Below are 72,089 nucleotides of genomic sequence, written 5' to 3'. Positions count from 1 at the left end.
AACCATGCTGGCTTTGCCTGCCATACTTATGATTGATGCCTGATGAACTCTGTGGACTTACCCCGCAAGGAGTCATCGCGCACCCACCAATATATGTGGGTAAAAAATTGACATTGATGAAGGTACATAACTATTGGGATTGAAATAAGCTATACCAACTCAATCTAACTACATATATGCAAAGCATGGTTCGTTTACTAAGGATCGGATTTGAATAGACTTTTTTCAACTTAAGAACATGATTGTTGGGTTGGGTATCGGGTCTGCCCATGATGGGCGAGATCCGAACCCGGCTCACATTTGAGGAGGGAGCGGTTTGGAAACTGCCCACCTCCCCATTTTCTCTATTATTCCTCATTTGCGTGGATACAAAGTGAAATTGAGAGAAACAGAGAGATATAGAGAGATACAGAGAGAGTGATCTTGTGCACAGTGAGTGCACATTTTGAAAAGAAAAAAAAAGAAGATGGTGAGGCCATCTTTGTGGTGATAGTGCTTCGTGAAGCATTTGGATTCGTGGATTTGTCGTTCTCTCCAAGTGAGGGCATGCATCCGTTGAGCAAGACGAGCATCAACGATTGCTTTTAAACTTTCGCTTCAAAGACATGAAATATAAACCCTCTTCTTAGATTTATACGTATTGATCCATGTATACATAGGATTTTTTTCCTTCATTGGTATCAGAGCAACAATTTTTTTTATGATGTTTTGTTTGCGGGTGTATCCCTCGTGTGCACGTGGTTGGAACCATACGCATGTGCGTTCATGGTGAACGCATGTGGCTGGGCCGCCTTACAACAATAAAAAAATTTGTTTTGATCGTGCGACAATGGTTGCACGACCAAGGCGAGGGATCAGTCGGTTGTAGAGCCTGAGCCAGGCCTCTGGCCAGACCCAGCAGCTAGACTGCAGGCCTGGCCTTCGGCCAGATGGGCCACTGCAGTACGGCCGCAGGCCCTGTTTTGATTTTGGGGTCGGATCCTGGCGTTCAGCCAGGGTCCATATGGGTAGAGGCCCATGGCCTGCGGCTGGTGCCGCAGGCCATTTTTTTGGTTGAGCCCCGGCTAGGCCGAGGATACCTGGACTCGGTCCAAGGTAATTATTTTTTTTTTAATTTTTTGTTTGTTTCAATACATATAGATATGAACATAATATTGAATGAATGTGATGTGATCATATTTTTTTGAGGAGTTTAAAGTACTTTAGAAGTACTTACTCCATGTGTTAATATTTTAATTTATACAGTTATAATACAGTTTAGATGAATATAATCATCTTAGGAAAAGTGAGAAATGATTATGAACGTAGTGAGCTTTCGATTCCATGCCTTGAGAAAATTTATATATTATCTAATCGTGTGATTATGACTGCATATAGATGTACTAGTGATTAGATCACAACATACATGAATAACATAGTTGCACATTTTATCTTTATTCGGATATAGCTGCACCAAGCAAACACATAATGGACTTAGCACGGATTGAGAAACTGAACAGTGATAACTATGATATATGGCATAGGAAGGTTCAGTTTACACTGGAGGAGGCTGAGGCCTTGGAGGCTCTTAACCATACTGTAGAACGGCCTAAAAATGGTAATGGCATATAATCTCGTAGAGACATGAAAACCTATGAGAAATGAAAGTGCATGAATACTGTTGCGCATGTCACCATGCTATGTTCTATGCAGAATGATATCATGTGTCAATATGAGCATTATAAGACTGCTCAATAGATGTGGATGGCCCTTAAAGATAAGTTTGGGGGAACATCAACTACAAAGCTTAGAAGGCTGACCATCAGGTTCGATTCCTACAGGAAGTCCCCTCAGCACATTATGAGCTAGCATCTCAGGGATATGACAAATATCATAAGAGAGCTCAATAGTGTAGGATATATCCTTACAGATGAACAGCAGGTTCAGGTTGTGATTCGCTCTCTACCACATAGTTGGGAGCATATGAAAATTAATATGACTCATAACGAGAGTATTAAGACTTTCGATGATATTTCTCGTTATGTAGAGCTAGAAAATGATCGCCTAGAATCGGCTCGACCATCTAGTATGAGAGCATATATGACAAAAAGCTCGAAGAGGCCAAAATCTTTTAAGAAGAAATTTTATGGACCAAGGAAGTTCAAGAAGGGTGACAAGAAGGGACAAGACAAAGAGCAAGAAAAGAAGCCTTATCAGTGCTCTGGGAATCGTAGTAGCAGAAAAAATAAGGCGAATGCAAAATGCTTTAAGTGTGGCAATTTGGGTCACTATGCTCATAAATGTCATGAGCAAGAAAAGGTACATTCTTTTATAACTCTTGATATATGTGCAAATGTTTGTAGTTGTGCACTAATTATTGAATCTAATCCTGTATGGATTTTAGACTCAGAAGCCACCGACCATGTGACCAAAGACCGCACAAACTTCATCGAATACAAGAAGATGCAATCTGGTTCAAAGTGGTTGTTCCTGAGAAACAACACTAAAGCAGAAGTCAAAGGGATCAGAACATGCAAATTAGATTTGCGAGAAGGACGATCTTTACTATTATATGATGTTCTGCATGTTTCAGAGATTTGATGAAATTTGATTTCAGTTTTTGCTTTGTCTATGTCAAACTATAAACTTGTGTTTGGAGATGTCAATGTTGACATCATTTGTGGAGAAACTTTAGTTGCTTTTGATTTCTTGATGAATGGTTTCGATGTGTTAGACATAGAAATTAAAAGTTTAAATGTTAGTAATGAATGTTTTTTCCTTGTTTCAACTGCTAGTAATATGAATGTGGATGTATCTATATGGCATGCTCGACTTGGACATATAGGGCAAAAGAGAATGGATAGGCTTGTACGAGAGGGTCTTTTGGGATCCTATGCGAAGATTGAAATGCCTATATGTGAATATTGTCTCACTGAAAAAGTGACTTGATTGCCTTTTGGAAAGGCAGTTAGAGCAACCTATCATCTTCAATTAATTCATTCTAATATATGTGGGCCAATGAATGTGACAGCGAGGCATGGAGCCTCTTATTTTATTACTTTCATTGATGATTATACACGATTTAGCCATGTGTATTTAATTTCACATAAATCTGAAGCATTAGATTGCTTTAGATTCTTTATGAACATAGTAGAGAATCAACTTGATCGTAGGATCAAGGCTTTGAGAACAAATCATGGACGTGAATATCTATCCGAACAATTCAAGGAATTGTGTGATAGTAAAGGGATAGATAGACAATTGACTACTCCTCGAACTCTACAACAAAATGGTGTTGCAGAAAGGAAGAATATGACCCTCTTAGAGATGGTCAGGTCCATAATAGCACAGACAAATTTACCCTTTTTTTTTGGGTGATTGTTTGTTGACTGCAGCCCATGTATTAAATCGTGTACCAACTAAATTTTATTCTTTAACTCCCTATTAATTATGGAAAGGCAGAAAGCCTAATTTGGCTTATCTCAGACCCTGGGGGTCTACTATATATGTTCATGATCTTTTCCACCAACATAGAAAATTAGGTTCTAGGGGAAAGAAGTGTATCTTTATAAGATATTGTGAATATTCAAAAGGATATGTATTCTTAGGAGAGAATACAAATGGGAGTATTTCTGAGTTAAATTCTAAAGATGCCATGTTTATTGAGAGTGATTTTCCTAAAAGAGGAGAGATAGAGTGTAACTTCCAATTCTATGAATTGGATAATTTAGATCAGTCTAAAGAGATTGGTCATCATGTTTTAGAGATACAAGAGGATGTGTCTATACCACTATTAGATAGTGGGAGTAACACTCACGTAGATATCGATTTTGATGAAAATCTGGCAACTCAAAAGAATTCAAGGAAAAGAATTCTTCGTCGAAGATTCCAAATCGAAGGGGAAGCCTTTGTGGTCATGCCCCAAGATGATAAGATACATAAGAGTATTAGAGATGCTCTATCTTGTTCTAAAAGGGATGAATGACGCAAGGCAATGGAAGAGAAAATGAAATTCATGGCATCCAATGAGGTCTGAGATCTTGTTAATCTTCCAAGAGGAAGAAAACCTATTGGGAGCAAATGGGTTCTCAACATTAAGAGGAATGCTGATGAATCTATCGAGAGATACAAAACATGTTTGGTTGCTAAAGGATACACACAGATGGCAGGGATAGACTATGAGGAGACATTCTCTCTTATAGTCAAATTGACCTCTATTTGCCTTTTGTTAGCCATAGTGTCACATGTGAATTTAGAATGACATCAAATGGGCGTTAAAACTATATTCCTAAATAAAAAAACTGGATGAAGAAATATACATGGAACAACCCGAAGTGTTTGTTACTGCTGGATTTAAGCGCAAAGTATGTAAGCTCAAACGATCCATTTATAGATTGAAGCAGTCATTCAAATAATGGTATTTAAGGTTTCATGAGACCGTCATGAACAATGATTTTGCTATGATTGATGAGGACCACTGTATTTATCTTAAGCGATAAGGTCCAAAATTTATAATTTTAACTCTATATGTAGATGATATTTTATTGGCTAGTAATCATTTAGAGTTTCTGAAAACCATTAAAGAATGGTTGTCTATTCATTTTGAAATGAAAAACATGGGTGAAGCTTGCTTTATGCTGGGCATAGAGATTAAAAGAGATCATTCAAAAAGACTTATTTTTCTTTCATAGGAGTCGTATATAAAGAAAGTCATAGAACGATTTCATATGCAAGATTGTAAACTCATAGATACTTCTATTGCAAAAGAGAATGATTTAAGTCTTAAGGTATGTCCAAAAGAGTCAAAAGAAATAGAAGCTATGTCCAAAGTCCCTTACTCCTGTGCAGTAGGCAGTTTGATGTACCTAATGATGTGCACCCGACCCGACATATTTATGCAGTAGGGTTGGTGAGTAGATATCAAACTAATCGAGGACAAGCGCATTGAAAGGTTGTCAAGAGGATTATGTGATATCTTAAAGGTACATCGGATTCACTTCATTGCTACCATGGTGGTAACATGTGTGTAGTAGGCTATACGGATGCAGATTGGGGCAGGGACCCTGATGAGCGTAAGTCTACGTCTGGCTATGCATTATTGATGAACAATGGTGCTATATCTTGGTGTAGCAAGAACCAGACATATGTAGCCTTATCCACAATGGAAGTTAAATTTGTTGCAGGCTCGTTGGCAGTGCAGGAATGCGTTTGGTTAAGGAGATTCATCAAACATTTGAGAGTCACTTTTGATGAAAAATTGCCAGTAACTTTATTCTGTGATAATCAAGCGGCAATTGTGTTTTTTAAAGATCTCAAGTTTCATAGTAGAACCAAACATATAGACACAAGATGCAAGTATATGTGTGACATTGTATCTAAAGGCAAGGTTGCCTTGGCATATGTTAATACCCAAGATATGGTGGCAGATCCCTTTACTAAGCCGATTAATAGGGATTCTTATGTTAAGCATGTAAAATCTATAATTATTTGTAAGTTTTGATATGCTAATGTTATTCATATTTCTTTCTATGATTATTGTATAGCATGTTGCACATCTATATGAGTGTACTGCCAGGTTTGAGATAAATCTTCTCACATGGATTTATTACCTCAAACGCTGCTTGTGGGTGGGATGAGATGAGATGTAACAAAATCCAGGGTTGCTAAATTAATAAGCATGTCGGATTTTGGAGATATCATGTGTTAATAACTCAAAAGACTGGAAGTACAGTGAGTTATAATATCCGTCATATATACGTATATGAGATACATTGCCCTAACTAAGTTAGGATGAGGTCTTATGTATATTTAACTATATGGAGAGACCGACCTTGCTATCTAAATGTTAAGGGTAACCTGATTGACCAGATCTGAAGACTTGAATAAATATTGCATGAGAATGTGCATCTTGAAGGACTCAAGTTAGTTTCTCGGGAAGGAATTGAACTAGTAAAAATCTGTATGACAAAGAATTTATGGTGTATGCATACACTCACTAGAGTGAGATAGTCTTGCCGTAATACATGAGTCATACCACGTATGTTGCACTATAACTATAAGTCAACCACAAAAGAAAATGAAGAATGATCCCTGCTTCTTTATTGTGTGAGTTCTTGGTATATATATATATATATATATATATATATATATATATGCTTTGGTGTCTTTATTGACTTTTGACCTTATTTTAAGGAGAAAGATAAGTGTTGTTACTTTAGCATGTTGCTTAAGGCCATGTCTGATCCGGTCTAAAAGAACATGTCTGAGAAAGCAATTTATCTTGATTCAAAGAATAAGTGTTGGAAAGGAAGATCATTTGATGTTTTTTAGATTATGCACATGTTAAAAGCTAGCTTATTTTGCCACATCCTGGGGATGTTGGATTAATGATTAAATATGTGACATAATAGAAGGCCTTGTCTGGCATAGCTTGGCACTATAAATATGTGCAGAGGGATTCAGTATGCTAGAATGTGAAAAATGTATTTGATCTAGGACACAGTGAGCTTCTTACCTAGCTTGTGCAAGTATACCTTGTGTCATCTTATTTTTGCAGGTTTAAGCTATTATGTTATACTAACCGGTATATAATATGCCTTCATTCCCTAAGCTCACGGGTCACATGATCCATTTTCCAGTATGAATACCTGATGTTATTCATCATTTGAACACATATGGTGTTCCTTTTTTTAAGATCTCTTTCAATCATGTGCGAGTGGGAGAATGATGTGTTGGGTACCGGGTTCGCCCATGATGAGCGAGATCCGGACCCGGCCCACATTTGAGGAGGGAGCGGTTTGGAAATCGCTCACCGCCCACCTCCCCATTTTCTCTGTTATTCCTCATTTGCGTGGATACAGAGTGAAACTGAGAGAAACAGGAAGATATAGAGAGAGAGAGAGATCTTGTGCACAGTGAGTGCACATTTTGAAAAGGAAGAAGAAGAAGACGGCGAGGCCATCTTCATGGTGATAGTGCTTCGTGGGGCATTTAGATTCGTGGATTCATCATTCTCTCCAAGTGAGGGCACACATCTATTGAGCAAGATGAGCATCAACGATTGCTTCTACATTTTCGCTTCAAAGAGGTATGAAATACACATCCTTTTATTAGATTTATACATATTGATCCATGTATACGTAGGATTTTTTTCCTTCAATAATTTTTTCAATTGTAAAGTTTTAGTACATTGTGGGTCATTTACTTGCAAAGCCTTTGAAAATTTTGCTTATAAGTCATAATCACATGATTTATTAAACACAATATCAAGATCACAAACATATTATTGGATCTATAAAAGACAAAAAATAAAATAAAATAAAGTGATTTCTACTTGATATTTCACATCTTCATCAGTGTCAAATATTTATTATTTTCTACCCTCATAATTAAGAAACCCCTTAGTTTGAACTTATAGGGATGTTTGTTTCATGCCCTTTCCTATGAAAGAGTCTCTCTTTCATAGGAAATAGGGCTGTTTCCTACAAAGAGTGAAACAAACATGTTTATGAAAAAGATACGGTGTGACACATAATAAATGCAAAAAAACAGCTTTCATGTCAAAATGAGTACATACACCCCCTTGGGGAACCACTTTCCCTCCAAAGTCGCCCTTTCAAAGGAAATGGGGTAACCCCATAGGAGAAAGTTGTTTTAACAAAATCTGATCCCATTGATGTGTTCAACATGACCAAAATAGTAGGAACTAGGTCTCTTTTTTTTAGTAAAAAATGTGATTTTTTAATGGTTGAAATTTCAGTAGATTGCTGATTTTTCAACCTTCAGAAAATCCTACATGCACTTTAGGGAAACATGATCCAAAGATTCGGTCTCTATCTAACCAAACATGTAAATCGCATATATAGGTCGTCAGGTGTGCCAAAAAAACAAAAGGTTATACAGTTTTAAAAGCGAGCTTCCTTCCTAGGAAACGAGCTTATGAGTTTTTTTAAAAAGCTTGGGGTGGCTAGGATCCACAGACCACAGTTAAAAAGTTGTTGGTTGCTTTAGTAGGTAAGCCCACACGCAAAAGAAGAAAGACACCACTTTGGTGAATTTTATGTGTCGCCCCCCATAGTTACCCTACCTGAAGCTTCTGGCTACATGAGAAAACTAGCTTTCCCCAAAAGCTCGCTTTAGAAGTGGGAAACTCCTTGCTTCCTCTAAAGGAGGGAAAGCTTTAAAAATTCATTACCAAAATATGAAAAATTCAATTTTCTTCAATGGGGAAGCCTGTGTCCTTATCGTTTTTCCAATTGATTCTCTTTCACTTTTTTTTTTTTTGATAGTCAAGCTGGGTTAGGCAGACTCATACCAGATATCTCTTAAGCCCCATGTGGCCGAGGAATTCGAACATGGGCCTTCAGCTTGGCACAGGACCCCACTTACCATATGGAATAATACCACATGGGCCTTCAAATTGATTCTCTCTCACTTCCTTAAGACTGTGTTTGGGAGGATGACATCAGAGAGAACAAGATGGTGAGAGCAGTGTGAAAAAATATCGCAAGATTTATGAAAATCTTGCTATAATATCGTGAGAAATTGCCTGAAAGTTTAAAACACCAATTTCTTGAGAGAATTACAAAATATCATGAGATTTATGAAAAAACATAAATATCGTGATTTAAAAGTGATATTCATGTTTTAAACGACTATTTATCACAAAAAAATCATGTATTTTTATTTTTAAATATTTTTTATTAATATTTTCTTATAAAAATAATTTTTATATATTTTAATTAAATTTTTTATTGCCAAGATTTTGCCGAAAAAAATGCAAGATTTATGGATTTTTTTCAATTTCTTGAAAGTATTTTAAAAATGAGAAATTGCCGATAAAAATGTTTGTCACTATGGGTGAGAGCCGTGAGAATCGACTAGGAATCAGGAGTTCCCAAATCTCTGGTTTCCTTAAGTCTCAACTCCTTTCTAATGAGGAGGTATTTACAACTCCTCGTTCAAAAAGGGTTTCGGCATATACCTTTATGAAAAAGGTGTTATGTGTCTACATGAACATGACCAAGAATCACCAAGGCCTTCGCACCTTGAGGTTGACCTACAACACTGCCTTTGCGTAGGGTTGTGGACCGTTTGCAAGTCCACCACCATTAGGCCATCTAAGGTGCCCTTATGTATCAATCCATGTGCATCCGGTCAATATATGAACGGATGTCTAATGGAAAAATTTATGTTGCATTACATAAGATGGTCGATGCTAGATGGTGTTACATAGATGCCTATGTAGGATAATGAAATATATGCATTTTTTGTCAACAAGAACCACCGAGTAAGGCACTATGGCACAAAGAACAGTCCACATGAGGACACGTGATGCAAGTTTGACACGCGAGTTCAAAAGTTTTCACAAAAATAGGACACAAGGACACAGAATTTTTAAAATTTTAAATCAATAAAACATTTTTTGATATTTTAATAGTTAAAACTGCATTTTTTTATTAAAAAATATTAAAATATACTAAAAATTATTAAAATAATATTATATTTGTCAATATGCATGCAAATTCTTAAAGTACACAAAATGCCCCCAACCCGGTTCACTAACCCTTCGTTCCAAAGGAGTGATTGACAATTAGATGTTAGTCTAATCTATGTTACATAAAATAATTTGTTTCCAAACAAGACAAGGAATCAAGAGGAACTGAAAGCTAGAATCCTTAATTGAGTTCCAAACCAAAATCACAATCCACATTTTCCTTCAAAACCAAATCCCTTGTAATTTAATTTTCCCCAACTCCATTGATAACCCTCTAATTAAATACCTGCTCCCAAACACAACCTAAACTTTCTCTGGCTTCTTGTCACTTTTTCCTCACTTTCTACATTTTTTTATTAGAAAAATATGATTTTTTTTATAACAAATTTGTGTGTTGGTTTTATGTCGTATTATGTTTGTGCTTCATATTGCTTTCTATCTTTTTGTTTCCTGGTAACCATGACCATGAGATGAGTGAAGCCCTTTCTCTCTCTAGCCCAACATGAATCAATTTATTATTTTCGGATAATCCAAGGCATCAAGGAAGGATGAGAAAGGAAGGATGAGAAAGGAAAGTGAGTAGTTGAGCATGTCAAAGTTAAAATGCCTCTGAATTATTTGCACTGCATTAAATAAACAATACGGGATTTTGGGAACTTTGATTAGATAAGCCCCGCCCATTTTGGTTGATGGCGGATCATGTGTGCAATCGCATTGCACCAAAAAAATGTGATGCCCTCACTGACTGCACAACACCTGTCCCACTGAGACAGCAGGTCCCACAACTTGGTCACTTAATGGGCCCATCTCTAAACGAGGTAAAACTCCGTGTTAAGGACGGGACTGCCCTGCCTTTCGTGCTTACATTCTTCGGACCCACTTAATTAAACTTGTAGATTTGCTTGAGATTAAATATAAAGCCTATGTCATCACACTGACCTGCCAATGAATAAATTGTTCTTTCAAATTCAGAGTGGTGGTCTGATCGATTTGCTTACCCTTGTTGAGAATATTCAGCAATCAACAAAATTGAACCACCAACCACTAATCCAAGATCCAATTATGTACCCAAATCTAATTAAGACAATTCTTTGTTGGCAGGTTCAAGGCAATCTTAGTGGACCCCTACTGGTCCCAAAGTCGTTGATGCAGAGGGCAGGAGATCACTCCTGAACCCCGCAACAAATGATACCCTAGCGCAGCTATAAAAACTAGGGAAACATGGAAAATAACAGGAAATTGCAAAGAAAATCAACCAAAATCACTCATCCAACTCTCTTTCTCCTCTCTCTACAATGAGAGCAAACAATAAAGCAACCCTAACCTAAGATATATTCAATTTTAAACTATGATCCAAGTACCGCTCAATAACCAATATGTATTTGAGATAGATCTAATATAAAATAAGATCCAAAATACAATCCTAAACTAAGATCCAAATTAAATAAATACAAAAAAACCAAATAATGAAAATGGATCTGAATGAACCTTGTAGACGTGGTAGTGGCTAGCTTCTGCCCTTGCATAATTAGTAGTGCCAAAATAGTGAAGACCGACAGAGCCAGTCAGTTCTCACAAATTGATGTTGCTAGAGAGTTGGTAAATGAGCCGGATGAGCTGAGCTTAAAGTGTTAAAACTTGGTTCGTTATTGTGGCAACCAAAGCCGAGTTTGAGCTTCTAATGACCTTTAGCTAAATAACTTGAACTCGAGCTGGCTTATCTATGGAAAAAAATATATCGTTTTATAGAAGTAATAATTACACAAAAGTACACTATTTCAGAGTTGAAAACAATAAGATTTTGTCTCTAAACCTATTGCTTTGCTTGCAAACCAAGTGCTTCAATCATTTGTTTTATAATAATTATATGATGTAAAATATGCTTAAAATATATTTATTATGTAGTAATGGGCTTAAATGAGCCAAGTTAAGCCAAACATGTATTGTTTATATTCAGCTTGCCGAGCCTATGTTACAAGTTCAAATAAGTTATTTATAACCTTAACCCAAGCCGATCCATGATCCGCTCTACTTGTTTTTTAGCCTTAGTTCCTAGAGACAATGAACTTGGACCCAAACAATGCACTTTGATGAAGATGATGCAGACCTAATTTCTAAAAATGCAGATCAGGTCAACCTGGATCTGAACCCCATTCAGCAGGGAGTTGGCTTCTGGGACCCATGCCTGGGGCCCACTATAGAGGCATCCACCCCTATTTTTTGAGCTGGCTATGAATGAAAAACCTCTTAATGGCCTAGGATAGTGGTGGAGAGCCTAAGTTTAGCCTAGGCATAATTCTAGAGCTCCCGAATTCTAGAAGCTCTAAAAATAGAAAAAACTAAAATTAGAGAAAAGCTTGATAGGACCCATCCTAGGGGCCTCCTCCTCTATTTCTGGAGTTCTCTAAAAGGATGTGCAAATTGGTTTAATGGTTGTGTTAAGAGTGAAAAAAAAAGACTCCTTATTTATTTGGTCCAAGTAAGCTTAACCAAGAATAGCCCAACCTACTTGGGTTTAACTAAAATTAGTCATAGCTTGTTTACATTTATGTAGATTTCAGATTTTATTTATTTTATGTTTTATAACCTCATTATGTGCCCCTCTTTGGCCTATATATAGAAGCCTTGTTTCTCTTTGAAAATAAAGAAAAAAAATCAAAATTGAACTTAAATCTCTCTCTCTCTCTCTCAAGTGTCTGCCCTCCTTGGATGCAACTCACTAGCTCTGGTGTGCTGATCCCTAGTGGGTCTGCTCACTACAGTGGTCCAAGGTTGCAGCCAAGGTCCACCTCAATCCGACATGCTCAACTTTGAGTCTCCATTGGTCTCACCTTTCTCAAGCTAATCTCGTGAATCCCTTAACATTTCCCGGATGAACCAACTTCTATATCAAACCCCAAACAAGTCATCCTAAACTCAGTAAGTCGTCTTAGCTCATTTCCAAGTTAGAGTCCACCTAACCCTATTCTGCCCAACCAGAATTCTAACAAACCCTGAAAAGTTGTTAGACTTTGAAAAATCACCATCACTAACTATGAAGTAATCGAGTCTGAAAATTAGACCCCCATACTTTAGGGTATCTAGTGTCTACTTTTCAAGTTTCAATATTTGTTTTCTCTGTGAAGAGAACTCGATTTTACAAGTTGGTATATATGTCCCCAAAACCCAGTTTATCCTTATTCTGGCATGTTTATTTGGCCACTTCTAAAAAATATATCTCTCGGTTCTCATGTCTCCTACTCTTCAAATTTTAATCAAACCTAATTCAAGGTATCCAGAATCATCCATCTAAATTTAGAAATTTTCTGTGGCATTGCATGTGTACATCAACTTTAAACTCTATGTTGCAAATCTTAATTCATATCAATCGGAGCAACAAACACTAGGTTCTTTGAAAAATGAATATAAATATGAAGGAGTTTAAGTTGTATAATTTTACAGAGAACACAACTAATGCAGATAAAAACATTAGAGCATTAGTACGATAACATTACTTATTTAATAATATGCTTATTGCTCTCTTGTACTCAATAGGTTTAATGTTGGCATTGCAAGTTCATTTTGTTTCAAACGTAGTTTGAATACGACTGTTTTATCAATTGGATGGTTTGTCCCATGAATGGTATTCTTCAACAAGAAAATATGTAATTACTTTACATGTATTTGTTAACTTAATTCATACATGTACATGTTCTTGACTTGGTATATGATTGTTATAGGTTTGATTGTGGTATATTTGTCTTACTGTACATGCAATATTTGGGCAAAAACAAAGAATTGAACTTCATGTAGGTATGTGTTTATATATATTGTTTTGTTAAGTTTTGAGATATAATCTACAGTTAGTTGTTAGCTAACAACATTTTTTTCAAAATGAAGTAACAGAATATAGGAATCATACGATTCAATTCTAAAAAATCATAAGAGAGAAGTTGACTTTTGAGGATGCCAAAAAGAAGGTTGAGGAGGAGGCGAAAAACCAAAAAAGACCACAACAGAACACAAAATGTCCAAAGGGTAAACAAAAGACAGAAGATGAAATTTTGAAAGCTAAGTAATGGACAATTCTCAGGACTATACATTGTTTACTATTGTAAAATATTGCATGTAAATTTGATAGATTTTTGTAAATATAAATTTAGCAAATTTTTGTATTTAAATTTGACAAATTTTTTGATATTTTTTAAATTAGATCTTGCACTACAACGGTGATATCAGATCTCAAAAGAAGCTGAAAACTAAAAAGTGCATCATAGTAAAAGTAAAAGAATCAACTAGGTCTACAATTGAAATAAAACCAAATATTACACAAATATCCTCATTTATAAGCTTCTCAAATGTATAGAAGCAGTAAATTATTGATCTCTTTGAAAACTTAAAATCGTAAAATATCACATTGTACACCATCAGATATAAAATTTTTGGAATAGTTTATACCTAGATCCTTGTATAATACTTCTGCAATGGTCTTTTGCAAATCATGTTTCAAAGATTTGTGAATAATGACCAAGATTTGTGAGGATCAAGAAGTTCACAAAAAAAAATATGCACAATGATCAAATTTTGCAAAGATGAGGAAATTTGCAAAAACAATTATGCGCATAATGATTAATTTTTGCGAGGATGAAGAAGTTCACAAAAAAATTTATGCGCACAATGACCAATTTTTGCTGAGATGAGGAAGCCCACAAAAAAAATTTGCAAACAATGACCAAGATTTGCAAGGTCATTTACAAAAATAATTATTTGCACAATAACCAAGATTTGCAATGATGAGGAAGTCCGGAAAAATTATTATATTCACAATGACTAATTTTTGCAAGGATGAGAAAGTCCACAAAAAAATAGTCATTGTGGGCATAATTGTTTTTGCCTTATCCTCACAAATCTTGGTCATTGTGTGCATAATTATTTTTGCAGACTTTCTCATCCTTGCAAAAATTAGTTATTGTGTGTACAATATTTTTTTGCATACTTTCTCATCCTCGCAAATCTTGGTCATTGTGCACATATTATTGTAATTTATCTGTTATGTTCTGTTGTTCTATCCAATCTTGAACAAGCAATCAAATACACCCTTAGGGTCCTCAACTCTAATTACTTAAGCTATAAGGTTAAGTTTGTTAAACATTCATAAAATATGCTAATCTTTTTAGTTGAAATATCAAATCATGCATTTCCTTCTTGTTTTAATATTTAAATTATAAATAAATTATTTTTGTTCTTTTTTCTGTGATTGCAATAATCTTTCAAGTTCAGTTTGTCATGTACAAAAGGTCCAACATTGGTGGGGTCATCTTAATCTTTTATGTATATTTTTTGCAAACATATTAGTAGCAAATACACAATTCACTATCAATTCACATGTTACATTCAAATTCACCTACTCAATTCAAATTTAATTTTCAACATATATATACAATGAATCACTATTACATTCAAATATTTACAATTACATTAATTTACAATGAATCACTGATATATATATATATATATACAATCGAATATGAAAGTCGTTGTTATGGATATGCCAGGCGCACTCGTAGGTCCTCGATGACCCAATCCTTATTAGTGATAAGGTCCATTTGAGTTTGTATAATAGACTCCTTTGCTTAAAGCAATTACTTTGGCATGCAGATTTTAGCCAGTGCAAGAGCCAACTGGCCATCCACTCCACTTATAGTCCTTACATGCTTTGAACTCCTCACCCCAAAGTCTTCCTCCTTAATGGCCCTCTTTGTGGCGGAGCGTCTTGCAAATTGGACGTTGGCAGTTGCTATATCCTCATCATCACAAGCACGTACTATGGATGACAAGTTAATGCCTTCACCGCCTTCACACCAGTCTTCAAGTTCAGAGAGGAAGATCGTAGGGTAATCCTTTGTCTAGTCTTTCATTGTACACATGATTGTTCTATTAACTGCACAAAGGCGACTAGGTCGTTGCTGAACAAAACCAAACTATCTTACCATTTGGTTGGCTATTTGACACACAACTTCAATCATGTTGTGCAACCAAATATCCCACCTTGCAATCTCCTTTGCTTGCACAATCACATATAAGTGGTCCACCTTTGCGTCTTTGTAGGGGCACCACGTTAACTATGAATCAAAGTTTTATTCATTATTAGTCTTATATTTCATTATTTATAAGAAAATGTAGGACATTATTTAAATAATACTTACATGTGTCTTGGTCAGTCTGCACAATAATGCAACACAATGGGTTGTTCTTACAGAAGGACCCTTTTGTTTGTTGTTTGATCGATTCTATATTGCAATACATGAAAATTTAAGAAGACGATCATGTCTCAAGGGCCTTCCAATGGATATGTGCTCCCATATCCAAACGTATAAAGATTAATATATAATATAGTACATAAAAAATGTTAAATAATGTTTGAGTACAATAAAGAAAAAAATACCTCCAACATGCTAACCAAGTTTCTTCTTCCATGTCTCATGCTACTAAAGCTTGCATATAGATGTGCAAATGACGTTGCTCTCCATGTGTATTCATCGACGTGATCCAGGTCTTGCAATTGTTGAATGTATGAGTTGTGAAACATCTTACCACTAGTATTGATGAATACACATGTGCCAAATAAGTAGAGCAAAAATATTCTCACATCATTGTTCACCCTAACACTACCCTTCCCTCTAACACACGGTAGTTTTTTCTTTATTCTCTTCGCTATGTTGGGGTCATAGTTGTTCTTTAGTCTTGATAACCTTAGTCTTTCTCTATCAAATGCATCTTCATCCATCTGTAGATAAACACCATAAATGTGCTTGAAATATCTCTACTGATGTGCACTCAATGGCTCTCCATTGCACTTAAAATTCGGTGATTGGTGTCACATCCTCCAACGTGATGGTCATCTCAATATTTTTGAACTAGAATGTGTTTGTTGTCAGATTCTAAAATTATACAATGACCTCTAAAAAACTGTGATTGATGTTCCATGGTGTGATCTTTAAGAATTTTCAAAAATGAATTCAATCCAACCAATCATTTGCTTCCTCCATTAGTATTTTGAACCATTCGTGTGTTTTGAACCAATATAACTGGTACATGCGACTTCTTGGATCCTTTGAATCTTGAGACTACGAATCCTACAATCATAATTAATTTTGATGGAATTAGTCAAATTAATCATTTAATTACACATACAGATATAACATTTTAAAGATTGAGTTGTAATATATATATATATAATCGTTGATTGAATGTAAAATTGACAATGATTGTAAACATCTTGTAAACATGTATATACAAAATAACAAATGAACAAAGTATATGTACATGAGCACTGAATCTTGTTCCTTGCTGTGACCCCCTCTTTGGAGCATTGAACCTTGTTCCCTATTGCATTTGATCATGTGCACTTTTCATTGCAACCTCAACCTTTGGTTGAGCATCTTATCCACCCAAGGGACCCTCACCTCCATTTCCTGAGGACCCTCCTTATTAACCTCAACCTTGGGATTAACATCCTCTCCTTGTTAAGGTATTATCTCCATCTCGTCACTGCCACTACAGGTGGCCACATCTCCAAAATTTTTCTATTTATAGATTAAGGTTAATAACAACTTCAGAGTCAACCAATGGGTGAAACTTCTTTACCACTGAGTCTCTCTCTCCATCTCCCTCTCCCTCCCGCCTCCTCAGATGCTTTTAGGATGGAAGACATGAATTTGGTCATAAAAAACCCAAGTTCACAAGGTGCGACAATCAGTTTTTATACAATAAAAAAAATTATATTTAATGCTCATACGAAAACTATAAATAAGAAAGAAATTTGTATTGTATTCATCTCAAATATTTGCGATGTATATGAAAATTCACAAATTTCTTAAAAAATTTGCATATAAAATGCATATTCGCAATGACATGATTTGTGAAGTTAATACTTAATTTACAAACTTATTTATTAGTGTGAACTTCACAAAAAATCACAACATATTATTTGTGTAGATTCCCATATATTTTTGGATCTCCTTGAGGATCATAGGAAGTTTGCACTATATCCTACGAAGTTAGTATCATATATGCTAATTTAGTACAGTATTTATGATATGATATATTAACATGAGGTTCACACTATAACTTGTGAATTTCATATTATATATGTGAATTTAGTATGATATTTACAAAGCTTATAGGTTTGTTTAATAGGAAGTTTGCAAATTTGCTTAAACGAGAGGTCCACAAAAAAAAATCATGTGAATCTACATTTAAAAGTGAATGCCTGTGATAGCGGACGAGCAAACCAATATATTGCACAAACCTCAAGAGGTCCCTTATGAGAAAGGTCAACTAATCTTTTAAAGTAGAACATTTGTGACTTTGGATATCGAACTAATTTTCAAAAATTATATGGTTTTTCAGAAAAACATTAATTTTTATTATACAGTACAGTGATTTTATGTAAAACAATCATTTTGAAATTGGTTCAACAAAGTTAACTCTTGCACTCAAAGATGGCGGGTTCACACAATCCAATGCTAACTACGCTCTTCTCACCCAAAAAGATGGATCCAGTTTCACTGCCATCTTCGTAACATTTGCTTCTAAGACTTTCTTACGTCCTCAATTTCATATAAAAGACTTGGGACAATTAAAAATATTAGGCGGGTATTCAAGTTGCACGATCCCCATCTTAAATATTTTTAAGTCAGCAAAGTTACACTCTAGATATTTTATTCCATTTTTGCCTACTTGGAGCAAAACCCCTGGATTTTCCCATGGATCATAAGGTAAATCTGGATATGGATCAAGGAGCGTTACTTGAAGATCCAACCTGGTATCGACTTCTTGTGGGGCGTCCCATATATTTGATTGTTACCCAATCGAATATTAGATACTCAGTCCATATCTTCAGCCAGTTTATGCAGCAGTCACAAAGACCACATTATGATGTTATATGTGTTCTCCGATACTTGGTCTTCACCTGGGGATGTCAACGGGCTTGGTTTACCTGGACCCCACCCGAACCAAACCCTATAGGATCCGGGTACTGTGATAAATAAGAAGACTCGATTAAGACTCAAGTCTGACCTGAAGGTCCCATTAATACATGGACCTGGGTATAGTTTGTAAAATTTTATACAAGACCTGGACCCGAGTTCCGATTAAGACCCACAATTTTTTAACTTAAAATTAATAAAAAATATGGTTTTATTGGGTATGGTCCGGGTTTGGTTCATGTAGTTCTTATTGGGTCGGGTATGGTTTTTATTATAGTGGACCTGATACCATACCCAAAAATCTGGTCCAAGTCTGGTTCTACCTGAGTCCTAACAAAACCCGACCCGTTGACACCCCTGATTCTATTACCTACTGCTAGTAAAATTCAATTAATTTGTGATTCCGATTGGGTCAATTATCATATGACCCGTAGATCTGCAACTTTATATTTCATTTAGAAAAAAGTTTTTCTCAAAAAACTCAAATGCGGATCTAATTTTGTTGGGTTCCCGGGTTCAGATCACATTAAGCTAAATTTGAATCCCGAAGTTTTTATACCCAATCTGTATTTCAAGAAAAAAAAAAAGCTCACATATATGTCTTGTCAATTTTCACCTCGTTAACAAAATTGAAACTAAATTAAACTCATTTTTTCATGTTTTGTGGTCCTTTTTAACGAAAAACGTATTCATTATTTTAATCGTTTTTTGACGTTTAATTTATTTTTAACTATGATTATGAGTGGTTGGCAAAATCTCCGACTCGGGATCTCGTCTCACCCAACTCACCAGCTAAACGACTCAACGGTCCCGCTCTTTTTGATGACTTAATAAGTGGTCGAAGAATGGACCGGAGTCCATCTGAATCGTCCGGCTCTCATCATATCGGTTATGTTTTCCGTGTCTCCTCTTTAAATAAAAAAAGGCCACGCGATTTTCACGATTTTATCATAATTAGAGAAGGATCGAAGCAAGTCGAGGAAAAAGACGGCTCCGACCTTCGAATCTCACGGGTACCTGTCTCTCTCTCTCTCTCTCGATGCTTTTTCTGGAGATTTTTGGGTTCTTCCTGTAATTTTTTGGGGATTTTGGGTCCTGTTTTGGTTTTCTCAGTCGTTCGGTCCGTATCAATTAAAATTCATTTCAATTCTTTTGTTGGGTTCTCTTATTTTTTGCGTTTGTTTTGGAAATTTTATGAAAATATGTATGAATCTCGAGTACAATTTCGATAATTTCATTCTGTCTCTCTTGTGTGTGTGTGTGTGTGTGTGTGTGTGTGTGTGTGTTTAACTTCTTTTGGGTGGTCTAGTTTGGGATCTAACGGATCCATTCGGCGTTAACGTTTAACCTATCTAAGATCAATTGCATGCCCAGCCAATTTGCTTTTTCCCAATTTCAGCGGGGCAGATGGTGTTTGTTTATTTGCTTTTGATGCTATCTTTCGTTGTTGAACCACGCATTTCTCTGTTCTGATCCAGCATGATAATCAGATTCTGCTTTGAACTTTTGCCAATCGATCGACGAAATGTCTATAAGAGCCTGAGTGAATTTTGTTCTTTTTTCATTAGAATGCTTCCCACATTTTTATGGTTTCTCCCCCTCTTATGAGTGCGTTGATTTGGCAAGTAAAACTACCAGTGTTCTCATGCTTATTCGAACGCTTAGTTTGCATTATTTATGAAGTTAGTGTACCGCTGTGATCGTTTTCTCGTATGCGAGATAAAACTGTGAACCGTGTATAAGTTCATCAATTGACATTCTTGAAGATAGGTTTTGCATCGTTTAGTTTATCTAGAATGAATTTGCTGGAAATTCCTAAGTCCCCGATGTCTTTATTGAATATATGGTTGTTGATTGTTGCATGTTGATGGCTGCTCTCTTGGCGGAGATTTTTACATGACTATTAGCAAATAAGTTGATAAAAGGCTAGTTTGGAGTTCAAAAGATGAACCGACGAAAGATTTATGAACTTCAGCGTTTATGCTGATCGTTGAAGCTCCGAAGTTCATGCAGACCATGAGCTTGGTCAGGCTTGTTTGAAACGATGGAGTTCATGCAAATTGTGAATTTGGTAGAAACGGTGAAATTCTTGCATGAGGGGAACTTGATTAAGTTTTAATGTAAGAATGAAGTTGATGGAGAATGTGTACTTGGTCAGGTTTAGAAAACCAAACTTGCGATAAAGCATCTGCAGTTACACCCGTAGATGCTACAATGAGCGCTCAACCACCCGGTAGTTTGCACATAAAAATGTGTCAATTGAATTGAAGTAGGCATAAAAGCTTGGAATTCCTTGTATTGCAGAAAGGATAGTTGTAACTCTTCTCTTCTCTCATTCTTTTTAGTACTGTGAGACTAATGGTAGTTATAAAGGAGTGCATTGTCATCATTTCCTTTTTGTTTCATTTCTGTACAGATAATACAAGGAATTTGGTTGAAATAAGAAAAGGTCCTTATTCTTTTTAGAACTATGAGACTAATGGTAATTATAAAGACACACAATCATGATTTCCTTTTTGTTTCATTACTGTACAGATAATACAAGGAAGTGGTTTTGAAATAAGAAAAGATGGTTCTCGCTCAGCTAGGTGGGAGCATCTCTCGTGCTCTTCAGCAGATGAGCAATGCCACCATTATAGATGAGAAAGTTCTCAATGACTGCCTTAATGAGATCTCCAGGGCATTGCTTCAGGCAGATGTCCAATTTAAAATGGTCCGAGACATGCAGGTTAACATTAAGAAGATTGTTAACCTTGAAGATCTTGCTGCTGGACATAACAAGCGTCGCATAATTCAACACGTAAGTGTGCATTCTTTCTTTAGAACCACTGTATCAGAACCAGAGTTTGACTTGATTGATTTGATGTCTCTTTCTATTGTGGTTTCAGATATTGACTTGGATTAGACATGTCTAACTCATTTGATTATATGGATTCTCACTGGTTAGATTGAGTCCCATTCTTATTATAATTTCAATTTATGCTGACTAATTTCAGTTGTCTGATTTTATTCCTGATTACATTGGTCTTGAATTGTTGAGTTACTAGGACTGTTGGAATTTGACCACATTCTTGAACCAGACAATTGGTCAGATTGCTGCAAGAAATTATCATTATTTTTTGCATGGTTTTGTGCTCATCCTATATCTTGCTTGAACAAAATCTTAGTGAATAGTTTCATTTTGCATTGTCTAAACTTTGTTATTTTTACTGGTACCCAAATAAATCTCATATGTTTGCCAGCCGTTCTTTTCTAGTAAAGTTGCATCATCACTTAATGATCCCCCAATCAGCTTGTCTGTTGCACGTTTTCTTTTTAATTATCTAACCAATTATGGCTGTTGATAACACTTCTATTCACTGATTTTTTTGAGTCCTTTATTGATGTCCTTAAGAGTGGAGTCGAAGGGACCAGATGAACATGGAACTGATTATTAAATCGGTGACCATGAGGTGGACATTTTGATACTATCTATTTCCCCTCTATTAATGTTATGCAATTGAGAGATTCATTATGCACGATTATGTGTTGCTGTAATTGGATGCTAAACTCCTATTAAGGGTGAAGGATTCTGGAGTTCTGTTTGACTTGTGTAATGATGTAAAACACAGTTGATTATTGGTAGCTGACTCAACAATTGTAGTTTCCTTCTCAAATGTGCCTCTTTAAATGGATATAATTCATATGAGGAAAGGGGGACAAAGTTTACCTGTTTTCATTTAATTTTGTGCAATTTTCTTTGCCACAATAAGCATGAGATCTTTTTAGGTGAGTATTGTCTGATTAGGGCTGGTAGCTACTCTGATTCTGATCTATGATATTTTCATCTTCATAGGTCTCTGATTTTTATGTGCCTGATGTGCACTTGTTCAGCATCACCTATCTTTTCTTTGTTCTTTTATGTGCAAAAATTTCTTTTCGTTGTTGTTTTTTATGCATTGTATTGATAAGTTCACAGGCTGTATTCACTGAGCTATGCAAAATGTTGGATCCTGGGAAACCTTCATTCACTCCAAAGAAAGGAAAAACAAGTGTTATCATGTTTGTTGGCTTACAAGGTAACTTTTCACGTTTTTGGATCCTGAAAACTATATCAAAATTGTCTCGGGTTTGTTATCTGTGGTATTTGTTTCCACAACAGAATAATGGGATTTTGTTATTACTGAGTATATTGGATGCTTTTGTTAGTGATTCATTTCAACTTTGTTATTTGATTTGGATTCAGTTATCAATTCTATGTTCCTCTCAAAATTTGCAGGTTCTGGAAAAACCACAACTTGCACGAAATATGCATACTACCATCAAAAGAAAGGCTGGAAACCAGCTCTTGTCTGTGCAGATACTTTTAGGGCTGGCGCCTTTGATCAGCTGAAGCAAAATGCCACTAAAGCTAAGATTCCTTTTTATGGAAGGTATGAGACAGTTTTCAATTTTAAAATCTTTGGTCACAGCACCTAGTGCTTCTTGTACTTATTATTTTCTGTATGTAGCACTCATAGATGAAATATTATCTGGTTCTAAGTGTAATGATATCTCCAAGAACTAAATGCAATGCCTACTAGGTCAAGATCACAACACATACCACAAAGGGGTACTCACAAGAGTCACAATAGCACACACTCACAATATTAAAATAAATAGTTTATTGATCATAAGAATGCATAAAACATGCATACCTCAATGGGGACCAAAAGTCCCATATATATACAAGATAGAGAGAAGGGAGAGAGACCAACTAGCTGTTGGGGAGCTCCTATCAAAATGAAATACAAAAAACAAAACAAAAAAGCTTAAATACAATCTAATAATACAAATAAAAAATATATATACTAAATATAAAATGCACATATATATACACATACATCTCTTAACACTATCCTTCAACCTTACAGTGACATCATCGAAAGTTTGTCAAAGAGAAAATAAAATCTAGGAGATGCCTAGAATATCTAGCTGACTAGCTGGTCAAAATGAAATACAAAAAACAGAAAAAAAAAAAACTAAACACAATCTAATAATAAAAATAAAAAATATATATTAAATACAAAATACATATATATATATATGTACATATGTATATAAACATACATCTCTTAACACTATCCTTCAAACTTACAGTAAGATCACCGAATGTTTGCCAAGGAAAAAATAAAATCTAGAAGGTAGCACCTTGGTGAATGATATGGTCGTCTTCAAGTACTCCTCTCGAATATATTGACAATCTATCTCAATGTAATTAGTCCTATCATAAAACGTATGGTAGCCGACTACTCAAACGACACTCTTGTTATCATTGCAAAGCTTTGACGGCTCATTAGATACACCCTCATATCTTCAAGTAGTCGTTTTAACCATATAACTTCTGATGTAACGGTGGTCATTGCTCGGTACTTGGCTTCTGTTGATGAAAGAAAATTTTTTTGTTGTTTTTTGCACTTTCACAACATTAGCGAGTCACCTAAAACACAAAAAATAGTAGTTGAGCAACGATCATTAGGATCCCTTCCTCAATCTGAATCAGAGTACACAACTAAATCAAGAGAGGAGGAAGATGTCAAAAGTCTGAGAAGAAATGAAATTGTATTTAGCAAATGAAAGAGATTTCTTTTTTTCAAGTATGTAATCAATACAATTAATATTCTCATTATTACAAAAATTTTCCGAACAAGAAAAATATGAAACTTTAAGGTGTGTTTGATTGCTTGTCCTAGATTGGACGGAATAACAGAACATAACAAACAAAACGCATGTTCTGTGACAATTGTACTACATCTAGCATTTGTTTCAATTGGACAATAAGTTGTGTTCCTTGTGTCCAGCGTTTGATTTTTATGTTGTGCAGACAACTTGGACACATATAGATAATGAGTCAGATAACTTCGTTTTGGATCATACGACTCCATTTGACCCACCATACGAGTGTTTTAACATGTTTATTATGGATTTTAGCTCTAGATATGGATCTCAGATTGGATCTAGATACCAAAAAATGTTTACAATTTGGGTAATTTGAGAAAAATTAGAATTGATATTTTTTTATATATACATGCTTTAATTAGTGTCATTATCAAAAAATTATGGATTTTAGACATGAATATGAATCTCAAACTGGATCACAGTAACAAAAAATGTTTAAATTTTTTATAATTTGAGAAAAAAATAAGAATTTATAAATTTTTATATACAAATGAAAAAACCATAAATAAATCATAAAATCAAAGAAACTATAAATAAACCATAAAAATAAATATAAAAATCCCTGATTCAAACCCTAATAAAAAAATCAAAGAAAAATAACCCTAATCAAATTAACTATAAAAAGCACTAATTAAAGAAATTTGATTCAAAGTTCTAAATAAATAAAATCAAAGGAAAAAGCCATAATCAAAGCAAAGAAAAACCCTAATCAAGTTAAATATCAAAACCCAAATTTGATTCAAAGCCCTAATCAAAGAAAAAAACACCCTAATCAAATTAAAGAAAAGCCTTAATCAAATTAAATATCAAAATCCCTAATTAAAGATATCTAATTCAAAGCCCTAATCAAAGAAATTCTATTAAATCCCTAATTTAAACCCTAATGAAATTAACTATAAAAATCTCTAATTAAAGAAATTTGATTTAAAGCCCTAATCAAAGAAAAACCTATCAAATCAAAGAGAGAGAGAGAGAGAGAGAAAGAAGGGGAAGAAAGAAGAAAAGGGGGAGAGAGAAAGAGAGAAGAAGGGGAAGAAAGAAGAAAAGGTGGGAGAGAGACCCCTTGCCCCAACTTTTTTTTATCTGCATCCCCCCCCCCCACCGGTTTATGTTCTCAACATAACCGGAATCGCCGTTCCATGGATGCACGACTGCCGCGTTCAGAGTTTGATTACCACGGTGTCACGCAGGACGTGCAATCAAACACGCCCTTAGATACACAAGGATGACTTAATCATTTATGTCAAAGCTCAAAATCACTATATTTGACAATATTACAAAAAAAATTAAATAGCTCAATAAAGTCCATGTAGTAGAGGCTTCATTTTTTATGGCCTTGCCCAATCAACTTCCCTGATCGGCGATCTTGCACCCAATAATTATTTCATAAGGAAACATCATGCCCATGGTCAGAAATTTGAGAAATTGAAAGAAGGTTTAAATGTACTTTTGGAATATGCCTAATATTTGAAACAAAAAACCTTTTAGAATTTTTAAGAGTCTTATCAATATTTTATATGCCCTTTATGTGTAAAGAAGTTTCATTGGCCATGGAGACAAAAGAGTCGTATGAATTGGTGCGACAATCGGAAACGAGATTAACATTTTGGTCATGAGAAAAGATGTTCCCAAATCTAAGAGCCAAGAATTCATATCGGGAGGGGAAGAAGTGGAGACCGCGGCACCGGTGGTGGTGGATGAAGCTTTGAGAAGCGGTTTTAGAATCTCCACCAATTGAGACAAAGAGAGAGAGAGAGAGAGAGAGAGAGAGAGAGAGAGAGAGATTTGATGCTTTTGGAACCATCATTGAATCCATTCTTTTATCTTTCTTGGGAAGGAACCGAAGTCGCTCTCTTTTCGTCCACCTTCTTCAATTTAGGGAAATATGGTTTGATGTGTGCCGGTTCTATACAAAAATGGCAAATAATTTTTTTCTTCTCGTCACCATCTTATTGGAATTTGTTGAAGTGTTGAGGCTTGTAAGCTTTGATATTGGAACCGGGCCTAGATATGGCCAACGGTTTCTTTGGGTTCTTTTGGCTCCATAAATGACTTGAGCCTTGTTTCCTTCATACATGCTTCTGCCAAAACTTCATGCAGTCTCACGACATTGTATGATGGTTATACACGCTTGTTTATATTCAGGTCTCAATCCTTTCATGAATTGAAAGTTCTTGAACACGCTTATTCCATTATTTTGAGTCATTAGGTGTGTCTCATATAGGATCATGTCTAGCCATCTCATCCCACAATCTTTTTAATTTCCCATAATATTCTCTAACGGTTTGATCACCTTGCTTGCATGAGTGAATCTTGTCTATAAGCTCCCACAAGTAGGCGGCATCCTTTGGAGTGTATATCTCCTTTAAAAAGTCCATGCTTCATCAGCCCTCTCAAAGCTCAAAATATTAGCACATGGATCTTGGTTCATGCTATTCATAAACCATGAGAGAACCTTAGCATGGCTCACTTTCCATTCTCTCAAGGCTTTCCAGTAATCAAACATAATCTTCTCCTTTTCACCATCCTTTAGAGCTTCTTCAACTCCATTCACATTTTTGGTAAGAGTAAGTTGAGGTTCTGAAGTATAACCATCGACTAAATGCCATCCTTCTTTTCTCACAAGGAATTGCCTCATCACCATGGCCCACATGTTGTAATTGTTCCCATCGAATTTGATAGGGAAGATGGTGACAACCTTATTTTCAACCATTGAGGTAGTATGAAAAAAAGTAGAACAACATAGAGAGAGTGAAGAGAAGGATAAAGGGAGACGAATGCACGGAAAAAAATCTCACCATGAACACACAAGCATCACGAGCACTTGTAAATGTAGAGACTGCCAATTCTTTATGACAATTGCAAGAACAAGGTAACAAGAGCCAATGGCTATAATACCATGTAATGATGTCTCCAAGAACCAAATACAATGCCTACTAGGGCAAGATCACAACACATCCCACAACGGGGTACTTACAAGAGTAACAATAGCATACACTCACAATATATATTTTGTGGATCATAAAAATGCATCAAACATGCATACCTCAATGGGGACCAAAAGTCTCATATATATATACAAGATAGAGAGAAGGGAGAGAGACCAACTAGCCATTGGGATGCCCCAATGGCTAGCTGGTCAAAATGAAATACAAAAAACAAAAAAAAAGCCTAAATACAATCTAATAATAAAAATTATATATATATATATATGTACACATGTACATAAAAATACATCTCTTAACACTAAGAAGCTATGTCACAGGGACTTGGCATAGAGGCCGCCGCACCTGCGTCGATGCGACGTCCTGCGTCGACGCGACGTGGGTGCGAGTGCCGCACCTGGTGCGGTCAACCCGCACCCAAGGTTATTTTTGTCCAAAATAGTTGCACTAAAAAAACATTTAATTATTTAAAGTTTTGTCCCATATACAAAGCTTTGAAAGTTTGAAATGTTGTGCATTAAATGTTTTGAGCTACATACATTCTTTTACTGTTTTTAAAAAGCTTTGTCATAAAAAGTTGAGCCATTACATTCTTTTATACATTTTATAGAGCTTTGTCATAAATGCATTAATAAAAAAAGTAAAAACTGCATTGGAATGAATTTCTATATTAAATGGGGAGAACCAAGTAGGTCGGATTCTGTATTAAATGTACTTTTGTATTTGTAGAGTGGTATACCTGGGCAGTGGAAGAATGTGCGAGAGAGAGAGAGTCAATTTTTTCATATTCAACAATTAGGTCTAATCACCTATTTAAGTAGTGATTAGCCTTAAAAGAAAAATTACATTAAGGTCCATTATTTTTATAAAATGCAAAGAACCACCTTAAGCATTCGACTAATCTTAACACTCTCCCTCAAGTTGGAGCACATATATCAATCATGCTCAGCTTGCCGCAACATTTTGAGAAGTTGGGCCTGGCAAGAGGCTTTGTAAAAATATCTACAACTTGATCTTCAGAGATTACATGCTTAGTAGAGATATGTCCAGCTTGAACCATATCTCGTATGTAGTGACAGTCAACTTCAATATGTTTTGTCCTCATGAAAAACCGGATTATTTGCTATATATGTGGCTGCCTTGTTATCACACATCATCACCATAGAAGATAGGACCTTCACTTGAAGATCAGTCAGCACTGTTCGAACCCACATTAATTCAGCGGCGGTTTGAGCCATAGCTCTATATTCTGATTTAGCACTTGACCTAGCAACCGCAGTTTGCTTCTTGCTTCTCCAGGAAACTAAGTTACCTCCTACAAAAACACATAATCCTGTGGTAGATTTTCTATCCTCTACAGACTCAGCATAATCAGCATCAGAATAAGTGATTACCTCCAGAGTGCTTCCTTTCTTGAATAACAACCCTTTTCCAGGAGAGGATTTTAAGTACCTAAGTATCATCATTATAGCATTCCAATGTACCTCAGTCGGTTTGTCCATGAATTGACTAACCTTGCTTACAGTTAGAGCGATGTCGGGTCTAGTAACTGTCACATACAGTAACTTTCCTACCAATGAGTGATGGCTCTTACTGTCAACAGGTTTTGACCTCTCATCCAACAAATGAACTTTGCTCTCCATAAGGATATTTGCTGGTTTAGCTCCCAACATTCCTATTTCTTTTAGTAAATCAAGAACATACTTCCGTTGTGACAGAACCACACCCTCACTGCCCCTGGTCACTTCTATGCCCAGAAAATATCTAAGGAACTCAAGGTCTTTAGTAACAAAATGTTTTTGAAGATGGGCCTTTGTAGCTGCAATATCATTCATGTTATCTCCTGTAAGGATGATGTCATCCACATATACCACCATAACAACTATAAGTTAGTTTTCTTAATGAATAATGTGTGATCTGACGTTGATCTATTAAAACTAAAATTTGACATCACCTCAAACAACTTTTGAAACCAAGCCCGTGGACTCTGCTTTAGACCATATATCGCCTTTCTTAATCTACACACCTTTTGACACTCCCCCTCAACCTCGAACACAGGAGGTTGCTGCATGTAAACTGTCTCAGACAAATCTCCATACAAGAATGCATTTTTCACATCGAGTTGACAGAGACTCCATCCACGGTGAACAGCTACAAACAGAACAAGACGAATGGTGCCCATTCGTGCAACAGGAGAAAATGTCTCAAAGAAATCAACCCCATATGTCTGAGTATATCCTTTTGCTACTAATCTGGCCTTATACCTCTCAATTGAACCATCTGAATTATACTTAATAGTATATACCCATTTGCATCCAACAATGTCCACATCTCCTGGGGAATCAACGAGGTCCCATGTCTGTTGAGACAGTAAAACATCTATTTCATCTTGCATAGCCTGCTTCCATCGGTTATCGAGGACTGCCTTTTGATAACTCATTGGAATAGTTTCAGCTGATAAGGTTGAAATAAAAGCTTTCATCTGATTGCCGAGTCTAGCATTGGACACAAACTTAGAAATAGGGTGAAAGGTACATTGTCGTGTCCCCTTCCACAGAGCAATTGGCCTGTCATCATCAGCATGAATATCGTTGCTATCAGGAGTACTTACCTTAGGGGAAGAAGAAGATGGAAGCACCAGAGAAGATGGAGGTCTACGCACATACACCAATGGAGGATTGTGAAACCGTGAAGTAGGTGGAGTTGTATGCGAAAAAGAAAGCGTTGATTCCAAAGGGAAAGGAGGAATAAGAAGTGGAAAAGAATCATTTTGATCAGCTTGCAGCCGAGTACCAGTACTAGAATAGTATGGAATAGACTCCAAGAAGGATACATCCGCACTGACATATTCCCGACGAGAGATTGGATCATAACATCGATACCCCTTTTGGTTTTTTGGATAGCCTATAAATATACATTTAATGGCTTGAGGTGCTAACTTATCACGACCAGGTCTAAGTTTGTGCACAAAGCAAACACACCCGAATACCTTAGACAAAAGAGGAAATAGGGGTGCACTAGGATATAGAATTTGTAAAGGAATTTGGTCTTCCACAGACGATGAAGGCATACGGTTGATCAAATAACAAGCCGTAGTAACTGCATCACCCCAATATAAGGCAGGAACATGGGATTGGATCATAAGAGTTCGTGCTATGTCAAGAAGATGCCTATGTTTTCGTTCAACCACCCAATTTTGTTGAGAAGTAGCACAAGAGGTTTGAGGTTGAATTCCATGATCCCGGTAAAATTGCAATAGAGCTGTTGTTTTAAATTCAAGAGCATTGTCAGTGCGAATAATCTTGACAACTGAATCAAACTGAGTTTTTATTTCAATGACCAAAGATTTTAGAATATCTGGAACTTCAGGTTGGGTGGATGAAATGGAAAAGTGCTACTGGAGTGTTGTGCGATCGTAGAATGCTATTGCGGTTGAAAGGAAAGTTTTATAGGACGACTATTAGACCCGCTTTACTATATGGTACGGAATGTTGGGCTGCCAAGAGACATCATATTCAAAAAATGAGTGTAGCTGAGATGCGGATGCTTAGATGGATGTGTGGAAATACAATAAAAGATAAGATTCGGAACGAAGAGATACGTAAGAAGGTAGGTGTTGCACCCATTGAGAATAAGATGCGAGAGAATCGTTTACGGTGGTTTGGACATATTCGGCGAAGGCCTAATGATGCTCCAGTTAGAAGGTTGGAGAAATGGGAAAATATATTAGTTAAAAGAGGTAGGGGTAGGCCTAGGAAGACTTGGATGGAGATGATAGGAAAGGATATGAATGCTTTGAACCTCACCGAGGACATGGCGTTGGATAGAAATGATTGGAGGAAAAGGATTCATGTGGAAGACCCAAAATGAATTTTTTTTTTGGTTCATATCGCTGACCCCAATTGTTTTGGGATGAAGGCGTAGTTGTTGTTGTTGTTGTTTGTTGTTGGAACTTCAGATCTTTCTTTTATTAAGAACACCCAAGATAACTTAGAGAAATCATCGACAATGACTAAATAATGACACTGAGTCCTGGTAGGAATCTTACTAGGACCCCATACATCAACATGAAGAAGTTCAAAGACCTTATTACTGGACTGACTCTGACTAGAAGGGAACAAACTCCGATGATGCTTGCCCAACTGACATGCTTCACACTGGAATGATGTAGTAGATAGAAACTGAGGAATGACACGACGAAGCTTCAACAATGAAGGATATCCAAGACGACGATGCCACTGAATAGGACTCGAAGAAGAATCAACTGCAACATAGTTGTTTACCATAGGGTGATGTAGGTAGTAGACTCCATTTTCTTCATAGCCTCCACCTATCTTCTTCCCCGTCAGCAGATCCTGAAAATGACAACACAAGATCAAATATCACCCTACAATTTAGCTCTTTTGTAAGACAACTCACTGAGAGTAAACTTTGAGGAAATGAAGGAGCATGGACATTTTTCAACTGCAAGGAAGAGGATATAGAGACATTTCCCTGACCGATAACCGGGGAGGAACTCCCATCAGCTAATGAGACTCCCCGATGTGCAGTAATAGCTTTTAAATTTGAAATTTTTTGAGAGTTTCCATAAAGATGTCTAGAAGCACCAGAGTCAATAATCCACTTACTATCAGTGGAAGAACGATGGTCTCCGAGAGAGTAGGCCAACCAGTTAAAGGAGAAGAACTTGAAGGACGATGAGAGACCAACTCTTCATATTCTGCACGACTGAGAGTGATAGATTCACTAGGAGAATTGGTTTCATGCTCCACCTCCAGTTTTGTAGCATTAGCTTTTGGAGCATTTTGCTTCAACGGAGAGACTGCAAGCCGTCTATGTTTATCCCAGCACCGATCTTCTAAATGTCCTGATTTTCCACAATAGGTACATTGGAGTTTACCTCTACCTCTCATACCTCTTCCACGACCTCTGCCTCTAACATTCATAAGATTTCCTCGTCCATAACTAGATGGAACACCCAAAGCAGATGACTGAGATGCATGTTGAGATTATGGAAGAGAGATGGCAAGTTTGCTCAACCGATTGTATGCATCAGCAAGGGTAGAAACATTAGATCCGTTCAACATTTGGACTTTAGCAACTGTGAATTCTGATGATAGGCTTGTGAGGAACCGAGCAACCATAGTTTGTTCTTGATGGTCCTTCTGGATTGAGCAACACAGAGGTCTATGAGCATTCAGTCTCTCAAACGCAGCCTTAACAAATGCATATTACAGGGACAAGGTCTGATCACCATGCTGTAAATTATATATCTCTTGTTCAACTTAGAGAATACGACTCACATTCGTCTCTTGAGAATATGTATCTCGAAGATTATCCCACATTTTTTTAGCTGTATTATAATAGATTAGGCCATCTGCAATATGTGGTTCAATACTATTCATGATCCATGACATCACAATGTCATTATCTTCTTCCCAAGTAGTATACTTTTCACTTTTATCATTTGGCTTAGATTCCAATAAAATGTGTTTTCTACGATGTCCAGACACCGACATCATAAACATCCTAGACCACCTGGCATAGTTTGTTTCATTCAATTTAACCGACGAACCATATGAGAAAGGATTGGCAAAGGCCTTGTATTCCCCAATAGCCTCATTCTTGTAATTAGATTTGGAAGCTTCACCCATAATATTTAAACCACGATACACTGATGAACGAGGATGGTTTTCGCAACACGACACCCAGATTTGTGTAAGACGAACAATAATAAACTGATCTGTGTTCCAAAAAAAAACTGTAGATTCAACCTTCAGATCTGTGACAGACTTTACGCAGATCAACAAAAAAAAACTGCTTTAATAGGCAACGACGACACCCTTCAGATCTGTGTCAGATTTTACACAGTTCAACGACAAAATAGAGACTGCTTCTTGCTGTCATTCCATCCTTATCAAACACGAGCAAAGTTAATCCCTGTCTCCCACTCTACGACATCAGCGTAGTGTGCATATCCACACTCACCAGATCGGGTCGACTAAACATCCATTGTAGATCTGAGTGGGCTTTGCAACGATTTGTAGATCTGATTACAGATCTGAGTCATGACGTTGGTCAGACTACAGATCTGTTATCAGATCTCTACCAAAATAAAACCAATCAACTAAGCCTTACCCGATCGTCAGCATGTGATCTCCCTTCACGCGATCTTCAGATTCACACGAACGTTACCCGATCCTTTTGCACGTGATCTCCCGATCCACAGTTGCACGATTTTCTTCACGTAGGGATTGAAGAAGATCGAGAGGTCACGTTTCCAGGAGCGTTGGCTCTGATACCATGTAGAGTGGTATACCTGGGCAATGGAAGAATGTGCGCGCGCGCGCGCGCGCGCGAGAGAGAGAGAGAGAGAGAGAGAGAGAGAGAGAGAGTCGATTTTTTCATATTCAACAATTAGGTCTAATCACCTATTTAAGTAGTGATTAGCCTTAAAAGAAAAATTACACTAAGGTCCATTATTTTTATAAAATACAAAGAACCACCTTAAGCATTCGACTAATCTTAACAGTATTAAATGGGGGGAACCGAGTAGGTCAAACTTATGTATTAAATGCATTAATGAAAAAAAGTGAAAATTGCATTGGAATGGACTTTTGTATTAAATGTATATAAATCCAAATCTGATTAAGCAATACCCAATTAAAATTTTGATTAAGCAATACTTCTAAATTTTGTATTGTTTCTGGTGAAAAACAGATTTTTTTATTGAGTGCTTGTTTTATGGATAAGTTTTATATATACATATATTAAATTATTAATATATATATATATATATATACCCTCCCGCACTTCCGCTGTAACGCCCCGGATTTCCAAAACAAAGCTAAGTTTAAAATTTTCATGAATTTCTTTTTTTTTTCTTTCTTTGCAGCGGAACTTAGAAAAGCTTTTAGCAGCGGAATAAGACGATAATGAGTCGTCAGTTTTAGAAAACCCCGAGCACGTTGCAGGTATGTGGCCAAGCAACTCATTGACCACCAAAGTGTTCCATTTTATCGAAAACCACTTGTTTATTACAACATCACTGCTTAGAAAAGCAGTATAGGTTCAATAAAAGGAAGCAGTACAACTCTGTCTAGAGAAACCCTGGAACTCGATGCCGCCTTGCTCCGCATATCGCCACGCAGGTCCAACACCTGAAATCCCCATTAAACGGGGTCAGAACCACTGATGGTCTGGTAAGCATGCAGTCATACATCCATTCAACTCAAATATGATAATGACCACTCAGGGTCGCAATGCGCAATAACGACGCTCAAGCCTCCAAGACTTAGCGTATTTCGCAAGAGCCTCCTCAGGGCTATGAGTTGAGCATCCGCTCAAGTCCTCATGACTTAGAGCAAGCCTTTTCAGGGCTGTGATTTGAATAGCCGCTTAAGTCTCCATGACTTAGCCATGACCTCTACCGGGTCTCAAAGTGATGTCTAGCTCAAGTCTTCATACTTGGCACATCCGTATCCCACGCATCTAAGGACAACTCCTCGAGCTTCGCTTAGTCGTGCGGATACAACACGGGTCTTTGCCCAGTCGGTCCAGTAGTATACCGAACATGACACCTTCACAAAGGTTATGCAGGACTGACTCAACACGTCATCCACTCATACATTCAAAACATCGCTGTACCTAGAACTAATGCATTGCTTGATAATTAACCGCTCCCGCCTTTGGTACGCAGGTAGAGCTATTGTCCGGGCATCAACGCGACGTTCTGGGGGTTGATTATTCTATGTATTTTAGATACCCCAGAGGCCTGTTGACCCTATCCATAGTAGGGCAGTGCGTTTCAACTGGGAGAATCCTACTAGGCCCATATTCGGATGCATCCTCTACTTGCAGTAGTTGGGTTCAATCCTTAGATCTTAAGGATAACCACGACCCCAAAACCCATGAGTGACTGAGGCCATCGTGGACTCTATCAGGTCCAAAGTAAAATACATGTCACTCAAGGCTGTACCATCACTGTCATTCCACAGTGAGCATAATTCCTGAAGGGGTCTGCCAGTCTTACAATTACTTGGACAGAATCTGCATGCCATTTAGGCAGCTCGTGCTTTCAGCACTACGGGAGTATGTACCCGACCCCATTCAGTCTTCCCCAACACAGTCATTACTGAGGGGGTACCCCTAACACGATCTTCAACCGCGGGGTATGTGCGACCTTAAGTCTTATTCATATGCATGCAGAACACCGCTCTTTGGCACTTCGGCCACCACGAGCATCACACATCTTTGGGTGGAAACAACACACTCTGGCTCTTCGGCCCTTACGAGTCTGGTTGTGTAACCGTTCTCAATGAGCATGCATATGACTCGATCTAAATAGATCGGCTACTCGGCGTATTTTTACGCAACGAGTCCAAACCTAGCAAAGGCGCAACCTCTACTCCGGCTCAGCGGCCCTTACGAGCAAGGTGCCCTTGCAGGCACAAGGATACGAGCCGATCTGGCATCGTTCCATCAACGGACATCATTATGCCGTTCCATTGGTTCCGGCAGCTCTTCTGCCAACCATTTCGTCAGCACCTCCCCTGCTCTACCGGCAGTGGTGCGACGAACCCTTCTACGTTGTAGAGGGCAAACCATGAACTGGGTAGCACTCTGCTATATGTCAGAGTATCCTGCTACGTTCTTTCTGAGTTATTCTTAGCTTCTTCAGAAATTTCAGCAGCACTTCCTCTCTTTTACGGAGAAAGCGTGCGTTTCTTTTATCCATTTCAGCGGCATCTCCCCTCTTTGGTAGGAAATCGCCACGCTTAATTCGGGAAATGGATGCGCACCGTTGTGCGTACTTTGCATCCATCAAGGTTGCAGGAACCCTTGGCCATAGCCAGGCCATACGAAATTGACTTAGTCATTACGTAAAGAGCATTTTGCCAAAAACCGAAGCCTTTCCAATAGGGGCTTCATTCGTCAAGCAGAATCTTGAACGAGGAGCGGTCAAGGAATCGCATGGGCGATTTGGAGTTGATCTCCATTTGAACGCTCATTTATGCGCTATATATGTAGTATAAGCAGAAGCCTGTGCTTTATACAGCGGCGGCGTAAAGAAATGCATATACTATTGTTCAGGGTGTGTAACTGAACGAAATATTCTACATATATAACAAAGCAGAAGCCTTGGCATCGTTCGACGCGACGGCGTAAGTAAATACATAATCGGAAGTGCAGTAATCGGAAGTGCAGAAAACAGGGAACCTTGGCATCATACGACGCGACGGCAAAGGTAAATTACATAGCCTGTGCGATATAAGACGCGTCGGCAGAATCAGCAGATATACACCTAGATCCGCATCCAACGATAGTTACGAGGCGAGCGGGTGAACACCGAAGTGTCCTAAAGGGCTCAACCAAGAACTAAAGCGAGATACCATTTTGAAGAACGCATATACTGCGTGTTTGAACATAGATATATCCGACGATAGTTACGAGACGAGCGGGTGAACACCGAAGTGTCCAAAAAGGGCTCAATCAAGAACTAAAGTAAGATACTACTTCAGAAAGTATATTCTATATACAAACAGTCAAATACTTGAGAGAGATGGATCAACGAAGCGAACTTACTTCAAATCGTGGAAGAAACGGCTCCGGGTTGCTTCTTTGGCTTCGAGCCTTCCTTCGAGAGGTCAGACTAAGTCAGATGAAGCTGACTTAGTTGAGAAAGAGGTAGAGCAGGTCAAGCTACTCAACCTAAGTGGTTTGAACCAAACAGGGTTCGATCCAAGTCAACTGGGTTCAGCAGGTTCGAACTCAGCTCAAGTAGGCTAAGTCTGGGTTCAGAAATCCAAACCGGAATCTAGACCAAAAAGGACTTTGACTTTGACTTTAAACCCAACTAGGTTCAAGTCAAGTCAACTGGGTTTGGACCAGGTCAAGTGGGTTCAGACCCAGGTCAGGTGGGTTAGGACCAGGTCAGGTGGGCTAGGCTAGGTAGGGGAGGTTTGGAAAAGGAGGAGAGAGAGAGGGTTAGACGATTTTTCAAAGGAGGGGGGCTCCTCTATTTATAGATTCTGAAACTTGAGCCCCAAGTTTCAGAATTTCCATTTTGCCCTTGGGCTTTCTGAGAATCCCTTCCATGGAAGGTGCTGAAACATGCTGGAAGGCTCTGGAAGATGCTGGAAGGTGATGGAATATTCTAGAATATTTTCTGAGAAATATTCCAGTGGGTCCCACCAATATTTTCGTGGGTCCCGCAAGAATTTCGGGTTTTCGGCGATTTTTTTCCGAAAAATTCTAAGTACGCCATTATCTTCGTATTGATGCCACTAAGAAAGTTGGCTCGCAGGAATCCTTTGATTTTGTTCAGATAGGAAGTTATGACCTCCAGAGCGTTTGAGCATATATTCGTGAAGATACGAATATCTTAAGTATATCTGGGTCGCAGGAATCGGTTCGATTCGCTTTACGGTAAAAATGCTATTTTTCACTGAAGAATGCCTCAGGAATTTATTCAGAGTTATCTGAAAAATTGCGGGTCTTACACCCGCACCCAAGTTTTTCTAAAGTACTGCATCACCGTACCCGCACCCGTACCTACACCCGCACCTGCACCTATGTGACATAGCTAAGAAGAGTTGGATTAGAACCTCAGTAGTCAAAAGTGTGTCTAGCAATACCTTGGTGCATAGGCAACTGCCTAGTGAGAGGCATATACGGGTGTGTTGGTGTATGTGTAAACATTCTTATTGTACACATTCTACACCAGGTTTATCTTTGTCAGTGATTTTCTTTGTTTCCTTGTTAATCTATGACATGCCCTATCAGTTTTTTGTTAGTTCTTGGGGAGCATCATGTCAACACTGGATTTCATGGAATTAGTCAAATTTCAGACTATGTCACAGGGATTCGGCTAGCAGGGTGCCACACCCGCGTCGATGTGACGCGGGTGCGGGTGCGGCACCGGGTGCAGTGAATTAAAAAAAATTTGCCAAGATTTTTTTTTTTAATATATGTCACAGGGATTCTCCAACTAGGTGCCGCACCCGATGCGGTCAACCTGACCCTGGGTGCAGTCAACACACCCAGGGTCATTTATGTCCAACTTTTGGACTTTATATATATATATATATATATATATATATATTTTTTCCACACCCCCGCACTCGGGTTTTTTGGAAGTGCCACATCCCCGCACCCGCACCCATGTGACATAGATTTCAGATGTTGCTAAACTCAACGTCTTTTCTGAGTTTTGTGTGAACGCCTGAAAATCCTTCAGAGTGTATCTTTAGCCTTTACCACCTATAAAAATAGTGGAGTATTTTCTGTTGAATGCACCCTCATTGAATAAATGTTTGTTATTTATGCTAAATGCACTTGCCTGTTAAGGTGCTTTTACCACCTTTTCATATTGCTGACTTTCTGCATGATTTCTACAGCTATATGGAGTCAGATCCTGTGAAGATTGCTGTTGAAGGTGTGGAAAGATTTAAACAAGAAAATTGTGATCTTATTATTGTTGATACAAGTGGCCGACATAAGCAAGAGGCTGCCCTGTTTGAAGAAATGCGCCAAGTTTTTGAAGCAACAGTAACTTCTCAACTTTAACTCTTGCATGATTTGCTATTTTCGCAACTTGTTTTCAATAGTTTCTTACTGCTCGCTCCTTTTTTTTGCTCAAGAAACCAGATCTGGTGATATTTGTGATGGACAGCAGTATTGGGCAGGCTGCATTTGATCAAGCCCAAGCTTTCAAGCAAAGTGTTTCTGTTGGAGCTGTGATTGTTACTAAAATGGATGGCCACGCAAAAGGAGGTGGTGCGCTTAGCGCGTAAGTTTCCTATAGCTTTATCTGTTTTTTTAATTTTTCACACAATAGGCTCACCATTCTTGCTGGTAGAAAATATTCAGAAATTTCTGGGATGTTCTTAGAGAATTATGTAACTCATGGTTTTATAGCAGCTTTTCTACATTCTAGGTGGACACTGGTTTTGTGACTTCTTTATTCTTATACTTTCTTGTTTGGGTGTGGTTTCTTATTTTATGTGCCCAGTTTTCTTGATGGATGATCCTTCTTTGAGTTCGAGCTTGTGGACAAAAAATGAGTCTCCCTGCTTAGGAGTTTCACCTTTCAGAACTCTCTCTCTAACCCCACCCGACCCCCCTCTCCCTGCAGTGCATGCTCCCACCATGAGCTGCATGGCATGGTTGCGGAATCTTACCTGATACCGTATGTCACATAGGTGCGGGTGCGACAATGCGGCACTTTAAAAAAACTTAGGTGAGGGTGTAACGCCCCAAAATTGTGGACTTGAAACCTTTTATGAAAAAGGTTGAAAGCTTTGAAATCGATTACTTATCAGAGTTTAAAACAGAAGTTCAGTGAAAAATCATCTTTGAAGTAGCAAGTCCCTGGACCTTGGGCGCATTACAATGTTTTGCAACTCGAATATATATTTTATTGAAATGAAAAGAAGAATAAAGTTTTGGTAATACAGTTTTAGTAATCCAGAGTTTTAATCAGAAGAGATACTTTCAAAGAAACTTTATATCACATTTACCAAAGGTGTCCTCAGGAGCGCAACATCAGGGAAAAGGTTTCGCCTTGAACGCATCACGTCATCGTGCCATTGCAAGCTGTCTCAACCTGTTCACCACCTGCCCATGAAATGGGTCAGTCTCACAAGAGACTAGTAGGGGTGCCAAAGACAAAGAGGAACAAAGACTGCAATAAGCAAGATAATCGCTAGATCAAGCAGAAAAAGCAAGACTAGCAGACTAACCAAACGAACTGTGGAGTAAGTAAAACTCTAGTAAAGCAAACAGCTAAATACAAGAGCAATAAGGACCATAATACTAAACAAGCAACTATAGCGATCCAACTGATACTATAGGTGAAGAGTGACTAACTCTATCCAACAGTCAAAACAAAGCAATTGCATAAAGCAAACATTCATAACAATGCTCGCAATACATACAATTACCATTAGATGGTTCAGTCCATCGGCAAGTAACTACATTAATTGTAAGGCACAAGCTCTTGCATCACAAGCAATTCATAAGCTACACATGATAAGCAATCATACAGTAGCAGTTATATCACAATATGTAAGCAGCTTATAAGACAAGCGGCTACATCAGCCTTATTTGCCACCAGTTCGTAGATTACGAGCTATATGCAATCACATCAATCATAAGAGGCACACGCTAATGAATAAACATTTAACTAGTATGAGAAGCTAGTTATTACTAAGCAAAGACTGCGTAAGCAGTTTAACCAACTAGAGTAACGCCTCGACAGGCATGCATAGCTCAACGAGTAGCGTACTGAACTACCGAGTAAGCAATCAATCAATTCATGTTACAACACACATATCTCATAATCATGTGCGTAAGTTATATCTTGTTCTCATTATGAGCTGGCCATTGTGGGTACGCACAGGCAAAAACGTAGAAACAACCGAGATCGATTCGGGAGTCCATTATGTTATGTATTTTATTATACCCCGAATCACTGACTGAGTTCGCTCCTAAGGAGACGACCAATGGCCAAGAGAGTAAGTCCCCAAAGGCATATTGGGCCTATGGATGCATCCAACTTCTGCAGAAGTGTCAGGCGACTACCACCTAGGATAATTATGGTAGCCCCAATTCCCCTACCTCTGATGACTAGGAAAGCCAAACCTTTGTCCGTAATAGCCATTAATGGCTTGTGCATCAGAGTTTTGTACCATCCATCCTCTCTCTTGATTAACCATCTCGAAGGGGTACGACGGGGGTTTCTTAACCGCCGTCCCATTCTACATGCTTTGGTCTTTCGACCCATTCGAGCATCTTGCCTGTGAATGCGCATAATTGTCATTATGTGAATTACACGCAACACTGCACGTTCGAGGCAACCAGATACCTCTCATCTTACTCATCACAGTACGCAACGTACCTGTTCAAAAGTACAACCACGATGAGAGGGGTCAACCCATAGTGAGGATAGAAACATCACTCTTTTGTGATCTCAAACACGTGCCATTGCACGTTCGAGGTAAATATAGACCTCTCATCCTACTTATCGTAGTACGCAAAGTACCTGTTCAAAAGTACAACCACGATAAGAGGGGCATGGATTTCTCAGAAGAAATCCATCAACAATACTCTCACGAAGAAAGGAAAGGCGCTGCTATCTTAGTTTGGCCAAAAGGCTTAGTAATTAGGTCTTATATCAGAGGGGATATAGCACCGATCTAGCGATGGCGCAGGTACCCGATAGGACTCTCGCCCCACTCGTGCACATGCTCCTAAACAAAGTTATCCGAGTCGTATCAGATACGCGAACTGAAATTGTAACACACCTTTCCCAAATATATCGATTTGGGAGATCCAACCGCAATCTCGTAAAAGGCTTTCGAAATCTGCTTTGCAAAACTATACGTTTCGAAAATAGGTTGGTGCTTAAAAAGTCATCCTTTGGAGAACCGAGTGCATAGGTGTGCATCGTGTTTTTTAAGACAAATGAACAAGTTGAAATACGCTCGAAGCTGCACTCCGGGAGTGCAAGCTGACAAGGGGCAAAACCCGTGCATATCATAATATAATGGCAAATCGAGGAGCAAGACTCGATGTGCAAAACTGCACCTCAAGCGTAAAACACACAAGCCACACACGAGGTATGGAATCATACCTTGACCATCGAAACACACAAGCAGACAACTACGTAAGCAACTCACGAGGTATGGGATCCTATCCTGATTACGCAAGTGCAAAAGATGACTTGCGAGGCATGGAGTTGTACCTTGATTAAACAATAAGCGTAAGCAAGTAAAGGAGCATACGACAGAGATAAGAATACATATACGAGCAAAGCATATGCACGAAATGCAGCAGTAAAGTAAGGACGAACAACACATACAAAAAGTAAGTGCAAAAGCAAGCACGACTACAACAGGAACGTAAGGTAGTAAGTAGTAAGGTCATGGCGCATAAAGCGCGTGGCAACAAAAGTAAATGCAAAAATTAAAGTGCGAGAATTTATAGGAGGACCAGGATTGCATCCTGGAGTAAAAAGGCATACATATCCAAGTAAATGCCATGGCGTAAAACGCAGGGCAACAAAAAAATAAAGTACGAAAAAGTAAAGAGGACAAGGATCGCGAAACCGCATCCTTGAGTTAAAATGACATGAACTGTAAAGACATGAATTAAAAGTCTGGGCACATATAGCACGACATCAACAAAAAAGGAAAGTGCAAGAAAGTAAAGAAGATAAGGATCGCGAAACCGCGTCCTTGAATTAAAAGACATACGTATATATTTTATACGTATACATATATCATCGTCTTCTTTCATTTTTAGTTATCTTTCCTTATTTTAGCATTTATCTATTCATTGTCCATTTACTCAAGAATCCCCTACCTTGAGGGGTTGCGGGTCCTCGTACGCCTGCGGCGTAAGTAAGCTCGAGCCACTAAGGCGAGCTGGATCCACCGTTCAACCTGCGATGCTTAGAACATTAGTAACATGCCATAATACAAACGAGAAGCGGGTCTGGTAAGACCTGCAGTGGTACCAGACCCCAAATACGAGGGTAGGTAGGGAGCTAAGCTCCCTGCAGAAAAGCAACAGAGGCAGCAAGGCCTCCTGCAGGCTGCAGAGGTAGAAACTCTGTATCTGCCAACAAGGGTGCCAGAGGTAGGGGCCTTACCCCTACCTGGCAAAAAGGCAGCAGAGGCAAGGAGCAGGGGCTCCCTGCCTGCCAAAACAGAGAAAGGCAGGGAAGGGAGTAGAGGCTCCCTGCCAAACCTGCCACTATAAGATAGGACAGGGGGCGCAACCCCCTACTGGAAACGAGACAGGCAGGGACTCTGCCCCTGTCGGCAACAGGATCAAGGCATGGGGGTAAAGCCCCTTGCCGGCAAAACACAGGAAAGCAGGGAGAGCTTCGCCCCCTGCCGGGAAACACAAAAGCAGGGGGAACCTCGCCCCTGCCAGAAAACACAAGAGGGACAGGGGGAGAGGAACTCCCTCTCGACAAGACAAACGGCAGGGGGGCAGAGCCCCCTGCCGGCAAAACAAGAGGGACAAGGGGAGCGGAGCCCCCTGCTGACACAGCAAGAGGGGCAAGGGGAAGCGGAGCCCCTTGCCGACCGAACAAGGACAGGGGGAACGGAGCCCCCTGCCGACAAGAGGCGACGACAGGGGGCTCAGCCCCCCTGTCGACCGACTCCAAAAGGAAGGCAGGGGGTTAACCCCCTGCCGACAAGAGGCGACGATAGGGGGCTCATCCTCCCTGTCGGTCAACCCCTCACAAAGGAGAAGAAGAAGAGGGGAGGGTTTACCTCGGAAGACCGCAACAACGTGGGAGTCGAGGGGCCTTGAGGTCGCTGATGTTGAGTGCCAAAATCATCGTAGAAAGGGAGGAGCGCAGCAGTGGCAGCATCGACCGAACACAAGGAGATGAGGCAGAAAATGGGTGTTCTCGGGGTCGTCGAGGTTGGTCGTCGGTAGCTCCGATCGCCGGCGGCAGCACGAGAGTCATCGACCAGGGGAAACGGGAGAAGCCAGAGAGAGAAGAGCAGCAACGGTGCTATCGGCGACGGCTGCTGTCGTTAGGTGGCCACAGAAGAAGGGGAGCCGAGGACGGGGTTCCAGCAAGGCGTAGCCGGCGTCGAGGCTACTCCGATATTGGGTGGTGTCGGCCCAACACGAGAGAAAAAAGAGAAGACCGACAAGACTGTTGCCGACGGCAGCCGTCGATGGTCGCAGGGAGGTCGCCGGAACTCGGAGGCAGCCGGTGGCTTCCGTCGTCGGCGTCTTGCCGCCACGGGATGGAGACGGGAGAGGAGGAGAGAAGGGGCGATGACCGGCGATGGGTGGTCGTCAACGACAACGGTCGCGGGGGACGAGAGGATACGGGAGAGACGAAGTGGAGAGAGAAGGGGCGAGGGCTTTTGCCCCTCGTCTGAGGCGCCTGTGTCTTTTAAAAGACACAGGCTTCTCGATCATTCGAGAAGCCGGGTCGAGCTCGGGTCTGGGTCCAGCTCGGATCCGACACGACGGGCAGACCGCGACACGTGTTCGATTTTTTTTTACTGGACTTTACAGAGGGGGCACAAGAGGGTATATATATAATTTTTAACATTTAACAGTCACACTAATGAAATAAAAAACAATTATCATATCATCAATTCATTATGCATGCAATAAATCAAATTAACAAACTAGAATTCAATTCTTCATCATAAAAACTAACACCATAATTAAATCAACCTCAATATATTATGAAAACAATCAAACAAGTGAAACAGAAAAGAAGTAGATTATACAGTATACTATGGAGGGACACGACCAACACCACCTTCCTGCCACTTCTTTGCATAATATTTGGGATTGAGAAAATGTGTCATGCAATGCAAAAGAGTGTTGCTCTTATCCCATCTTCTGACTAAAATTGAATTAATATGATTAAAAAATTTTGAATCATCCAATGCAAGATTTTTTCCCTTATGCTTGAAAACTCCAACTTGTATTTTTTCGATCATATTATCCCGCATTTCATAAACTTTGTAAAGCATGAGATCCTCCTTATCAACTTCTCTCAGCATTTTCCAAATAGGTTGCGTAAACTCAAGAAAATATATGACTCTATCATAAAACTCATCATCAACAATGAATTTCTTAAGCCTTGACAACATCATCAATATGATAGAATATCCAATTCTCATTAATCACCATGTTAACAAAAACATTCATGACTTCCTTAATTATTTTTACCATCACAATGATGGATGTAAAACGTGTTTCAACAATTTTCAACAATTTTATATCAGAATACCTATTAAATATCACATTATCCTGATGGTGGTTAACAACAAAATCCTTAATGCTTTTGATATTTTTTTTCTAAGTCCTCAATCCATGAACATAGAGCATATGTTAGGTGAATTTTGGGGTTGCAGATGCTCTTGAGGGTCAGATTCAAGCTGTGTGCTACACGGGGAGTCCAAAAAATATGAGGATACTCACTCTCCAAACTCAATGTTGTACTTTTATAAACTGGAGCATTGTCTGTGATGATTTACACTACTTTCTGATCACTCACTTCTTTTATTACTTCTATAAACAACTTCTTCAAATTTTCAGCATTTTTATATTGCCCAAATGCATCAACTGCTTTCAAGAATACTGGATCACTAAGTAAAGAAGCAATGAAATTAATCGATGGACGCCTTTGAATATCTATCCACCTATGTCATGGAGATTCGGCCAACCAGGTGCCGCACCCACGTAGAAGCGGGTGCGCGTGCGAGTGAGGCACCCGGTGCAGTCAACCCGACCCTGAGTGCGGTCAATGCATCCAAGGTCATTTTTGTCTAGTTTTTAGACTAAAAAAAAAATCCCCGATGAAAAGGGTTGCGAAGAGGAGGATTAGGGCAAATAAAAATTTGCCCTAATCCTCCCTCTCCTCCTGAAGTCGAACCTCTCTGTCGGACCCCGACGCCGCAGCCGACCGCTCTGCCGGACCTCTCTAGGTATGCCCCCGACTCCCTCTGCTCTCCTCCTCTCCTCTTTGTCTTCCCTTTCTCCCTCTTAGAATGTCGGGGAGGGGCCCGACGTCGTTGTGGCTGCGAGCTATGCTAATTTTCCACGAGGTGCTTTGGTGCTTGGCTTCTCAACATGTCCATCGTGCACATGGTTGTGTGCACAGTTTGTGCTTCTTGGGTTTCTGTGTTTGCTTTCCCTTTGTCGCAGCGGAATCGTGTCCCTACTCGGTGCTAACAACTCAACTGCAAGGTTCCTTGTGCAACTTGGTAGAGGGCTTGGACATGTGGTTTGGTAGGCCACACTGCAACGTGCTGTTGTTGTTGGTTCCCTTGCCGCTATGTGGGCTTTCAGATGTTCGGTATGTGTTGGCTTAGGTGGGGAGACGAAATGGCTCTCCTTCCTGCACTGATATTTTCAATGTTGGAATCGACAGATGATGCTTCACAGTTGCGCGGCCTTTGGGCCAGTGCTGCGATGTTTACGAGGGATGCTACCTAGTTGATCCTAAAAATTATATATTGTTAACTGATAAAACTTAAAACTCCGTCTGTGTATAACTGTTTAGTTATACATTGTCGGTCCCAAGCCCGGATAAAGGAGGAGGGTTGCGGTAGGCCAGTGACAGCCAGCATAAAAACTTAGTCACACCCTATGAATATGAACCAATATGAGAATTTCGTTGGGGCGCTCTACTGAGCGACGCGTTGTACTCTATAGGCCTGGCGGCAGTGATAAATGGGCAAGGGTTGCTAGGTCGTCGCCCAGAAGCGACACGTCACACCGGCGCCCGGGTATGGTGTCAAATAGGCAAGGGTTCCCTCACTTTGTTGGACGGGTGGAGGTAAAGAAGATAGTTCAAGACCATAAAATTAGGTTAGCTACTTGGAACATAGGGTCTTTAACTGGTAAGTTGGTAGAGTTAGTAGATGATATGTGTAGGAGAAAGATGAATATTTTATGTCTACAAGAGACCAAATGGGTAGGTGAGAAAGCAAAAGTGATAGAACCTTGGGGATATAAGATTTGGTATACAGGAATAAATAGGAATAAGAATGGAGTAGGGATTGTTATTAGTCGTGAGTTTATAGATAATGTAGTTAAGGTCCGTAGGAAGGGTGATAGGATTTTACTTATTAAATTAGTATTAGGTACGGATATTATTAATATTATTAGTGTTTATGCACCTCAAGTAGGTTTAGATGATTCCATTAAGTGTCAATTTTGGGAAGATTTAGATGGAGTAGTACAAGGGATATCTTATGAAGAAAAGCTTTTCATCGGCGGTGACCTTAATGGACATGTAGGCAGTAGTAGGGATGAATTTGAGAGTATCCATGGAGGCTATGGTATAGGAGAAAGAAACGAAAGTGGAGAAAGGATTTTAGATTTTGGTTTCTCCTATGATATGATCTTAGCAAACACTTGGTTTAGGAAGAGGGAGTCTCACCTAGTAACATTTAAAAGTGAGGTTAATACGAGTCAGATAGATTTTTTCCTACTTAGAAACAGAGATAGGGGTTGTTGCATCGATTGTAAGGTTATACCGAGAGAAAGTGTAGCTACACAACATAGTCTTAATTTTAGATCTTAGAATTAGAAAATACCGCAAAAGGGATAGACATAGGATAGATCCTAGAATTAAGTGGTGGGCACTGAAAGGAGCTAAACAAGGAATGTTTATAGAGCAGGTAGTTAAGGAAGCTGATTAGTGTCTCGAGGAGGATTCAGAATCAATGTGGAATAAGATAGCGAGTGGCATGAGAAAGGTGGCTAAGGAGGTATTGAGTGAGTCTAAAGGCGGTGCACCGCTAGGTAAGGATACATCATGGTGGAACGAGGATGTCAAATTAGCTATTAAGGTTAAAAGATAGTGTTATAGAAATCTAAGTAAGAGTCATGATAATGAGAATTTGGAGAAGTATATAATAGCAAAGAAGGAAGCTAAAAAAGTAGTTCGAAACGCGAGGGATAAGGTATATAAGGAGATTTATGACAAGTTGGATACCAAAGAGGGCGAGAAGGATATTTATAGGCTTGCAAAGATGAGGGATAGAAAATCGAGGGATCTGGGTATGGTTAGATGTATCAAAGATGAAACACAAAGGGTTTTAGTCAAAGATGAGGAGATTAAGGAGAGATGGAAAGATTATTTTGATAAGCTATTTAATGGAAGTCATGCTCAGGATCTTGGAGACTTCTCCATTCCTTTTCATGAGATGAATCGTGACTTCATACACAAGATTCAAAAGAAAGAAATTGCAGAGGCTTTGAAGAAAATGAAATCAAGAAGGGCAGTTAGCCCAGATGGTATACCTATCGAGGCTTGAAAATGCTTGGGTGAGAAAGGTTTAATGGTTGACAAATCTTTTTAACAAGATTTGGCGGACAAATAAGATGCCTAATGAGTGGAAGAAGAGTACTTTGGTGCCTCTATATAAGAATAAGGGTGATATACAAGATTGCACAAACTATCTGTGAAAATGTCTACAAGGAGACAATACGCATACAAGCAAAAATACTTTATAAAAGATGTGCACGAAGGCACTCTCACAACACTTGAACAAAATACGCAAAAAGCGTAAAAGAAACAAACATGCACTTAAGGCATGTATTTTATAGAAAAAGAGTAAATGCTTGAGACTCTCAAGCTTAGGAAAAATAAGGGGGAACACCCTTATTTATACAAGAAGGAAGAGGTGCAAAGGGGCTCCCAAAGGAGTCGTTGGGGAGCCCCCAACGACTCTATTGGGGGACCCCCAATGCACCTTTTGTGAAAAATAAAAAAGAATAAAAAAATAAAAAAGAAATACAAAAATAAAGAGGCAAAATTACAACATATTCCAAATGGAATATGCGCAAGATAGGAAATTACAAGAATACCCTTTTCGGGTAAAATAAAATAAAAAGTATATAAATATATATATTTATATATATAGAGATACATATACATATAATATATATATGTATATGTATCTCTATGTATATAAGTATATATATTTATACTTACAACAAAGATTTTGGAGGTACATTTTAACACCCCCCTCAAACTTACGGTGCGATAACCGCAAGTTTGTCAAGAAGGAAATGAAATCTGGGCGAACATAGAGCTTTTGTGAAGAAGTCTGCAAGTTGATACTCAGACGTCACGTATGGTAGATCAATGACCTTTTTCAAGTATTCTTCTCTGACATAATGGCAGTCCATCTCTATATGCTTTGTTCGCTCGTGAAAGGTGTGATTCTTGGCAATATAAATTGCACTTTTATTGTCACAGCACAACTTTGTTGGTTCTCTGATACACTCTCATATCTTCCAAAAGGCGTCGAATCCATACAATTTTCATGGTGGTAGATGTCATGGCTCTATATTCAGCTTCAGTGGATGATAGAGAGACCTTCTGTTGCTTTTTACATCGCCATGAGATCAAGGACTCACCTAAGAAAACACAAAAACCAGTGGTGGAGTGACGGTTACTAGGGTCACCTCCCCAATCTGAGTCAGTATAAGCAAGTAATTTTAATTCAGAAGAAGAAGATAGAAATACTCCCTTATTTATTGTCCCCTTCAACTATCTGATGATGCGAAGAACAACACTCATATGAACGGTTGTAGGAGCGTGCTGAAACTGACTGACGATGTGTATAGCATGTGACAAGTCAGGTCGAGTAATGCTAAGATACATTAAAGAACCTACCAACTGCCAGTAAGGAGTAGGATCAGTTAGAGGAACACCGTCGTCAATCTTCATTTTTTATCCCACGACTTCAGGAGTTTCGCATATTTTGTCATCAGAAATTCCTGATCTGTCAATAATCTCACAAGCAAGTTTAGACTGAGATAGGAAATAACCCTGTTGCGAATAGGCACCCTCAATTCCAAGAAAATATGTCAGAAAACCCAAGTCTGACATCTCAAATTTTGAAGTCAAGACGGACTTAATACCCTTGACTCCTTGAACATCATTACCTGTAATTAACATGTCATCAACATAGAGTAGTAGTATCATAATCCCTGCATTAGATTTTCTAGTAAATAGAGCAGTGTCAGTATAACATGAGGAAAAACCATTTTCCAGCATTACACTGGTAAACCTGTCATACCAACTTTAGGGGCCTGTTTCAAACCATAGAGGGCCTTTCGAAGCCGAAGAACTTTATCTTTGGGAATCTTCATGCCTGGTGGGGAATCCATGTACACTTATTCGTTAAGATCACCATTTAAAAAGACATTTTTTACATCCATTTGATAAATGTTCCAATTTTTAATAGATGCAATAGTAATAAGACATCTAACTGTCACTATTCGGGCTACAGGAGCGAAGGTTTCTTCATAATCAATTCCATACTCTTGCCCATATCCTTTAGCAACTAAGCGAGCTTTATACCTTTCCAGTGATCCGTCGCTCTTGGTTTTAACCTTAAAAACCCACCGACATCCTATAGTTTTCTTTCCTATGGGTAGGGTTTGGAAATCCCAAGTTTCAGCCTTTTTAAGGGCATTAAGTTCATTTTGCATAGCTTCTTGCCATTCTATACATTTTTTAGCTTCTTCAAAATTCCTTGGTTCAAAATAAGAGTGAATGGCACTCAGACAAGCCCTATATCAGGGTGAGAAAGAGTCAAAAGAAACAAAAGAAACAAAACGAGTTGGAGGTCTCCTATTCCTTTCAGATCTTCGGTGATCGAGAGTAGGAACAAGCTCACTATATTGGTCAATAGCACTTCTAAAGGTGTCTTGGTTTCTACGAGAGTAGGTTATAGGTTCACTTGGAAGTCTACTTTCTTGTTCATTGATTGAGTTATGTTCACCAATATCACCATCATTTTCTTCATCATGATTTGATGACACATCATCATCACTAGATATATCATCATTACTAGACAATAAGTCAAATAGGAAGGAATAATCAAAATTTTCTTGTTGAGAAACATTTTTTTCAAAGCCACTTTCATTTTCTAAAAATGTTACATTTCTAGAGACATATAACTTATCATCTCGAAGATCATAGCAACGAAACCCTTTTTGAGTTTCGGAATACCCAAGAAAGGCGCATGAGATAGCTTTGGGAGAGAGCTTGTCATTTTTATCTGTAAGTATAAAGCACTTACACCCAAAAACTCGTAACCTATTATAATCAGGTTCAAGCGTATATAAGATCTCAAAGGGGGATATTTTCCCTAATATCCTAGATGGTAAGCGATTTATCAGATAAACAGAAGCAAGAGCTGCTTCTGCCCAAAAGTTTTTAGGAATGTTTTGGGAAATAAGAAGGGTTCTAGTGGTCTCAATGATGTGCCTATGTTTTCTTTCGGCCAACCCATTCTGTTGAGTAGTTTTAGGACAAGATCTTTGGTGGATAATTCTGTGATCCTCAAGATATACTTTAAATTGATTGGAGAGATATTCTCCTCCAGAAACACTTCTAAATATTTTTATGTTACTGTTAAATTGATTCTTGATCATTAAATGGAAGGCTTTAAAACACGAAAAAACTTCATGTTTGAACTTAAGAAAATAGATCCACGAATATTTGGAAAAATCATCCACAAAAATGACATAATAAGAAAAGCCTCCTTTTGAAGTAACAGGTGCGGGTCCCCAAACATCCGAATGAACAATTTCGAAAGTTTTAAAAGAGAACATAGTTCTTTGTTCAAAAGGTAAACTTTGCATTTTTCCGAGAATACAATCATTTCAAGAAAATGAACTTTTATATAGGTCTTTTGCAAAATGTAAATGAGACAACTTGGTGATATTAGGATGACCAAGTCTTTTGTGCCACACATTTATATCTTTGTTTTGGGCAACATTACAAAAAGATTTTGGAACTTGAAGAGATTCCATATAGTATAAGTCTCATTTTCTAAAGCCTTCCCCAATCAATTTCTCGAACCAGCGATCCTGTATTAAGCATTTATCATAAGAGAATTTAATATCGCAACCATGGTCCGAGAGTTGAGAAACAGAGAGAAGGTTTAAGTTTAGTTTAGGTATAAATCTAATTTTTGGAATAAAAAAATCTTGAGTTTCAAAATTACCTATTCCTTTAATTTCAAGAGAGCTTCCATCAGCAGTGGAAACAAAAGAGGGAGAGCCATTTTTTGAGTAATCGGAAAGTGAAAACATGTTTGGGGATATATGAAAAGATGCATCGGAGTCCAAAAGCCAAGAGACTTTACCTAGAAACGATAAAGTAGATACGGCGGCACCGGAGGTAGCTCCTTTGAGGAGAGGTTGAAGGGCTTCCACTATTTGATTTATAGAGAGTGACCCACTTGATGATACCTCCTCCTTTTGTGGTACACCGGTGGTAGCCATTGCGAGAAGCTTTTTCCATTTGGGACATATGGGTTTGATATGTCCGGGTTCTTTACAAAAATGACAAATAACTTTGCTATAGTCCCTTTTTCTTCTTTGCCCACTATTTTCACCTTGATTTTGTGGTTTAAAATGAGGGGGACGATAGGTCTTTACATTGTTCCCGGGTCTTGATACGACATTGACCTCATTGTTTTCTTCATAATTACAAGTAACCACAAGAACACTTGATCCTTGTTTACATAAACTCATACGAGTCTCCTCACCACTTAATTTGGTGAGTACATTTTCAAGAGAGGGAGGAGTAAATGAGGATAGAAGAGAAAACCTTATTTGCTCAAATTTGGGCCTTAGCCCATTCAAAAAATTGAAGAACCGATCTTCTTCAAGTTGCTTGTGACAGAGTTCAATTGTCTCTCCACTCCATTTTGGTTCAAGCATGGCAAGCTCATCCCAAATTGAGGAAAGATCGACAAAATATTCCCTAATAGTCATTTCACCTTAAGTAAGAGAGAGAGCCTTCTTCTGAAGATAATACTTATGAGATAGATCACTCGATGTATACATTTTCTCAAGATAGTGCCAAGCTTCCGATGCTTTTTTGAACTTAATAATGTTGGCATTAATCTTGGTTTCAATGGATGAAAAGAACCAAGAAAGAATCTTGAAATTCTTCATTTCTTATTCATCGTGCTTCTTAGAATATTCTTCGAGAGTTTTGACCCTTTCTTCTCCTTCAAGAATCTTGATTTCACTTCCGTTTACCACAGTTATTTTGGGTTCCGGTTCCGGAATTGTGCCTTGCACATAACCCCATAGCCCCTTCCCTTTTATGTGAGCCTCCATGTTTCCGGCCCAAACATGATAGTTGGACCCATTTAATTTGAAGCCAAGAGTAAAATGACTCTTTTTCGCCCATTATGAAGTAAAGAGGAAGGGAGAAAGGGCGTACCAACACAATATTTCAACTTCTAGCTTGCGCAAGATTCTTCTAAAATATTTGAGAAGAAAGATCTACCACTTCAACCTCCAAAGATCCGGAGGCACGCTTATCGAGGCACTCGAAAAGGAAAGAATCCTACGATCCTCTATTACCAACCGAGCTCTGATACCATGTGAAAATGTCTACAAGGAGACAATACGCATACAAGCAAGAATACTTTATAAAAGATGTGCACGAAGACACTCTCACAACACTTGAACAAAATACGCAAAAAACGTAAAAGAAGCAAACATGCACTTAAGGCATGTATTTTATAGAAAAAGAGTAAATGCTTGAGACTCTCAAGCTTAGGAAAAATAAGGGGGAGCACCCCTATTTATACAAGAAGGAAGAGGTGCAAAGGGGCTCCCAAAGGAGTCGTTGGGGAGCCCCCAACGGTCACATTTGTGATCGTTGCCCCCCCCCCCCCAACGACTCTATTGGGGGACCCCAATGCACCTTTTATGAAAAAGAAAAAAGAATAAAAAAATAAAAAAGAAATACAAAAATAAAGAGGCAAAATTACAACATATTCCAAATGGAATATGCGCAAGATAGGAAATTACAAGAATACCCTTTTTGGGTAAAATAAAATAAAAAGTATATAAATATATATATTTATATATATAGAGATACATATACATATAATATATATATGTATATGTATCTCTATGTATATAAGTATATATATTTATACTTACAACAAAGATTTTGGAGGTACATTTTAACACTATCGTGGTATAAAACTCATGAGTCATAATATAAAACTTTGGGAGAAGGTGATTGAGTATAGGTTGAGGAAGGTTGTCATGATATCGGAGAATCAATTTGGTTTTATGCCTGGAAGATCAACTATGGAAGCTATACATCTTCTTGGACAACTTATTGAGAGATATAGAGAGAGGAACAAAGATTTACATATGGTTTTTATTGATTTGGAGAAGGCATACGATAGAGTACCTAGGGATGTTCTCTGGTGGACAATAATGAAGAAAGGTGTTTCTCTCAAGTACATTAGTATAATTAAAGATATGTACGAAGGAGTAGTAACCAATGTCTGCACTTGTGGAGGGGTGACAACCAATTTTCCTATAACGGTTGGGTTACATCAAGGATCTGCATTAAGCCCTTTCCTATTTGCTATAGTGATGGATGTGAAAAGAAGTGTTTTCTTTAGTAACGGGTCATGGATCTGGAGATCCAGACCCGTGACTTCTCATTAATGGCATTGTGTAATATAATTTATTGTAATGAGGGTATTTTAGTACCCTAATTTTGTAATAGCATGTTAATATAAAGGAGTATACACAGCAGCTGACCCTAACACAACTGGGTATCAGTTTTTTCCCCAACTTCTCTCTCCCTTTCTCTATCTCTCTCTGTTTCTCAACTTTCACGCGTGGAACGACCTGGAGATTGAAAATCTAACATGGTATCAGAGCCACGCTTCAGTTGAAACTGGAATCAATCTCAAAGGTACGTCTGAAAGATCTATCCCCTCTCGATTTCCTCTTCTAAGTCAAGAAAATATTTTTTTTTGTCTGTCTCCCCATCTCATCTGATTTTTTTTCTGGTTCACGACTGACCCAGTCCATTTTTGGGTCTGTCTCCCCATCTCATCTGATATTTTTTTTCTGGTTCACGACTGACCCAGTCCATTCTTCTCTCCCCAATCAGACTTGATCTGCGTTCTATGTCCCTTGAACTTGATCAGATTTGACGTTAATCAGATCTGATCAAATTATCTTCCTACCTAATCTGAGTCAACTCAGAGAGGACTGAGTGACTCAGCCCAGATTTTCGACCCAAATCCTTTGTTGAAAATACCTTTTCCTTCATTCTTCATTCTGTCATTAATATACCCTGTTTATCGTTCTTAATCGTAGCGTTATCTAATCACGCAATTGGGGCCCTATTTTGATTCAGCTGCATCCTTGATCAGATCTGATCAAGCCGATATATCCTCATTTCTTCCACTTTATCACCTTTAGCTTGAAAGCATTGCGTCAATACCAAGTGGGAATTCATATTAACAATTTTTTTTTTATTTTCATACCCAATATTCCATTTCCTATACAAATTAGAAATCTGATAGATATTCAATTTCTGTTTCAAATCAGCAATCTGATAGCCATTGATCTGAATTAGTTTCTGCAAAAAAAAAAGGAGTTACAGAAACTGTCGACAGATTGTGCTGAAAACACTCTTAATACTGTAAAACATGGATTCACTTCCTAGCCAAACGGTTCTTTCTTCAAGTTTCCTCAGCCAACTCGTGTCTGAAAAATTAAATAATGGTAACTTTTTGACTTGGAAGAGGCAAATCATACCTTTCATTAGGAGTCAGGATCTTTCTGGACATCTGGATGGATCTATTCCAGTTCATCCTGAGTTCATATCACGAGAAGAAAGGGACAACAAAGGGGAATCTACTACAATATATGTTAAAAATCCTGAATTTGTGGCTTGGATGAAAAGAGACCAAGCGCTAGTTGCTTATATTACATCTACACTGTCACAAGAGGTACTTGTGGCCATTCCTGATGACTGCACTGCCATTCAACTTTGGAACAGACTTGTTCAGACATACTCACAGGTTTCTCAGGCCAGGATTATGTTTCTTAAAAGAGAATTTCAAATGTTAAGAAAGGATTCCATGACCATCATGGAATATTTGAACAAAATGATGGTTATCACAGATCAACTAGCAGTTGTTGGAAGTACAGTTACTGATAAAGATTTGGTACAGCAAACCCTCAGTGGATTGGGACACGACTATCATATGATTGTCACTTCCCTGTTATGTTTACCTGAGTTGCCCAACTTTGAAGATCTGCGTGCAAAATTGTTACAATATGAGATGAATCTAAAGGGATTTTCTGAAGAATCATCTATGCATACTGGGACACAAGAAGTGCTTGCTACAGGGGTTACTTATGCACGAGGACGAAGAAGTTATGATATCAAGGGAAAGGGAGCACAAGGGAGAAGCGGTCAAGGAGGTCGTGGATTATTGCCTACACCCAACACATATACCAATCCACAAAGACAGAGGCCAATTCCTACCTGCTTTCTGTGTAATAAAAAGGGGCATATCAAAGCTAATTGCTGGTTCAATCCCCTAAATAAAGGAAAATCAACACAAACTGAAGCAAAAAGAGGCACAGACAGTACAAGGACCAACGGAGAAGTAAAGGAGTTATTGTTGTCAGCCTTAACAGAATTGAATATGAAATAAAATGAGCAAGGTACTTGGTATGTGGACTCTGGCGCAGCGACTCACGTTACTGGTGATGCAGGTAAGCTCCTAAAACTTGTTCCTTACATTGGTAGAAGTAGTATAGTTACTGGAGATGGATCACACCACTCTGTCTCGCATATTGGAAACTCCATTATACCCCTGCTTGAATCTTCCATCAACCTTTCAAAGGTTCTTTATGCTCCTAATATCAAAGAAAAACATCGTTTCAGTTTCTAAACTTGTTGATGATATCAAAGCCTCAGTTGAATTTACTCCCTCTTCTGTTCTTGTCAAGGATCTCTGCACGAAAGAGACGTTCGCTAGAGGAAAACGGCAAGGCAATATGTATGTTTTTTAAGAAGATCCTTCAGCACATATTCGCTCTGCAGACCCAAACTTGAAGCTCCAATCATCGTTGCCTTCTGAAAATCCTACCTATGTTTTTAGTGTCTCTGAAATCAATAATTCAAACCTTTGGCATGGTCGTCTAGGTCACTGCAATAGTAGTTTCATTGAAAAACCTGTTTCAAATAACCTCATTCCCAAGTCAAGTTTAGGAATAATGTCAATGACAACAAATGTTCTAGTTGTCTCTTATGTAAGAGTCATGTTTTACCATTTCATTCTATCAATAAAAGAGCTTCAAGACCTTTTGAGACTATCTGTTCTGATGTTTGGGGGCCTGCTCCAGTTGCTTCCATATCTGGAACTAGATATTATCTTTTATTTGTTGACAGTTATTCTTGTTATTCTTGGATATTTTTCATGAAACATAAATCTGACTTTCAAGTTGTTCCGTAACTTCCATTCCTTTGTCAAAAACCAATTTTCTGAAAACATCCTAAGTTTCCAATGTGACGGAGGAGGTGAATTCTCTTCCATTGACTTTACTAACTTTCTTCAAAGTAACGGGATAAGGAAAAAGGTGTCTTGCCCACACACACCTCAGCAAATGAGATTGCTGAAAGGAAGCATCGCCATATTGTTGAGAGTGCGATGAGCATGATGCATGACAGTAGTCTTCCGATCACTTTATGGACAGAGGCTTTTCATTCTGCAGTTCATGTGATAAATCGATTGCCCATGACTGTTTTGGAAAACAAGTCTCCTTGTCTCTTTTTGGTGTACATCCCAACTACTATGATTTGCATGTGTTTGGTTGTTTATGCTATGTTCATGTTGACAGTTCAATGAGACATAAGTTTCAGGATAAGGCCCTGAAGTGCAGGTTTGTGGGTTATGCTGATGACTATAAAGGGTACAGGTGCTATGATCCGATGAGCAAGCGCATCAAAATATCAAGAAATGTCATCTTCGATGAATTGAATTTTGATTGTCGATGTACTAGTTCTTCAGAATCAAAACCTAAAGTTGAGGCTTATTATCCTTGGTTGAATTATGAACTTCTCTCAGGAGCTAGTGATGTTTGCTCAAACTGCATTCAAAAGGATAAGAGACCTGTGTCTACTGATGAAATAATTGCCCATGAAAATACAGACCCAACTTTGAATCCAGAAAGGTATAAAGGCCTCGTCTACACTCGACGAGAAAGAGAGACGCCCACCACAGTTAATTCGGATATGGACGCATCCTCTACACCCAACATCGTTGATACTAGAAGATCCACACGTTCTCGCCATCCAATTGAAAGGTGGGTCAATTATGAAAATTTCTCATTAGATTTTCAACTCTTTCTAACAGCCTTGAATAAAGAAGATGAACCCACAACGTTCTCTCAAGCGTCAAATTCCAGAAGATGGATTAAAGCAATGAATGAGGAGATGGAAGCTCTACATGAATGTGGTACGTGGGATGTCGTACCAAGACCACCTGACAGAAACGTTGTTGGTTCGAAATGGGTGTACAAAATAAAGTATAAACCAGATGGGACTATAGAGTGATACAAGGCGAGACTTGTAGCCAAAGGTTTTACACAGGAGCAAGGACAGGATTATGATGAAACTTTTAGTCCAGTGGTGAGGATGGGGACAATCAGAGTCATACTTTCTTTAGCTATTGAACACCAATGGACTATTAGCCAACTTGATGTGAAGAATGTTTTTCTTCATGGAGATTTGAGAGAAGAAGTATACATGGAACAACCCACTGGTTACGCAGAAGGTAATCCTACAAAATATGTCTGCAGACTAAAAAGGGCGATATATGGATTGAAGCAGGCATCTCGATCTTGGTTCGACAGCTTTTCTCTTGAAATACAAAAATATGGTTTTAAGAAATCTCTTCTTGACCACTCCTTATTTATATTTAAGAACCAAGACACAATTACTCTGTTGTTGATATATGTGGATGATATCATCATCACTGGTAATTCCAATGAGCACATTGAAGAAGTCAAACATCTCTTGAATCAGAGGTTCAAAATGAAGGACCTTGGCAAACTACGGTACTTTGTTGGAGTTGAAGTCGACAGTACTTCTAAAAAAATGACTCTCACTCAACATAAGTATACCATTGATGTTCTCAATAAAGCGGGTACTCCTAGCGTTCTTCATCAAAGGCTTAGCTCTCAAGACGGAGATCCTTTTGATAATCCCACACAGTACCGTAGCATAGTGGGTATGTTACAATACCTCACTTTTACTCGCCCTGATATAGTCTACTCCGTGAATCAAGTTTCTCAGTTTATGCATGCACCATGTGAAGGGCATATGGAAGCAGTTAAACGGATACTACGATATCTGAAGGGAACGGTTGAGGATGGTCTCATATATAAGCGAAAGACAAATGGGCAAAATGCACATGAGATCACTATTTATTTTGATGCAGACTGGGCGGGAGATCTAGATGAACGCAGATCAGTATCCGGCTATTGTGTATTTGTTGGGATGAATTTGGTTTCTTGGAGTAGTAAGAAACAAAAGGTTGTTGCCAGATCCAGTACAGAGGCTGAATACAGGTCAATGGCAGCTGCCACTGCTGAGGCTACTTTGATTAGACATCTACTGACAGAAGTCGGAGAATCGATCTCTCGATCACTTCTTTTGTGTGACAACCAGAGTGCCATTAGTATGTCCTTTAATCCAATCCATCACAGTCGTGCCAAACATATTGAAATAGACCAGCATTTTGTGAGACAAAAGGTAGAAGAGAAAGAGATTCAACCTGAATTTGTTCGAACTACAGATCAAGTGGCGGATATATTTACAAAAGGATTGACAAAAGACAGATTTTGGATGTTAAAAGGCAAGTTCATGGTTCAAGATCATGCACAACTTGAGGGAGGGTGAAAAGAAGTGTTTTCTCTGGTAACGGGTCATGGATCTGGAGATCCAGACCCGTGACTTCTCATTAATGGCATTGTGTAATATAATTTATTGTAATGAGGGTATTTTAGTACCCTAATTTTGTAATAGCATGTTAATATAAAGGAGTATACACAGCAGCCGACCCTAACACAACTGGGTATCGGTTTTTTCCCCAACTTCTCTCTCCCTTTCTCTATCTCTCTCTGTTTCTCAGCTTTCACGCGTGGAACGACCTGGAGATTGAAAATCTAACAGGATGAGCTTACGAGATCAATTCAAGAAAATATGTCGTGTTGTATGTTGTTTGCTGATAATATTGTTTTGATTGATGAGTCTAGAGTTGGGGTTAATGCTAAGTTAGAATTATGGAGATAGACATTGGAAGCAAGAGGTTTTAAGTTGAGTAAGAGTAAGACAGAATATATGGAATGTCGGTTTAGTAAGCAACGAAGTAGTGATGGGAGTGTAGTAAAGCTTGGTGAGCAAAAAATATCAGTGGATAACTGTTTCAAATGTTTGGGATCTATCATTCAAAAGTATGGAGAAATTGATGGAGATGTAAATCATAGGATAAAGGTTGGGTGGATAAAATGGAAAAGTGCAACTGAAGTGTTGTGCGATCGTAGAATGCCATTGCGGTTGAAGGGAAAGTTTTATAGGACCACAATTAAGCCTGCTTTACTATATGGTACGGAATGTTGGGCTGCCAAGAGACATCATATTCAAAAAATGAGTGTAGCTGAGATGCGTATGCTTAGATGGATGTGTGGAAATACAATAAAAGATAAGATTCGAAACGAGGAGATACGTAAGAAGGTAGGCGTTGCATCCATTGAAAATAAGATGAGAGAGAATCGTTTACGGTGGTTTGGACATATTCGGTGAAGGCCTAATGATGCTCCAGTTAGAAGGATGGAGAAATGGGAAAATATATTAGTTAAAAGAGGTCGGGGTAGGCCTAAGAAGACTTGTATGGCTGATAGGAAAGGATATGAATGCTTTGAACCTCACCGAGGACATGACATTGGATAGAAATGATTGGAGGAGAAGGATTCATGTGGAAGACCCAGAATGATTTTCTTTTTTGGTTCATATCGCTGACACCAATTGTTTTGGGATGAAGACATAGTTGTTGTTGTTGTTAACTGATAAAACTTACAAATTATAATATATATATATATATTTTTTTTTTTTTGCACTCCTGCACCCAACATTTTTGAAAGTGCTGCACCTACAATTACACCTGCACCTGCACCTGCACCTGCACCTGCACCTGCACCCGCATCCGCATCCGCACCCGCACCCGCAGCCATGTGACATAGCTGCGGGTGCGGGTGTTTTTTTGTTCCACCCATCAAAAACAATTGGAACTCCACCCATCAAAAACAATTGGAACTCCATTTTGTTCCAATGAAAATTTCTTAATCTTTAGCAATCTTTCAACATTTGCCCTCTTCTGCAAGAATTGTCATTCGTAGTTTTTTTTTATCTTGAAGGTACATAGTCACTCAAGTTAAAATTTGCTAGTGAAGTAACTAGATCCTTTCAATAAGGATTTCTAGTTACATTAAATGGAAGTGAACTAAAATAAAAATACCTCATTACTTTTCTATTCATCTCCTCCCTTCCATATGTATTGAATGATGCTTGTATCGTTCCTCTTCCTGTACCTCCTATAGCCACCTTTTTTTTGCATCTTCTTGGTGGCTTGAAAATGGTACACTAATGTTAAAATATATATATATATATATATATATATATATATATATAATTCTTGTTTGCTTGATAGGGGCATTTTTGTCTTTTCACATGTCATGCCGTTGGGGCCCCCAACGATCATAAATATGACCGTTGGGAGCTCCCCAACGACTCTACGAGGGGAGCTCCCAATGGTCTCCTCTCTCCTTTTTGTGTATAAATAGGGGAGAGTCCCTTTTTGTTCTTGCATTGTATTTTCAAAGTCTCCTTCAATAATATTCATTCTTTACTTGTTTGCTTTGCCTTTCGAGACCTTTTATATTGTCTCTCTGTGGACTTCTTGCTTATATGCTTATTGTGCACTTGTATTTGTCTATTCTTGGACTTGGTTGATGCTTTTGCATCTTAAGCTTGTAATTCCGCATACTTTATTACATGGTATCATAGCTTGGTTGTGCTCTTGGTCTCTTAAAAGGTGACCATTCAAAGATTGTGATTCGGGAATTAAGTCCTTGCCGCAATTTAAGTGGAGGATCTTTTCCATACTCTTTGTCATTCTTTTCTCTAAGTCACTATAGAGAATGAACATAAGATTGATCTATCCTTCAAGTTAAATAATACCAACTACATGATGTGGGCATCCACCATGGAGAATAACCTCAAAGGCAAGAAGCTTAGGGGATATGTGATGGGTTTCATTCTGGAACTTCAACTCAAGCTCACCAAGATGGAGGGAGGTCAAGAAAAAACTCTAAGAGGAAATGCTCGCACAAAAGCTATTGAGGATTATCAATCCAAGATAGAAGATTGGGAAAGTAAACATGCCAAGATCCTCGCATGGTTCATGAACAATGTTGAGCTCAAGATTTGTACCAACATAGCCAAATTTCACAAGGCAAACGAGTCATGGTTCATTATGAAAGGTATATATACACAAAAAAATCTTGCAAGGCAATTCTTTCTCCATGAAAAAATACGTACCATTAAACAAGGGGACATGAGTGTCCGCGATTATTTTAGCACTATTGGTCCCTTATGGGGATGAACTATCTCTTCTTGAACCCAAGTGGGTTGCTGGTGATGATGTCAAATTAAGAAGAGAGCAAATGGAAAAATAGTACTTTTTCCAATTTTTACATGGGCTTAGGCCCGAATATGAACAAGTTAGATCGTCTCTCTTTCATAGATCTAAGCCTCTTCTTTTGGAAGATGTCGTTGCTGAAATATGCAAAGAGGAGACTCGTCTAAGTATGATAAAGGAGGAGACGAGTGTCCAAGCCCGGCAGTAATGTCAAAACATACAAACCTCCACACTTTGAGAGACAAAATAGGTATAATGGAAGCTATAAAGGGGCTATTTGCCATCATTGCCATGAACCGAGTTATATAAGGCCTAATTACCCCAAGTTATATGAAAACTCGAAGAACAAAGTTGCTTCCGTTGAAGAAACCACACCAAGGAAGGAAGAACTAATTAAAGGAAAAGATTATTTTTCTCTTGCTCAATTATTGGAGGCACTTCAAATGCTACTCAAATCTCCATCCACATCGGGTGCCACAATAGCCTCATCTTCTCCTTCAGGTATGTCTTCTTAGATCCTTGTTTCGGAGGCCTCCTTCCATATGACACCTCTTCAGAATGGTTTATCTGACTTATGCATTAATTCAAAAACCTCCTATATTTCAACTGCCGATGGAACATCTTTGCAACTTAAAAGTGTTGGAACATTAAATTCCTCTAAAAACCTTTTGTGCTAAAAGTAATAGTTATTCGACAACCAAGTTTGAATTTTCTTTCCATTTCACAAATTTTCGATCATGAATGTGGAATCTCCTTCTCATCTAAGGGTTGTTCCGTGCAGGATCTCCGATCCGGGAAGCTGATTGGGTAAGGCCATAGGAAGGGAGATCTCTACTACATGAACTCTCTAAACCTTCCTCTAAACTCCTTTTGTAATTAAGTTCAAAATAAAGATATTGCAACTTGGCATAAACTACTTGGGTATCCAAGCTTCTCTAAGATGTATCTTCTTTCCTTTGGGAAAAAAATTTGCAATGAAAAAAATTTAGTTTGCAAAGATAGTATTTTTGGAAAGATGAAATCCACTCCCTTTCCAAATAGAACCTTTGTTTCCAAGAGACCTTTTGAATTAGTGCATTCAGATGTTTGAGGACCTCCCATCATATCAAAAAGAGGATATTCATATTATGTTACCTTTATTAATGATTTCTCTAGATATGTATGGATATACTTAATTTTAAATCCAATGTCTTCTCCTTCTTTAAAAGATTCCATATGATTGTCAAAAATCAATTTCAAAGCAACATCTCTATTCTTAGATCCGATTTGGGTGGTGAGTACTTATCAAATAAATTTCAAAATTATTTGAAACTAAACGGAATTTGTCACCAAAAATCATGTCCTAGAACTCCCCAACAAAATGGAATAGTCGAAAGAAAACATAGACATATTTTAGAAACTACTAAGGCACTACTTATTTCTAAAGACATTCCAAAAAGTTTTTTGGGTCGAGGCCTCTCTAACATCAACTTATTTGATAAATAGAATGGTCTCATCATCCTTACAAAACATATCCCCTTATGAAAAATTATTTGAAAGAACACCTAACTTCAATCTGTTGCGAGTCTTTGGTTGTAAGTGTTTTGTGCTTTTTCACAAAAGAGATAAATTGTCTTCAAAAGTCATTGAATGTATATTCATGGGTTATGGAGAGAATAAAAAAGGATTTAGATGTTTGGATCCTAAGAGCAACAAACTATATGTTTTTGAAGATGTAACCTTTTTGAAAAATGAAAATGGTTTTGAGAAAACTAAAGAAAACAATGAAATTGATTATACATTTTTATTCGGTCTCTTGCCACAAGAAGAGTTGAATTCTTGTGATGATTCTTCGGATGACATAAGGGATAATCCCTTAAATATCAATGAAAATGGTGATGATAATGTGCATAAAGAATCACCGATAAATAATGGTGTTATTGATAAACTTATACCCGGCGTGAACAAAGGAATCCTCTAAATGCTTTAGAAAAATATTCTCAAAATTCTTCATTAGAGGAAACCTCCCTTAGGAGATCTAATCGTATCTCCAACCCACCAAATGGGTTTGTATCTTATACATTACCAAAATATAGGTCATGTCTAATTGCATTGCATTCCTATCATGATCTGTCACATTATAATGAGGCCAAAAATCTTCATCAATGGGTTGGAGCTATGAATATAGAACTTAATACTCTTGAAAACGCTAAAACATGAAAAATAACTTTATTACCCGTAGGAAAAAAATCTATAGGATGTAGATGGGTTTTTAAGGTTAAAATCAAGAGTGATGGGTCTCTTGAACGATACAAAGATAGGTTAGTAGCCAAAAGGTACTCTCAAGAGTATGGTATTGACTATGAAGAAACATTCGCCCCGGTTGCTAGAATGACTAGTGTTACAACCCTTATAGCTGTTGCATCTATTAAAAAATGGCCCATCTATCAACTAGATGTGAAAATTGTTTTTCTCAATGGTGAATTAAATGAAGAGGATTACATGGATCCTCCGCCGGGATTTTGTGTTGAAAAGGGTAAAATCCTTAAGCGTAAAAAAATGTTATATGGTCTAAAACAAGCTTCAAAAGTTTGGCATGATAAATTTAGTAATGTAATGACTCATCTGGGTTTTCATTCATGTTATACTGACACTGCTCTTTTTGTTAAAAGTACAAGTTTTATGGTTGTTATTCTTCTACTTTGTAGACGATATTATTATCACTGACCACCTCAAAATATGCTTGAGAACGGGATGAATATCACTAAGGAGTCGATAAACTCTGATACCATGTCACGAATCGATGTATATGCTTTAGAGAGCAACTTATGGGCAAGAGAATACTTTGAGAATACAAAGACACACAAGGATAAGCCACTTATGAGCTGAAACTCACATAAAAAAGGATATTGTATTGGGGAAATTCCCTTGAGAAAAGAATACATGGAGAGGGGGGATCAACCCCTATATATACACATAGAGAGGACTCTATAGAGCCATTGGGACCTACCGAACGGCTAGAAACATAGTTGTTGGGTAGGGTCCAATGACTCTATGGAGTATTCCTAAAACTCCCTTAAGGCTGGGAATATTTACAAAAATAAATAAAAGGAAAGTAAAAAAGAAAAATACACTTATTGTGTGTTTATATGTGAAAAGACCAAAATACCCCTGAACTATAAATATACAGAAAATGTACAGAAATGAATATTTTAACATATATATACATGTATGTTTACATTTATTACATTTAACACAAAGTTGTAAGAGTTTCTTGCCTAGAAATTTTCAACTAAGTACTTGAACAATAAGAAACTCAAATCTTTAACCCACACACTCACAGACATATATTTATATATTTATATATTTATAGATATGTGTAAGTAGGGGATAATCGTAGGCAATGTCCATTAGATTCCTAAGGAGGCAGATCCCCCTTTGGCTTTGTTATATTTTTTATAAAACAGAGAGAATTTGTACCAAACTACTGCAGGTTCAACTTTAACAAGTGCTAACATTTTACTGTGGGTGAGTGCACGACCTCATTAACTGTGTAGAATTTGCATTTATTGGCTATTTGCCTGAATTGCTGAAGAACTATTGTTGAATGTTGACAGCTTGCCGTTAAAAATTAGAGCCATGATCAGGACCTTAAAGATGTGTTGGCAGTTCTTGCTTTTGGGATTTCTTCCATTTATGTAAGGGGTTGAAGGATACCATGCTAGTTACAGGGCTTGCCTTCAGTGCACAGTCTTCCAGCGTAAAGTAAAGTAGTTTATAGTTTATGACCAAATTCATGAATAGATGGAGATTTTCCACTTGGCAATTATTTTTCTGCACAGAGAGAGAGAGAGAAAGATGCCTTCAATAGATGCTGGTTGTTGTTCATGGTTCAAGGATTGCCCACAGTATCTGAATTGCCTTTGATACATTCTCTCATACCTGTTGTTGCCTTTGGAGGATCTGCTTTTATTGGCCTGTATTGGTGAAAAACTATGGGGATGGCAATGAAGAAATGTAGGTTGGACAGGACTGAGTGAGGGACTTTTAACGATAATTTCATGAGTTCTTGTTCTCTACAGTTCTACAATAACCAACATGTGCATATGACTCAGAGATATGCATCATGCATATTTTTTGCATTGCATAAATGTTTGTTTCATGTGGTACTAAATTTTATCAGTTAAAAAGTTTCTGGCTTTTGTTAGGCCTACTTGTCAAGGATTTGAGAGTATCATGAATCTTCTCTTAGACAACTGAAAATATATGTACTCTGTATTTTCAGTGTTGCAGCCACAAAGAGTCCAGTGATATTTATTGGAACTGGAGAGCACATGGATGAGTTTGAAGTTTTTGATGTTAAGCCATTTGTAAGCCGACTTTTAGGTCTGATCACGTGTTCTGCTTCTCTGTTTGTCTTGGTCTTGATGGATTTTCATGTTAATTTTCTTTTCTACTCGCTAACTACAAAAAGTTGCCACATGATATTTCAATAGGAATGGGTGATTGGTCTGGTTTCATGGACAAGATTCAAGAAGTTGTGCCTATGGACCAGCAACCTGAACTACTACAGAAACTTACTGAAGGGAACTTCACTCTTCGAATCATGTATGAACAGTTTCAGAACATACTGAAAATGGGACCCATTGGACAGGTTTGCTGCTTTCTCATGATGTATGCGATATATAGGTTAAAAGCTATGAGTTAGTTATTTGTTGGATCACTTTTCTTTCAGAACATTTGTTTACCTAATTTCTTGCAACTTTTCAAAATAGAAAAGCAACTTCAATTTCATAATTTTTTTTTATTGTAAGTCATTAGTTTGGGTTGTTTTGTTGCTGTGGAAGCTTGAATTGGCATTCATCTTCTTCACTTTTATGAATCTAATTGAGCCGGCCTAGCATAAATCCATGGTATGCGGATGTTCACATTTGCTTGTACTAGACATGACAAAAGATTGAAAACTTAAGACTACAAATAACTATTGGAATTTCAACTTGTTAAAAATATATAGATTTGGTAATAATTAGGTGTAATCTTCAACTATTAAGGGTGTGTTTTCAATAAAAGATTGATCTCTTTAGTGAGGTTTTCTAGATAATAGAAAGCATGGGAACCCACATGATTATTGGGCCTATGATTCTTTATTAACCATAAAGTCCTTATTGTAAAGTCGCTACATTGTGATGGGTATTCTCTTGTAAAAGTTGTTGTTGTCTTTGTGTTTGGTAAAAGTAGGAAAGCTGCCTTTACTATGTTTCCCTTTTCCGCTTGTCTCAAACAAGAAAATTGTGGTCCCAGTAATAAGAATCCTCACCTGTTATATCCTAATGCACACTAAATTTGGGGGAAAGTAGGACATTTCTATGCACAAGCCATTAATCATAATGTTCAAAGACTTCTCATTTCATTTCTAATAATCTTTAGTTTTGCAGGTTTTCTCTATGATACCTGGATTTAGTGCAGAGTTGATGCCAAAGGGCCGGGAAAAAGAAAGCCAAACAAGGATCAAGAGGTTTATGACCATGATGGACTCGATGACTAATGAAGGTTGCTTTGATTCGTTTGAATTTCAGTCACAATTATCAAAATTGAGTTTAGTATGATTTTTTCTTTTTTATTTCTTCCTTTCTTGGAAAAGGGTATGCTGAGGGTGTTGACCTGCTTGGTATCTGGGAAACTATAGCAATCATAAAAAGGCATCACCTTCTTGTATTGGTTCAGTTTGATTTTTCAATGTTGAAGGTTTCTCCTGATGTCGAACTAAAGTAGGCTTATATCATACTCAATTCTCTTCTTTTCTCTCTGTTGACATATGCTCTTTGGTGATTATTGTGGTGGTAGTACTGGGTTGCATGTCAATGGTGAGTTGCTATGCATGATGAAATTCTTGGATCCTTGACTTTGTCAATGTCTGCTGTTCCTAGTGGAAAGGACTGCAACAGTGCACTTTCCGTTCACTTGTATAGACCTTGACATGTTATAGGTTTGCTTTTGATTGTTCTCATTGATACTTCTGTTTTGGTCAAGTAGCATATGTTTGTACTGAATAGAGATGGTATGGTCATCAGTGTCTGTCAACTTGAGCTGCATTCAATAATTGCAAGTAGTCAGTTCTGGCAAAGTTTGGGTGGGAGAGGGGAAGGATATATGGAGCTTCCTATGCTGGTTACTTTTCTGGTCTGTTAGGCCATATCTTGCCTAGAAATTGATATTTTCCTATCTGATATTTCTGTACTAGCATAGACAGAATTGAACTTCACAGATTGGTCAGATGATTATTTTATTTCTTAGTGATTCTCTCCTGTTATCTGTTTTGAAACTCTGCTGAATTTTTGTATTTTGTGACAAACCGGTTCTCATGTGTGGTTGTGGAGGTGTAGCTTGCCATACTGGAGTAGCTTGCCTTGCCAGCTCATGGTTGATGTCTTGGTAGCCTGTCCTACCTACTCCTATTCAATAATTGTTTGTTTCCAGCCAAACGGACTTTGGTTTCTCTATATGGTTGAGTGCTAATTTCTAAATATGGTTGTTGAGGTCATGTTGTTAAAGATAGATTCCCTGCACATGACTTTATCTATGTTCATTTAAGTTGATCACAAATTTTTCTGGAAGTTTTGATTAAATCATCCTCATCATCATCATCAATTCTTTATCTCAATTCTCAACTGCATGAGGTTGATATTAACAGCTATTTCTCCATTTCATTCTGTCTAGAGCTAAAACTTATGTTGCCCGGCTCTTTCCTGTCCTTCTTCTCTTTCCCTTATTATTTCCACTTGCATCCATCATACAAATTATAATGGAATTCTTCATATAATGCTCTAATACAATATTTCTTATGGTGTGAGATTGTAGTGGCTTTCAGTACTGCTTTATAAATTATGTTCTGAACCACCATTTATTCTGTCGTGAGTTGACTTTCCAGCCATATAGTTATCTTCCAAATGAACTTTTATAGTTTTGTACTCCTTGATGCTGCAATGTTATGCTGATTTGGCATTCTGTAACTAAGAGGATATACATTAGCAGAAACTTTTAGGCACTTGGGGGGAGCAAAGAGATTTCTGTAGCACTCGTTGCTGTTTGGCACAACCATCGGTTATCCTCTGCCTATTTCATCATGTTATCAGGGATTGAATGTTGCAGAAGTTCTGTTGTGTAATTCCCCAGTTCTGCATCTAAAGCAGGGGTTCAATGCTATGAAAGTTTTTATTTTGTAATTATTTACTGCTGCATCTGAAGATCCAATGTTCAGTTCACAATGCCAGCTAGTATATGGATTACATATTTGATTTATTTTGGTTGAAGTTGCTGGGGTAATTCTGCATCATTTGTTTCATGCTTTTAACATTTGTAGTATCCATGAAAATGTGGAAAATGCATTTTAAGGTGCATGTAATTCAGCATACATGTTCTGAACACCACCTTTTTTTCCCTGTTTAACAATAGCCCCCCTTCATGATTCATCTGATTCTTACTTTTGAAATGGTGTGGCATTTTGAATTTTTTATTCTATATTTATTTGAACTTGTTCCATTGATACTGAAGTTTTAAATATCACAGGTGGTTAACTGCTTGATTTCATGAGAACGTCTGTAGAGTAACGCTTTGTTAGTCGATTCCAGTTTGAATCAGCATATGAACTGTTGAAATATTGATATTTTGACAGAAGTGTTGTACCATTTCTTTGTCTCTAACTGATTATTAACTTTACTGCAGAATTAGATAGTTCAAATCCCAAGCTTATGAATGACTCTCGGATCCTGCGTATAGCACGGGGTTCCGGTCGCAGTGTCAGGGAGGTCATGGACATGCTAGAGGAGTATAAGCGACTTGCCAAGATATGGAGTAAGATGAAGGGGCTCAAGATTCCTAAGAAAGGTGAAATGAGTGCTTTGTCTAGAAACATGAATGCACAGCACATGAGCAAAGTTCTTCCTCCACAAATGCTGAAGCAAATTGGCGGCATGGGTGGCCTTCAAAATTTGATGAAGCAGATGGGTTCAAAAGACCTAGCTGGGATGTTTGGTGGAGACAGATAGTGAATGCTGTACTATATCTTCGTTTTGAAATGGATTATGTTGGTTTCATGCTTGCCTTCTCAAAGAATGTCAGATATCATCAGGTCAGTTGATCAAATAGAATTATGTGATCGTCTCATTGATCTCTATTTTCTGCCCTTCACCTTCTATTCACAGACATTTATTGTTTTTAATATTTTCCTCTTATAATCAATGGATGAATTGCAGGAAGCTAGGATAGAAGTCTTGAAGCTGTCATGGAGATGAGGCAAATCATCCACTGACAGTTTTTCAGGGTTCTGTCACTGATTTTTTTTATGATGACAGTTGCAAAGTTGGAATTTTTTGTAGAAAATAGATACTGGCTTGAAGGTGCAATGAGTATATACACAAGTTTATTTCTGACTGCAAGCCCAAAATTTTGAAGGGCGTGATGTTTTTTGTATGGCGTATTGTACAACATATGTATGTGCTCCTGAACTTGGGATGTGATGATTGCTGACTTATGGTCAGGACTATGGGAAAGAGCCCTGTGTAGCACTTATATTCTTCTCTGAGCCGAAGCCATAACAAGTGAAACTACATAGGGTTGATGCTAGTGTTCATCTGCTGCTGCTCTTTCAAGTTTACTAGTTTTGTTTTGCTAAAACATAAGTGTGCTGTTTTGTCTCAAGATGAACTGGGAACCAACTTGCACCTAATCTATACCTACCTAGGGGCTATGTATATGCTAAGAATGCAGTTTGACTTGGACTTGACCAGCACCCACATGAATCCTAACCGAACTTGGCTTGGAAACATTTAAGTCTATCCAAGATCAAACCCTGTTTTTTTTTCACCTACCACTTGAGTGCTATTGTTTGTAGGAGTTATTTTTTTTTATAATTTACTCTCAATCTCATTTGCTTATCTCAAACTTGCCATTTATAAATCTTGAACATTGTCAATTCCATTGTACTCTAATGAGCTGAGCTCATCCCAACCACTGTGCTATATTTTAGCAGAATGGAAAAGCTTTTAAAAACGTTTCATGATAGGCAGCTGCAAAGGGCAAAGAAGCTTTCCTGCCTGCCAGTCCGATCTCACCGATGTCAAATTCCTTGACCCTGGAAAAGGGATACAATGTGAAAATGTGGTGGAAATACATCAAGTTGTTAAAACTTTCCACTGGCTGGTAGACATCATACATGTCAACCCTGCACCACGGAAACACATCTATGGGTGACTGAAAATGAAAGTCCTTTCTTGGACTTTTATTATTACCATGAAATACTGCTGGTAATCTATCAAATCTCTAATATCTACTTTGCTTCCCTCAACAGTAATTACCCTCAAAAGCATCCAAATTTGATTGCATGTGAGCAGAAATTCGGTAAGGCTCTGTTTGAGAGCTGGTGTTGGAGAGGAGATGAGAGGGGTATTGAGAGTTAAAAAGCAAATGGGTGATGAGAGTGGCGATGCCAACTACTTGTGATGATGTAGTTGAAAAAGGCTCCATCTTCACTCTCTTTTTCACCATTCCCATCTCCCCTCCCGTCTCCAGCTCCCAAACAGAGACTAAATTAATGTCATTTCCATTATTAGTGCAAACCTGTTTTGGTTTATGATAGTTGAGAAACTGTGTAGACACAACTTACGTAGAACAATCTCAAGTTAATATGGTCAATGATGTAATGGTTGCATCTTGCAAGAATTTGTGAAAGGTGTATGCAATTATGATCATGATATCTTGCGTCTTCCAAATCTCAACCATGAAATCGACATAAAAAGTACTAAAATCAGGTTTAGATTTAAGAAAAAAAATAGCCTCCAACAGTCTCAATGGAAGTGCGAGAACCGTTAATGGTTTCAATGGAATTATGATAGATCTACATATATAAGAATGGCGTAGAAGGGGTTGTTGAGGTCCTATTATCCAA

General features: G+C 38.1%; 1 protein-coding gene across 1 annotated transcript; it reads left to right on the top strand.

The window, feature by feature from the left end:
- The first annotated feature begins 19,385 nt into the window (after positions 1–19,385).
- LOC149846838 (signal recognition particle subunit SRP54 2) lies at positions 19,386–70,775 on the top strand. Its single transcript, XM_089996605.1, has 11 exons — positions 19,386–19,457; positions 20,980–21,244; positions 22,403–22,502; positions 22,703–22,856; positions 38,486–38,636; positions 38,729–38,877; positions 66,432–66,532; positions 66,643–66,800; positions 67,582–67,696; positions 69,869–70,274; positions 70,399–70,775. Exons 2-10 carry the CDS (start codon positions 21,014–21,016, stop codon positions 70,189–70,191), a joined length of 1,482 nt encoding a protein of 493 aa, XP_089852731.1. The 5' UTR covers positions 19,386–19,457; positions 20,980–21,013; the 3' UTR covers positions 70,192–70,274; positions 70,399–70,775.
- Positions 70,776–72,089: the final 1,314 nt, after the last annotated feature.

The sequence above is a fragment of the Nuphar pumila genome, chromosome 2, assembly GCF_984573655.1.
Source record: "Nuphar pumila chromosome 2, dmNupPumi1.hap1.1, whole genome shotgun sequence".
In the NCBI taxonomy this organism is placed as follows: domain Eukaryota; kingdom Viridiplantae; phylum Streptophyta; class Magnoliopsida; order Nymphaeales; family Nymphaeaceae; genus Nuphar; species Nuphar pumila.
Note: the sequence above shows the minus strand (reverse complement) of the source record. Positions and strands in the feature narration are given on the sequence as shown.

What these genes read in the sequence shown, in the direction of transcription:
- LOC149846838 (XM_089996605.1), top strand. Translation starts at nt 21,014, where the DNA reads ATGGTTCTCGCTCAGCTAGGTGGGAGCATCTCTCGTGCTCTTCAGCAG. An exon ending in CATGTTTGTTGGCTTACAAG is followed by an intron (nt 22,503 to 22,702) that starts GTAACTTTTCAC and finishes CAAAATTTGCAG; the next exon opens with GTTCTGGAAAAACCACAACT. An exon ending in AAATGGGACCCATTGGACAG is followed by an intron (nt 66,801 to 67,581) that starts GTTTGCTGCTTT and finishes TTAGTTTTGCAG; the next exon opens with GTTTTCTCTATGATACCTGG.